Here is a 72089-nt window from a genome sequence, read left to right as displayed (position 1 = left end):
GATCGCTACAAGGCCATACTTGTGCAAAGGGGTATGTTCCTCCAATTGTTCTATGCAATATTGGTAATCTTCACTCGGGTATCATCATACCTTGCAATGTCAAAGTACTCATCCATCGAGTCGATCCAATTTAAGACCCCCCCTCTGAGACTATTACCCTCGCCCTTGGAATGGTCCTGGGCTACGACCTATGGAGTGCCTCTTTGACATTGTTATCTAATGCCTCAATTTCAGATACAATGTTTTGTGCTTGGCACCAGTGCCTCATGATTCTTATGAAAAGACTCTTCTTGAATCAATATGATGATAATGATTATATAACAATACAAATATTTCTTTATTTCCTAAAGATTTTTATTACATTGTCATGGAATGATTTCAACTTTGAGATCCAAAAAGTTGGAAACAATGAACTGGCCATAATTACAAATTTTCTATGAGGGAAATACAAACCAAGATGAGTAAGTCTAGCTACATACTTATCGAAGGTAAAAGACTTATGCCATGGATTCTATACTCTTTTACAAAATCTAGACTTTCTATAAACATAGCCAAGCTCACATTCGAGGCATAATATGGAAGGTAATCTATGTCTACTACCACAATAAGCTTTTATTCGTCCTTATCCCATAGATGACGCCACATGAATAAGAACTAATAAGGCTACCCAAGGTAATATTATATCTGCAATTGAGATAGAAGGTCATAGAGCCATTGCTCTATCATTGGCCAAATGCTCAAATGCAACTCAAATTGCTTGTCTTTCTAAGGAAGAAGACAAATTATGGGACATATTGCATTTTTAGCTGTACATGATATTACTAAAAAAGACAAGATTCAAACAAAATATAAGGCAATATATGTTGTATTCCAAAAGCTTTTATTAGAGTACATCTCAAAATTAGTTATTAAAACAACCAAGCCTAGCTTTCATGGAGGAGCAGTGATACATGTGAATGGACATGCTATAGTAAACTTAATCATAGGCTTGGCTAGCAATTGAGATCCTATGTCGAGGAATATAATGCCTAAGAGTCCTATACATCAATCTATGAACTATGAGATCTTGCTTCGTAGAGAACTATCCCTCTGACAATATTTAGTTGAATGAGGATCATAGTAAAGAAAATGTTCTATGCCAATTGCTCATCCTGGCCACAGGGTGCCATGATCCATTGTCCTGAGTACCATGTCCCAAGTACCAATTATACCTTCGATCAATGGCAGTCAAAAAATAGAGGCTCTCGAAGTGTCATGCCAAGGCAACCTGATCTATGCAATGAGTCAAGAAAAGAAGGTGCTCAAAGGCAAAGGCTAACATGTCATCCTTTGAAGATAAGAAGGTGCTCAAAGGCAAAGGCTAGCATGTCATCCTTTGAAGATAACTCAAAGATAACTCAAGACTAGATAAATAGGGACTCACCAACTATTACTCCATCTGAAGAGAAACCCAGTAAAGTAATGTAATTTTTGGTTTCAAGTTGTGCACCTTTACGATAGAAAATATGTCTAACATTGTCTAAACATGGCCGAGCAGTTGTGAGACCCCTACCCCTCTATCTATGGTAGCAAAACCACACTAAGGGTAGACTGACTCACTCGGGGTCTCATATCACATGTCCTAATGCTTGGCTATCCCATCAGATCCTCTCAGTCTGACTAGAACAATCCTTACGCAAGAAAGGTGAATGATTTCTCAAGATGTTTTTTAATTCATAACTGTCACAAACATGACACATTAAGCGGCTCCTCGAGGCTCAACAAGATGTTTTGACTCCTCAATTATGAACGTAACTTTTTTATCCTTGTTATAATTGCCAACTAAACTACTTGTCCCACGTTTTTCGCATTCTAACAACACAAGTTTGTTTCCTTTTGGAAAGTACTCATTAACTTGGGTCCACCCTATCACCCACACTTTCTAGTGTTTAATCATTTTTCTACTTTGACTAGATCCATAGACTTAGCCTAACCCCTTCCAATCCCAGGGGTCCAACATTCCACCCTCTAATGGGCCTATGAAGCTAATGTGAACTTACGCACCCATGATTGAAAATTGCCACTTTACACACCTCTTAAAATAAGTTCAAACACGCACTCCTTTGTAAAACAATACTTTCAAAAGAAAACATACATATCGTACAACTCTTTTTTATAACATGCATATATCATATATCCATACCACATATTCACATGTAATGTTACCATATTATAGTAGTGATGTGTGTGAACACACTTAGGACCGCCGGGGCACTTTTTCCCTCACTAGGAGGTTTTTTCCCCCGTGCATTTGTATATACGCCCATTATCTTCTAGGGCTAGTGATCTTTCATTTTTGGCACTCATAATACACTACTGTGTTGTGCTCAAGCTTCCTCATCTTCTTGAAGTTGTGTGTGCATTCCTGCAACCCTAATTCCAACAATTGGTATCAGAGCAGGCTTCCTCCTCCCGGGCAGCATCACCGGCACCTGCCGCTTCATCTCCTCCGATTGCGACGAGGTTTCACGAGCGTCTGCAGGTTAGTATATGCCGTGGGCAAGCCCGTAGGGCTTGGTCGTTTCAGAATTTTGATCTGAAGTCATTTCGCCCTCCGTTTTTGCATTCCAAGTACTGCGCAGGCAAAATCGTCCTACTGTGCAGATTTTCTGTCAAGATTAAAATCTGCAGGACAGGTGCCCCTTCGTCTGTTTTGGGCTGTGCTACATAGCACAGGTCGATTTTATACAGGTTTACCTCTTACAGACAGCATTTACATCTAGTAGTACAGTCATTGGCCATGGCTGACAACAATGATGTATTCCGCATGTTGGATGGCACCAACTATCCATTGTGGGCATATATGATGCGACATGTATTGGTAGCAAAGGGGTTATGGAACATTGTGCAGGGTATTGATGCACGTCCTATTGTGGATGGCACCAACTATCCATTGTGGGCATATATGATGCGACATGTATTGGTAGCAAAGGGGTTATGGAACATTGTGCAGGGTATTGATGCACGTCCTATTGTGGCTGGGAATGCTGCAAACACATCAGAAACAGGTACTGTTGATGATGGTGCAGGCACAAGTGCTGTAGCAGCTGTTCGAGAACCACCACTTTCAGCAGAGCAGATTCGTTGGGATGGTAGAGATGCGCAGGCTCATGCCTTGATTGCGCTGTCTGTCAAACGTACCATTATCCCACATATTCGCTCCTGCAGGACTTCTAAGGATGCTTGGGATGTACTTGCCACATTGTATCAGGCAAGAAATGAGGCTCGTGTTGCTTATCTCCGAAAACAGTTGGAGAGTGAGCATATGAACGAAGGTGATTCTATGGATAGCTTTTTGACAAAGATCAAGGATTTCAAAGAGCAGCTCATTTCTGCAGATGAAATCCTGTCAGACAGTTCACTTGTGCAGACTGTTTTGAATGGTCTACCAGATTCTTATCAGGGTTTTGCTTCCACTCTTCGCTTGATGATGAAAGGCAATCCCAATGCCTTATCATTTGAGGAGTTAGTTTCTGTTTTGCTGCAAGAAGACCAGTCAAGGCAAAACAGGAATATTATGCGTGTCGCAGATCAAGCTTTCGTTGCTAGTCAGAGAAGCGGGAAAGGTAAAGCTGGCTTTTCTTCTAGTAAGCAGAAATCTGCAAATGCTGCGCAACCAAAGAAGGAAGACAAAGATGAGAAGAAGGGTGACAAACAGAAGACATTTTGCAAGTACTGTAAGGGAAATGATCATGTCATCAAAGCGTGTCCTAAGCTGGCTGCGAAAGAGGCTAAGAAGAAAGAGGCTGGTATGGCTGTTGCAGATGCCTCTCCTTCTAACAATGAATCTGCTAATGTTGTGCTAGATACAGAATGGGCATTCAATGCGCAGTGCAGTTATGACCCATCTTTGCATGACACATGTATGTCTGCAGTAGATTCAGATGTATGGTACTTTGACAGTGGTGCCACTAAGCATATCACCTCGCAGCGCAGTTTATTCACTTTCCTTGAGTCTGCTCCCACAGGGAATACTGTCACTTGTGCCAATAACTCCTCTTATCCTGTTGAAGGAGTTGGACAGATTGTGCTGAATGTTGCAAATGGCAACACCTTTACACTTTTTGATGCATTGTATGTGCCAGGGATCAAAAAGAATCTGCTGTCAGTCTCCGCATTTGCCAAAACAGGTTTGGTTGTAAAATTTGTGGATGACAGATGTACTGTTCATGATCTCTCTTGTGGTGACAACATTGTAGCATCTGGTTCACTATGTCGAGGGCTGTATAAGCTCAATATGGATGGCAAATGTGTAGAGGATTCAGCATGTGCTATTATGGATACGCAGGCTATTTCAGATGCAAAACTGTGGCATGCACGTTTTGGTCATCTGAATTTTGCAAGTTTGCTGCGCCTGCAGAAATCTGAAATGGTGTCTTCTTTGCCTAAGCTTGAGGCACCTGTCAAGCATGTTTGTGAGGGCTGCATATTGGGTAAAATGCAGCGTGCTTCCTTTCCCAAAGATGGATCAGTGAGAGCTGAACGCAGATTGCAGCTTGTTCACAGTGATGTTTGTGGTCCCATGCAAACTCCATCATTTGGAAACTACCTTTACTTCGTGACTTTCATTGATGATTTTACCAGGCATGCATGGGTATATCCTTTGAAGGCAAAGTCCGAAGTGTTTTTGTGCTTCAAACAGTTTTTGGTTATGGCTGAAAATGTGTCAGAAAGTAAGATGGGCACCCTCCGTTCAGATCGAGGGGGGGAGTATATGTCTTCAGAATTTAATGCATTTCTGGCTGAGCGTGGGATAAAACACCAATGTACAGTGCCGTATACACCACAGCAAAATGGTGTGGCTGAGAGAAAAAACAGGTCTCTCATGGAAATGGCAAGATGTATGGTTAAGAGTCAAAGTCTACCACATGGTTTTTGGCTTGAGGCTGTCATGTGTGCCACTTATGTACTAAACAGGTGTCCCACCAAAGCATTACAGGTTGTCACTCCATATGAGGCTTGGCATGGCCGCAAGCCATCTGTTGGCCATTTACGTGTTTTTGGTTGCCTGGCATATGCATTAGTGCCTGTGCAACATCGCAGAAAATTGGATGACAAAGCTGTCAAATGTATTTTTGTTGGATATAGTGCTGAGAGCAAAGGCTATCGTTTGTATCATCCACAGACAAAGCGCATTTTGGTTAGCCGTGATGTTGTATTTGTGGAAGATGCAGTTCAGCCCTTGGTTTCATGTACTAAGGAGACAGATATCAGCTCACGTGATGTCTATGATACATTGTTGCCTCTTTTCAGTGGTGCACAGTCAAGTGCAATACCTCATGAGGCAGTTTTTCAGCCTATGCAGGTTTTAAATGATGGCACAGATCAGCCTATATCTGATGCAGATGTGCATGATGCACTTGAGGATGAGAGACAAGAGATTGAGGGCTCTAGGAATATGCCTAGATGGCTGGTGCAGACTTTGCGTGACAGCAAGTTGGATGCCCCTTTGTCTAGTCGCACTCGTTCTGGCTCTCATGGTGCCTCTTATGCGTCAGATTGTTATGCATTGGCTGTTTCTAGTATGTGCGATGAAAGTGAGCCTGTTTCATTTGATGAGGCACAAAGTTCAGAAAATTGGATGGCTGCTATGCAAGCAGAATACGATGCTATTATGAAGAATGGTACATGGTCTTTATGTGACTTGCCCCCTGGCAAGAAGGCCATTGGCACTAAGTGGGTATACAAATTGAAGCGTAAGCCTGATGGCACAGTGGATCGCCATAAGGCTAGGCTTGTTGCAAAAGGTTATGCTCAAGAGAAGGGCATTGATTTTGATGAGACTTTTGCTCCCACATGTCGTATGACCACTGTTCGCAGCATCTGTGCATTAGCAGCTCATAATGGTTGGAATGTACATCAGCTGGACATAAAGACTGCGTTCTTAAATGGAGATTTGCATGAGGAGGTGTATGTATCGCAGCCTCGTGGTTTTGTTCAAAGAGGGCAGGAAAACAAAGTGTGCAGGTTAAAAAAGGCTTTATATGGTTTAAAGCAAGCTCCACGAGCTTGGTATGAAAAAATACATGCATATTTGACTGCACATGGGTTTCAGAATAGTCCAACAGAAAGCACTTTGTATGTTAAACGTGTGGATGGTGTACATCTAATCATTGCTCTCTATGTCGATGACATGCTGCTCACAGGACCAAATGAGAGTCATATTGCTGATTTTAAGGCTGATTTGAATGCCTCTTTTGAGATGTCAGATTTGGGGCATTTGCATCATTATTTGGGGATACAATTTAAGCAGTGTGATGAAGGTATTGCTTTGTGTCAGACAAAGTATATTGAAACATTGTTGCGGAGATTTGGCCTTGAAGACTGCAAGCCTATTGCTACTCCAATGGAGACAGGTTTGAAGTTGAGTCTTCATGATGCTGGAGATCACTTTGATGTCACACTCTATCAGACAGCTGTTGGTTGCCTCATTTATGTATGCATTACGAGGCCATACATTCAGTTTGCAGTCTCACAGGTGAGCAGATTTATGCATAGCCCAGGCATTAAGCATTGGCAGGCAGTGAAGCGTATCTTTCGCTATTTGAGTGGTACTCGGCATCTTGGGTTGTTTTATCCCAAGGGGGGATCATTGCCGCCAGATTTACATGCTTTTTCAGATTCTGACTGGGCTGGTTGTTATGACACACGCGTGTCCACGAGTGGTTTTTGCTTCATGCTTGGAAGCTCATGCATATCATGGTTGAGCAAGAAGCAGCCTACTGTGGCCACTTCTAGTTGTGAAGCTGAGTACAGGGCAGCTTTCACAGCTACGGTTGAGTGTGTGTGGCTCAGACGCCTTATGGCTGATTTGGGTGTTGGGCAGCCATCTGCCACCACCCTCTTCACTGACAGTCAGAGCGCATTGGCAGTTGCGCGGAACCCAGTGTTCCATGCTCGTACGAAGCACATTGAGGTGCACTACCATTATGTCAGGGAGAGACTCTCTGCAGGAGAGATCAGTTTGGCTTATGTGCCAACACAGGATAACCTTGCAGACCTTTTCACAAAGGCTCTGCCTCGTGAGAAGTTCGAAGCTTTTCGCAAAGCTTTGGGCTTACTCCCTTTTGTGGATTCGTCCACATAGCTAGACACTTCCCTATACCTGAGTGCTAGCTCTTGTTCACCGCATCACTCCAGGGGGGATTTGTTACCATATTATAGTAGTGATGTGTGTGAACACACTTAGGACCGCCGGGGCACTTTTTCCCTCACTAGGAGGTTTTTTCCCCCGTGCATTTGTATATACGTCCATTATCTTCTAGGGCTAGTGATCTTTCATTTTTGGCACTCATAATACACTACTGTGTTGTGCTCAAGCTTCCTCATCTTCTTGAAGTTGTGTGTGCATTCCTGCAACCCTAATTCCAACATGTAACACATCAGTGTCACCTCATCATCATAAATTGCTTCACATGGCAACCATGATCCTTATATAAGGACGATTATGCACCAATGAGCCCCAACACTCGTGGACCACCGTGATGCCCTACATGTCTCACATCCATCTCAACACAAGTGCCAATTAATCCTAGGATTGCTTCTTTTGGCCCGTGCCACCTATCCTAGAAGCACAAACACTCTAGATACCAACGTGAGGAGCTATGTATGTCTAGTACTAGTACACATGCTTAGTCACCATGGAATAGCCTGCCTATTTTACTCTGGAACCATTTCTAGTCCATCACACCAATTGTTCTAGGAGCACACACATGTTCGATCGAGAGAGGTCAAGGTCTTGGATGATCGAGAGAGGTCAAGGTCTTGGATGATCGCCTTCATGTGACTTTTGTGTGATGCACCCCGTGGATGATACCTACGATGACAATCCATAAACCTATGCATTACCTTTATAGGCTTCCACAAACAACGCATATACATCACATGAATACATTATTTGAAAAAAATAGCAACATTCCAAATAATTTACACCATCGCGACGAGACATCACAGCTCTCCAATTGAAACTGTGAGCAAGTCGAATTCCTCTAGCCATAACATATCATGGAGATCTTCTTAAGTTTTTCTCTTTCTTGGATTCACTTCCAAGTCTTCATTCCATAAACCATTCTAGTTAACTTAAATTAAAATACGGTGCATACAACGAAGTCTTTTTAAGGGCTTTGGTCTATTCCTTTTATTCATCTTATCTTTGTTGAGAATCTTTAGGGATCTTTTTGGTCATTCTTAAGGAGTTACCTTCCTTGAAGGTTCCTTAATATATTCCATTCTTGATTACTTGAATTCATTTTCCTTGATACCGTTGGGATGTCAAATCCTTTCTAGCTTAAGGACTTATCATCTTGAATTTAGGTGATCCAATCCTTGCTTTTCTTATTATAGATTTTGATCCTAGTTTTTATTCATTCTTCCCAAGAATCATTTAATTTGATCTCTTTAGTGCATTCAAAAATCCTTTCTAGCTTAAGGACTTATCATCGTGAATTTAGGTGATCCAGTCCTTGCTTTTCTTATTATAGATTTTGATCCTAGTTTTTATTCATTCCCAAGAATCATTTACTTTGATCTCTTTAGTGCATTCAAAAACTTCCCTTCTAAGGTACTCATAAAAGCTCCTTGATTTAAGGATAAATTATGATTTTCTCTCTCTAAAAATATATTTCTTGAGAGAGGTTTACCTAATTTATCTATATTTACTATAATTTGGTTTCTAACAATTAATTCTAGGGTTTTGGGCTATATTTGACCTATGCATAAAAGACAATCTTCCCCTCTCTCTTTCTAAAATTCTCCTTCTAGAGTCTCTCTCTCTCTCTCTCTCTCTCTCTCTCTCTCTCTCTCTCTCTCTCTCTCTCTCTCTCTCTCTCTCTCTCTAGAATTCTTTGGTTATTTATCCTTGCACCCAATCTTAAAAAATAATTCTAAATATGAATCCAAACATACCCTATTTTTCTAAGATTATTTTCTCATTTTAGTACTTTTTTCTCTCTCTCTACATCCCTAATCCTTCTTGTTCTCTATAGGCATGGGGGTAACCCTAAATTCATAAATTAATTCTAACTCTTCTAAAATTTTCTCTCTCTACTTCCTGAATCCTACTTTTTCTCTCTAGGCATGGGGGTAACCCTAAATTCACAAATTAATTCTAACTCTTTTGAATTAACATCATCATTCAATAATTTAATGCAAGTAGGTTTATCACAATTTAAAGCATCTATCCCAAGGATTTTTCCATAATTTGATTAAATAATAAATTCTATTAGGTTTGGAGATAGGCTATCCCAACATCTAAATATTCTAAGGTCCAAGATTACAATAAGGTTCCTCAATTTGCTAAGGTTTTACCAAGTTTTAGGCATTAATTTAAAAGCAACTCTGGTCTTAAAAAATATTTTATAATTTGATTTAAATTAAAACAATCAAATTTTATTGCTAAAGGATGAGAAAAATGCAATTTATGAACAATAGATATTTGTACCTTGTAAAAATTAGTTTGTAGATGTCTTGCTATACCCAGAAATCTTTAAATATTTTAGCATTCAACCTTGAATTTAATTAATTGTACACGGTAATGTACGGTAATTCCCTTGCATACTTTTATGGATAATTTTAATATTATTTTTGTTATTTTGCATCTCTAGCCACTCGTAGACACGATGCTACCTAGGATGTGTAAGGAAGCTAGCATCCCCTTTAGATCCACCATGATGAGTAGGGTAGATTGTTGAGAGTCTTGATATCCCAAGCTCATCTACATCTTCATCGGCAGTACATCATGAGCTTGAGAGGGGTTGTTGAGATTCAAGCTCGATGTCAGTGTGAGCCAGCTATGCTATGTGCTGGCAGATTAGGTAGGAACATGTGTGAGACATAAATGACCGCGTGTCCAGCTGGTCATAGTGTGTGGACATTAGCTAGGGTTAGTAGAGTGTGGACACAACTCATTGTGTGTTGTGTGGATTATGGATTAGTGCATTATGCTTTGTGTGAGAGTGGACATGGCTTCCCTCTATGGTTAGGGTTTGCAATATTCATTAGGGTTTTCTCCTGTGTGTGTGTCTCCTCCTCCTCTACCGTTCTTTCAACATGGTATCAGAGCCTTGTGCTGTTTATTAGGGTTTATGAGTGAGTGAAGAGAAGAGGGAGAAGAAGCTGTGAAGCTTGCCATTGGAGCTGTGAAGCTTGGAGCACACCAAATACTATCAGATCTGAGAGCTTGGCCTACCAGGTAAGGTCTTCTAAACATCCTTGAGCGGATTGCAGGTGATACAGGCAAAAACAAAGCAAAATAGAGCAAATCAAAGCAAAGAGAAATTCTGGTTTTTGAAGCTTTCCATTAAAGCTTGGGAACATTGATGTATGGTGGAAATACATGTAAATCTGGAAAAAGACATATGTATTTGACAAAGAGGGATGTATTGGCAACCCATATGCAAGCCTTGAACAAAATTTGGAGCAATTTACATGCATTTGATTGAGTGAAATTACTGGTTTTTTGAGCTCTCACAAAACAGAGAAGAGGAAGCCCAAAATTGATGCATTTGGAGTGTAATTTTGGCTAAAATCCAACCATTGGTGGATTGCACATGTGCCTCGGTGTGTTGGGCACTCAATACCATCATCAAATAGCACTTCAATCACTCCCAAAGGGCCCTACAGCAGGCGGCGCAGCCAGACAGTGAAAACAGGGCAGAATTGTGTTCATCTTGGAGCGAGGAGGCCAATTAATCATTGGTTGCTTGACATATTTCAAGTTTGCTTTAGCAATTGGATGCTTTACACTTTGGAGAAGAGGGCTATGTGATTTGTTTGGTCAATGATGCTTAATTGAGCTGGAAATGAGCTGATTAAAACAGGCTGTCCAAACAGAGCATTTTAATCGAGCAATTAATCTTTGGTCTTTTACAATTGGACAAATTCCTCTTACATGGAGTTGATGGACACTAATGCTAAGCTAATGAATGCCTGGTTGCTCAATTTGGACAAATATTGAAGGAATTAGAGAAAATTTTCTACTGGTTTTTTTGGTTTTTCCAAAAACAGAGAAAGGGGTTTTTAAAAATTGATACGTACACGTCAGATGGTGTTGATACTCAACATTGAGGTTGATTAGGTGTCAATGCAAGTTGCCCATACTTGATTGCACCATTACATTGCGATTTGGAGCCTTGGAAGGCATGTCAATTCAGGGTATCCCGCACTGAGTGAGTCAGTTCATCTTGGATGATTACAGGTTGATTTTCTACATCAAATTTGAAGTTTGTTGACTACCTTGGAGTATCTGGAACATTCATTGGAGTGTGGTTGAGCTGAGGAAGGGTCATTTACAGATTTGAAGTGTGCGGAAGGTGTATACATTGAGCAACATGTCGGATAATCCAGTTCAGATTGTTGGTGAGAAGCTGGATAGGAAGAACTTCCAGGCATGGAAGTATAGGATAAAGAGTTTCTTGAAAGGGAAAGGATTTTGGAATCTCATTACAGGTGCTGAGCCTGAGCCTGAGCCTGAGCTACCTCGACAACCTACACAGCAGCAGCTTATTGCTCATAAGCAATGGTCAGAGAGAGCATTCAAAGTGCTGCATTATTTGTCTATATGTATTTCTGATGCTATGCTCATACACATACAGGATGCTGAGAATCCCAAAGATGCATGGGATACTTTGGTCAAGATGTTTGATACAGATACGAGTGCTCGCAAGTCTCAATTGCGACAACAGATACATAATGTCAAAAGGAATAAAAAGGAGCATACATGATTATGTGCAAGAAATCAAGAAGTTTGCATATGCATTGGCCACAATAAATGCCCCCATGCTTGATGATGATTTAGTGGATATTACCTTGCGTGGTCTTGGCAAGGAATACAAATCCTTTGATACATCTATCTCAGTGAGGAGTACAGGTCTACCCGACTTCGATGAGTTGGTTTCACTCTTGTTGGTTGAGGAAATCAAGCTCAGTGATTCATTTCTGGATGCATCTACTAGCCATGATGATGGCAGAAATCAGGCTTTCTACTTGCAGAGAGGCTTTAGAGGCATGGGGAGATTCGCATCACGTGGACGTGGTGGTAATGGTCGTGGATGGCAGGACAGGCCTCCACAACAGAATTTTCAGCCTTCATATGGTGCTCGAGGTGGTCGTGGATATGCACCTCAGCGAGGCAGAGGTACCCCCCGTGGTAGAGGACGTTGGCAAGGCCAACAAAATTCTATGCAAGATGTGGAATGCCATTATTGTGGCAAATATGGTCATATGGCGAGAGATTGTTTCCGAAAACAGAATGATTTGAGAGGGGGAAGAGCACAACGTGGTGGTCATTATGGTGGAAACTATGCACAACATGGTGGCAACTATGCATCAAGTAGCAATGATGGAACTGCAAATCATTTGTTTGCCATGAAGCACATGTACATAAGCTATGCATCCAAAAACTTTAAGGTGTCCAATATCTGGCCTGTAACCTGTAAGCCGCATCTCTGGCGTGCTTCCATGAATGGCTGCTGTAGGTGTTTTGTTCAGTATATACACTGCAGTAGCACATGCTTCTGCCCAATAGTAATCTGGCATGCTCTTTTCATTGAGCATTGCCCTAGCCACTTCACATATGACTCTATTCTTTCTCTCAGCCACACCATTCTGCTGAGGTGTATACCTGCAAGTCAATTGTCTTCTTATTCCATGCTTCCTCAAGAAATGCTCAAAAGCTTTTGAGGTGTATTCACCACCTCAAACATCTGTTCTCAAACATTTAATCTAACAGCCATATTGCTTTTGAGGTGTATTCACCACCTCCATCTGCTCTCAAACATTTAATCTAACAGCCATATTGCTTTTCTGCAAAAGCTTTGAAATCCATGAACTTTTCCAACACTTCACTCTTCTCTTTGAGAAAGTATAAAATCATCTATGAATGTAACATAATATAAACTGCCTTTGATAGATGGGTTTTGTGCAGGACCCCATACATCACTGTGTACTATCTCAAGTGGCCTGTTACTCATATTTCCTTCTCTAGGAAACCTCAACCTTGCCTGCTTTCCAAACTGACAGGCTTCACAAACATGCATATGTCCATCATATTTGAACCTAGGCAATCCATTGACAATGCCTCTTGTTTGCATGTTCTTTAATCTTTGTATATTGACATGTCCAATCCTCTTATGCCACATATCAATGTCCTGTACCACATTTCTGCTCTTTGAGAACATGGCTGATTTTAGCTCAGGAATTCCAGCATCCAGCTTAAACAATCTTCCTTCTTTCTTGCCTTTAGCAATCACTCTACATCCATGTTTGAAGTCCTCAATGAAGCAACCATGCTCGTTGAACCTAACCTGTAATCCCTGTTCCACCATTTGACCAACTGAGGCCAAGCTTTTAGTGATCGAAGGCACATACAACACATCTGACATAGACTTTGTCTGACCATTGTGCATGACCAATGGTACACTTCCAACATGTGTAATGACATGCTGGGTATCATCACCTGTTTCCACATAGCCTTTTACATCCATAGGCTTCATATGCTCAAACCATTCACCATGACATGTCATATGGTTTGATGCTCCTGAGTCCATATACCATGTATCATCATTCTCAGCATTTGTTGTCATAGAACCCAGGATCCTAAGGCAGAAAAATGTGTATTTGTTGGATATGCACAGGATCGAAAGGCATACAAATGTTATAATCCACAAACTAGACAAGTGGTCATCTCACGAGATGTGGTGTTTGATGAACTTGCTAGTTGGTACAAAGCAAAAGATGAGGGAGTCATTGAGTCACTTGAGGCTGATGTGCCTGTGAACTTGCCACAAGCAAGTTCTAGTTCTATTACTATGTCTAGGCCAACAGCAGAGGCTGAGAGTAGTAGTGTACGTCCATGGTCAGGACGTTTGAGGCATGAGAGTGTGAGCACTGGGAGTAGTGCTATGGACAAAGGAAAGAAGAAGGTCGAAGGAATTGGAATCACAGGTTATGAGTCATCTAGTTCAGAGAGTTTGGATGACGAGCTTGGCATACCTGTTTTACGCACACCTGGTGCTAGGAAGGATAGATATGTGCCACCACATGCTAGAGTTACAGGTGTACAGACATGCATTGCGGAGATCCCAGAGAGTTTGGATGACGAGCTTGGCATACCTGTTTTACGCACACCTGGTGCTAGGCAGGATAGATATGTGCCACCACATGCTAGAGTTACAGGTGTACAGAGTGACCTGCATGCATTGCGGAGATCCCAGAGAGTCAGATATCCCGTTGACATATAGAGATTTTGCTATGCACTATGCATATATGACATCTATGGTGAAGCATGTGGAACCTACATGCTATACAGAGGCTATCGGAGAGCATGTATGGGAGAAAGCAATGGATGTTGAGATGGACGCATTGGTCCATAATGATACATGGGACTTGGTTGCATTACCAAAGGACAAGAATGTTATTGGTGTAGATGGGTTTACGAAGTGCAAATCTGATGGTTCTATTGAAAGACATAAAGCAAGATTGGTAGCAAAGGGTTATGCACAGACCCAAGGATTGGACTATGATGAGACGTTTAGTCCAGTGGCTAAGATGGACACAATAAGAGCAGTCATTGCTATGGCTGCAGCTAATGGCTGGGAAATGCATCAGATGGATGTCAAAAATGCATTTCTAAATGGAGATCTACAAGAGGAAATGTATATGGCACAGCCAGAAGGGTATGTACACCCAAGATATCCCACTCACGTATGCAGATTGAAAAAGGCATTGTATGGTCTAAAGCAAGCACCTCGTGCTTGGAGTGATAAGATGAGCAGATATCTTATCTCACTTGGTTTTTAGATTTCTACAACAAATTCTTCACTCTATGTGAAGAAGACAGAGCATGGGATTGTTTTACTAGTCATCTATATGGATGACTTGATTATCACAGGTGATCATGGTGCACATGTGATGCATGTCAAGAAAGCTTTGAGTGTGCAATTTGACATGAAAGATCTTGGTGAGTTGAGATACTTCCTTGGAATTGAAGTGGTAAAAGATCATGCAGGTACATGGTTAGTACAGTGCCAATATGCATTGGATATATTGGCAAAGTATGGCATGACAGGGCGTAAGCCTATGAGTACACCTTTGGAGCAAAATGTGAAGTTGCGGGCTGATTATGGCGAGGAATTGGATGATCCTTCTATGTACAGGAAGATGGTTGGTAGTCTCATATACATGACTATCACACGCCCGGATTTGAGTTATGCTGTGGGGCTAGTCAGCCAATTTATGCAGAGCCCCAGAAAACCACATTTGGATGCAGTGAGACGCATCATGAGATATGTGAAGACCACTGTACATTATGGTCTACTTTATGAGAGTGGTAAAAGCTTGGACATACATGGCTACAAAGATGCTGATTGGGCAGGTAGCGCATATGACAGGAGATCTACTAGTGGTTATGCTTTTACACTTGGAAGTGCCGTGGTGAGTTGGAGTCATATGTGAAGTGGCAAGGGCAATGCTTAATGAAAAGAGCATGCCAGATTACTATTGGGCAGAAGCATGTGCTACTGCAGTGTATATATTGAACAAAACACCTACAGCAGCCATTCATGGAAGCACGCCAGAGATGCGGCTTACAGGTTACAGGCCAGACATTGGACATCTTAAAGTTTTTGGATGCATAGCTTATGTACATGTGCCTGATGAAAGAAGAAGGAAGTTGGATCCTAAAGCAGAGAAATGTGTATTTGTTGGATATGCACAAGATCGAAAGGCATACAAATGTTATAATCCACAAACTAGACAAGTGGTCATCTCACGTGATGTGGTGTTTGATGAGCTTGCTAGTTGGTACAAAGCAAAAGATGAAAGTGTCATTGAGTCACTTGAGGCTGATGTACATGTGAACTTGCCACCACAAGCAAGTTCTAGTTCTACTACTATGTCTGGGCCAGCAGAAGCTGAAGCTGAGAGTAGCAGTGTATGTCCATGGTCAGGACGTTTGAGGCATGAGAGTGTGAGCACTGGGAGTAGTGCTATGGATAAAGGCAAAAAGAAAGTCGAAGGAATTGGAATCACAGGTTATGAGTCATCTAGTTCCGAGAGTTTAGATGAGGAGCTTGGCATACTTGTTTTACGCACACCTGGTGCTAGGCAGGACAGATATGTGCCACCACATGCTAGAGTTACAGGTGTACAGAGTGATCCGCATGCATTGCGGAGATCCCAGAGGGTCAGATATCCCGTTGATAGGTTGACATATAGAGATTTTGCTATGCACTATACATATATGACATCTATGGTGAAGCATGTGGAACCTACATGCTATACAGAGGCTATTGGAGAGCATGTATGGGAGAAAGCAATGGATGTTGAGATGGACGCATTGGTCCATAATGATACATGGGACTTGGTTGCATTACCAAAGGACAAGAATGTTATTGGATGTAAATGGGTTTACAAAGTGAAGTGCAAATCTAATGGTTCTATTGAGAGACATAAAGCAAGATTGGTAGCAAAGGGTTATGCACAGACCCAAGGATTGGATTATGATGAGACGTTTAGTCCAGTGGCTAAGATGGGCACAGTGAGAGCAGTCATTGCTATGGCTACAGCTAATGGCTGGGAAATGCATCAGATGGATGTCAAGAATGCATTTCTAAATGGAGATCTACAAGAGGAAGTGTACATGGCACAGCCAGAAGGGTATGTACGCCCTAGATATCCCACTCACGTATGCAGATTGAAAAAGGCATTGTATGGTCTAAAGCAAGCACCTCGTGCTTGGAGTGATAAGATGAGCAGATATCTTATCTCACTTGGTTTTCAGATTTCTACAGCAAATTCTTCACTCTATGTGAAGAAGACAGAGCATGGGATTGTTTTACTAGTCATCTATGTGGATGATTTGATTATCACAGGTGATCATGGTGCAGATGTGATGCATGTCAAGAAAGCTTTGAGTGGGCAATTTGACATGAAAGACCTTGGTGAGTTGAGATACTTTCTTGGAATAGAAGTGGTGAAAGATCATGCAGGTACTTGGTTAGTACAGCGCCAATATGCATTGGATATGTTGGCAAAGTATGGCATGACAGGGTGTAAGCCTATGAGTACACCATTGGAGCAAAATGTGAAGTTGCGGGCTGATTATGGCGAGGAATTGGATGATCCTTCTATGTACAGGAAGATGGTTGGTAGTCTCATATACATGACTATCACACGCCCGGATTTGAGTTATGCTGTGGGGCTAGTCAGCCAGTTTATGCAGAGCCCCAAGAAACCACATTTGGATGCAGTGAGACGCATCATGAGATATGTGAAGACCACAGCACATTATGGTTTATTTTATGAGAGTGGTAAAAGCTTGGACATACATGGCTACACAGATGATGATTGTTGGGCAGGTAGCGCATATGACAGGAGGTCTACTAGTGGATATGCTTTTACACTTGGAAGTGCCGTGGTGAGTTGGAGTAGCAAGAAGCAACCTACAGTTGCTTTATCCAGTACAGAGGCTGAGTACAGGAGGAGCAGCCATTGCTACTTGTGAGGCTATATGGTTAAAGAGTCTCTTGACAGATTTATGTGAGCCTCTTGATGGCAAAGTTGTCATTCATTGTGACAACATGAGCAGTATACAGTTGGCAAAGAATCCAGTGTTTCATGCGAGGACCAAACACATAGAGGTCCATTATCACTTTGTCAGAGAGAAGGTGCTGGATGGTACAGTCAGTCTTCACTATGTGAAGACTGATGAGCAGGTGGCAGACATCTTTACGAAGCCACTTAGCAGGGAGAAGTTTGAGTACTTCCGGACTATGTTGGGAGTACATGGGATGAGCTTGAGGGGGAGTGTTGAGAGTCTTGATATCCCAAGCTCATCTACATCTTCATCGGCAGTACATCATGAGCTTGAGAGGGGCTGTTGAGATTCAAGCTCGATGTCAGTGTGAGCCAGCTATGCTATGTGCTGGCAGATTAGGTAGGAACATGTGTGAGACATAAATGACCGCGTGTCCAGCTGGTCATAGTGTGTGGACATTAGCTAGGGTTAGTAGAGTGTGGACACAACTCATTGTGTGTTGTGTGGATTATGGATTAGTGCATTATGCTTTGTGTGAGAGTGGGCATGGCTTCCCTCTATGGTTAGGGTTTGTAATATTCATTAGGGTTTGCTCCTGTGTGTGTGTCTCCTTCTCCTCTACCGTTCTTTCAACGATTCAAGCTCGATGTCAGTGTGAGCCAGCTATGCTATATGCTGGCAGATTAGGTAGGAACATGTGTGAGACATAAATGACCGCGTGTCCAGCTGGTCATAGTGTGTGGACATTAGCTAGGGTTAGTAGAGTGTGGACACAACTCATTGTGTGTTGTGTAGATTATGGATTAGTGCATTATGCTTTGTGTGAGAGTGGACATGGCTTTCCTCTATGGTTAGGGTTTGCAATATTTATTAGGGTTTGCTCCTGTGTGTGTGTCTCCTCCTCCTCTACCGTTCTTTCAACATAGATGATATGTTACCACCATACTGGTATAAATACGTAGAAGACTAGTGTTCGAAAAAAAATTAGCCTTTTTTCACAAGTTGAAATTCTAAAAACCCAGCTGAACTTTGGCTTTGTCTCGAGAAAAACCGATGAAAATTCAATAGTTTTAGTTATAAAACAAACCAATCATAGGATTTTGATGAAGGAAAACCAGTCACAATCCAACCTTGTCCTTTTTCTCACTCACTAGGAAAAATATTTTTCATCACTCGAGAAGACATTATGATGAGGTAGGAAACAAACTCTCTAAAATTTTGGATTGCATTGAAAGTAGGGCTATTTTAAAACAGATTGATGTCTAGATTTTAAAGGGGAAAACGAGGAAGGTAAAGACATCTCAATTATATGAACTAGTTGGGAACCCATGCTTCACACGTCTTTTGAGGCTTCCAAAATCAAATTCTACCCAAACCTCTTCCTCTCCTTCCCGAACCTCCAAATTCTTGCCACGTGGTAGCTTTGTGAAACTCTTCCTTAAGATAATATAGAGAAGAGATGGTTGGTAGGCTGGTTGGGATTTTGGCTAAGCCTTGAAATCAATGGCTATTATAAAACTTGTTGGTTGTTTGAATCTTTTCAACAAAAACAAAAACTGGAGGAGGTGAACAAGAGGAGATAATTTTCTATAAGGGACCTACCTTGGATGGGGAGAGAGAGAGGGGGGGGGGGGGGGCAGGGGGAAGTAGGCTTTGCAGCCCCTCTCCTAGCAAGCCCTTTTCAACCGGAAGAGTGAGAAAAACAGAGGTGTAGAGTAATTTGCACCGCTGTGAAAAGAAACTTTTAATCGAGACGGTGAACTAGGGGCTTTTTTTTTACTAATTTTGAAGAATTTGGAGGTATTTATTTATAACTGGAACCTCCAAAAATTAAGAATTTGGAACCTTCAATTCTAATATATATTTGGAGGAACCTTTTAAATTGCGTTGGAGAAGGGGCAACACAAAGGAGAGGGAAAAAATATATATTTTCCTCTCACCTAATAATATATTTATCCGTTGAGTTCTTGTGGAGAGACAACGAATCACGTGGCAAAAATTCGGCACAGCAGATGCCTACACAGTAACGACAACGCCAAGAACTTATCGTAGAAGAGAGCCTGTAGCGCTTCTCCAAGCTGAAGGGTACGTCTCCTGCTCTTTTCTTTTTTGCCTACTATCCAATCTCCAACTCCAGAATTAGCTCAGTGCACACCACACCTTTTCAAATTAGCTCAGTAACCCTGCTTTATTAGCTCTAATCAAAAGCAAGCAGTTTCCAACGCTCTTAGCAAAAGCAGCCACCAGATGACTGGGCGCTCGTCTTGCCTCTTGGGTTGATTCGGAAGCTCATACTGCAATAGCCCAACCCACTTCACACTCTGCCCACCAAATAGCCTAACCCTAATCGCCCAATACACCATTTGCCCGCAAAACAGCACACGCCCACATAGCACCCTCACATATTCATACCTTCTTGCCTTGCTCTCATCCATGGGAATTCTCTCAGCTATGGGTGTAGGCTCTGAGACCAACCCTAACCCTAGTGATGGCCCCCTCTTCATCCCTTGCCCTTCCCCTAAGAATGGAACAGCGGCCCAACTGCTGGACCTTCTAGAAAAAGCATTTGTATGGGCATTCTACCGCCACCTCTCCAAGCCCCTCCACTACCTGCAGGGCAATTATGCACCTGTTCCTGAGTGTGAGCCTACCCCTGACCTCCCTGTCATCGGCAATCTCCCTGTAAGTTTAAACCTGTGTGTTTTCATACCCTATCAAGTGTCATCTAATGTGCCCAATTCAAGCCTTTTTCTTGAATTTACATGTCTCTCTCTGAAATGATCAACATATGGCGTTCACAGTAAAAGCTTGGTTTTAACGTCACCCTTTTGAATCTGCAACAGAGTTGCTTGAATGGCGAGTTCGTGCGGATTGGTCCCAACCCAAAGTTCAAGCCTGTCGCAGGATATCACTGGTAAGTCTTTGATTTTGGAGTTTAAGCCGGATGAGTACTGAATGTCATGGTCTTAAAGCTTTTAATGAAGCTTGCACAAACGTAATCTTTAATACTCACAACGTTGTGTTAACTTTTTGCAGGTTTGATGGAGACGGGTATGGATGATTACTGTATTGCCTTTCTGTTCATTGATGTGATAAAACAGCCAATGGGTTTTTTATCATGTCTCAGATTTTAAGTTAACACTCATTGGTTTATCACTCTGAAGGATGATTCACGGCTTAAGGATCAAGGATGGGAAAGCCACATATGTATCTCGGTTCGTCCAAACCTCCAAGTTGAAGCAAGAAGAATACTTTGGAGCTGCCAAATTCTTAAAGGTCAGCCTATTGGAGAGATGATTTCACCGTTTCTTTCGTAAGTGCATAGCAACAGAGCCTTTTTTGGGTCTCTGAACTGTGCCCTATCTTCCAGATTGGAGACTTGAAAGGAATGTTTGGTGCTCTCATGGGACAAACCTTCAACCTACGCACTAAATTCAAAGTGCTGGATCTCTCCCAAGGAATCGGCACGGGTAAGTTTCACCTTCACCTCCTGTAGGTCTCAAGATTATCAATCCATGCAAGTGCTTGCATTTTGAGCCCTGGTCAAGGTGCTTTACATGGCTGCCTTATAATGTTTACTTATTGTTTCTCATACCTTAAGATCATTCCTGCCTGCTAGCTGATCAGATTCTAAGGTTTGGTAGATAATCCCAACAACACTGGTGTAAGGTTGCCTCGTACATCAATTTGTTGCAAAAGAGCTTCACCAAACGGTTGTTGATGTTGCTGTAGGTAACACAGCCATGATTTATCATGATGGGAGACTTTTAGCTCTGCACGAAGGCGACAAACCATGTGAGTTTTCTGTTGTGCTGCTACCAAGTTGAAGTTCTCATGAGAATGAAATTACTTTTTTGCACTACTATTGGTTTTAAAAGATACTTTCTTTTGTTCCACAATGCCATGAGAACACATGTTTTTCTGATTCTCTTTGTAGATGCCATTAGAGTCCTTGAAGATGGGGACCTTCAAACACTCGGGTTTTTGGACTATGAGAAACGTCTCACACACCCCTTCACAGCACACCCAAAGTTTGACCCAGTAACTGGTAAATTAGTAGACAATCTTACTTTATTGTTAATGGGGTGATAAATAGATGTATGGAACTTGGCTTTTCATTTTTTTACAAGTTATTGTGAGGCCATGCTAATGTGGCTTCCATTCCCCTATGCACAGGCGAGCTGTTCACGTTTGGCTATCAGTTTGAATCTCCCTACTGTACATATCGAGTCATATCCAAGGATGGAGTTATGCAAGATGCAGTCACCATCACAGTGTCAGGGCCAGTCATGATGCATGATTTTGCGATCACAGAACATTATGCCATCTTTATGGACATGCCTCTTTACCTCGAGCCCAAGGTGCATGCTTCATCATCTAGATAAATGAGCCATTTCCTATTCTTTTGAACTTTAACTAATTGTAGGTCTTAATGAGGAATGCTTTTGGCAATGTTATTCTTCAGGAAATGTTGAAGGGGGAGTTGATCATCAAGTTTGATCACTCAAAACCGGCAAGAATCGGAATCCTTCCGCGATATGCAAAAAACGAGTCCACAATTCAATGGTTTGAGCTTCCCACATGCTATGCATTTCACAATGGTAAGTCATTCCCTTTTGACCTGATTAGCTTTGGTTTTCCCATGAACATCCCACGCTTTTGTATCCCTAACATTTATGTTCACTCACAGTCAATGCTTGGGAGGAAGGTGATGAAGTTGTTCTATACACATGCCGGCTACCAGAAGTTGACCTTGAGATTGCTTCGGGGCCAATCAAAGAGAAGTTCAAACAATTTGAAAACCAACTGTAAGCCTTCCATCTACTCATTTCTGTCCATCTCCATTAAGGTATCTGCTGAGAGTGCGGGGTTGCAGTTTATGCATTGAGCTCTTAATCAAGAGATCCCAGGTTCAAGTCCCATCCCCTATCCCCTGCACCTTGGTGCCATCATATTGATCATACTTGAACCCATTCCCTAGGCCCTGCACTTTGGTGCCATCATACTGATCATATGGTGTCCCGCTGGCTTGGCTAGAATGCAAAAAGACTTAACTCTCTTATCTAGTGTACACATGACTGTATCTTAATTCAAAATTGTTTTCAAGTAAACAGCTCTGCTATACACTTGTGTTGCAATGTAGTGATGATTCTGTGCCTGATCTTGGCAGGTATGAGATGCGGTTTAATATGAAGACGGGCAAAGCATCACAAAAGCAACTATCTTTGTCTGCTGTCGACTTCCCACGTGTGAATGAGAAGTACACTGGGAGGTGAGGGCTTAATTGGTTGGAGCATAATATATTTCTTTTCTTCGCATCTTGGAGAAAAGCTTTGCATCAAAAGCTCAACATAAGCCATTGGCCCTTTCATTGAACTCAGGAAGCAACAGTTTGCATACTGCACCATGCTTGAGAATTCAACAAAGGTCAAGGGCCTGGTCAAGTTCAACCTCTGGGCTGAGCCTGAGTTTGAGGGAAAAGAGAAGATTGAAATCGGAGGCAATGTGGAAGGTGTGATTGTGTTTGGCCCAGGAAGATATGGCTCCGAAGCCATTTTTGTACCCCGATCCTCTGCTGAAGATGAGGCTGAAGATGATGGTTACCTTATCTGCTTTGTGCATGATGAGGGCACTGAGTATGAGATATTTACCTTATCTCTTTTCTACATATTTATATATACATGGTCATTATCTTTAGAGAGTACTTTAAAAAAATAGCAGTCTTGTAGCCCTCTGTGATCTGTCTGTTTATGTTTTCCATCTTGAAGTCTGAATTATGGTATCCGGATGATAATAGTGTTTTACATGCTGGCTTGTCTGTTTGTAATACACAGGAAATCGGAGGTTATTATTTATGATGCAAAGACTATGGCGTCTGAGCCTGTTGGTGTTGCTAAGCTCCCATGCAGGGTACCCTATGGATTTCATGCCTTTTTTGTCACTGAGGTGAGTTCCCTACCAGCAGTCTGGTTCTGAGCCATAGCAATGAGTGTATACCTAGCATATATTATCCTTATTGAAAGGTCAAGAATGGGAATGACCATGCTGCTTGACTGTGTGTCTCTCTCACTCTCTCATGCGTGTGTGGGTGGGTGTTTTGTTCTCTCTCTCTCTCTCTCTCTCTCTCTCTCTCTCTCTCACACACACACACACACACACACACATGCACACATGGGAGTGTGCTTGCATGTGTGCATGAACCTAGTGGTTTAATGCAGCCTATGGCATGCCATCATGAGGTTCAACTGCAGGTTTATAAGAAAATTTGTCTGCTATGGAAATCTCATGTCCTGAGCCTTGCAACTTTACATCTCAAATTTTGAGCCTTTTTTAGTTTTGGGTGGTTCTTTTTAGAATTTAATAATTATTATCATACTATATTAGTGCCAGGTTTGAGCCCAAGACTTGTATTTCCACATGCTAAGGGTGGTACCACTCAAGCTAGAGCCCATTGGCTTTTTTAATGAAACGTTAGGTCTTAAAGCATGTTCTCATCATAAGCACTTGTCTTACAGGAACAACTGCAATCACAAAAATGAAATGTGAGGATACTCTTGCAGATGGTATGATACAGGTGATATGACCAAATGCCACCCAAGGTATATAGCTAATAAGATTTGTGATACAGATTTGGTGCAAAGTTGCACATGAAGAAGACCCATTCCTCATTTGGGTTATGTGCTAAGTTATGGCAATATATGTAAGACAATATGTAAGACAAGGCAATGTATATGAGGATCAACACATCAATTTCTAAGTTTTGTTCAAAGGGATGATGCTTGTGGACATCCAACTAGCTTCATAGGTTCAATCTTATGAAGGGCTTTTTATATGCAAAGTATTTTCAAGTTTTTTGTTATAACTATATTTATTGTAGTTTTAATAGGATAATCACAATTATTAGGCCATCTAAGTAAGGGGGCTAGATAATTAATTGACTATGATTACCCAATTTTGTGAAATATTTTTGCAATTTACACAAGCAAGAGCATAATGCCTAAGGGACGACATGGATCAACACAACCCATTGCCTTTAGAAATTATACGGAATTAAGCATCACAAGACGCAAAACACGTGATCCTTAAATTTTTAGTTAGTAAAAAACGTAGGGGTACAGTCCTAAGATGTGATTTTCATTTAATAGAAAGCAGACAGAGGCTTCAAGCAATATTAGCCAGTCCTTGTGAAGATTGTTCTTCTTATTTTCTCTTTCAATACGGTTTTCCATGTCATAATACACATGATTATCATAAAGAAGAAAGATGATTGTTGCTATTCATCAATATCCATTTAATTTTGAAATTAAATGGATATTGATGAATAAGATCAGGGTTGATATAGACGAAGGCCACACTTTTAAATTCCTTAAACCCTGCCTCTCCAAAATATATGAATTATAGCAACAAGTCTACCTATGATAATTGCGCAAGTATTTTTTCTAAGCGACAATTGTAAACCCTCCCTCTTCACAATGTACAAATTATGATAATTGAGTAACTATGTCCTAAGCAACAATTGTGAGATGTAGTTTTACTGGTAGCATTGTCTTACATGCAACTCAATGCAACATATATTCAAGGAGAAAAGGCCAAGAGTTGAATGAGGTTTTCTTTAGGTTTTCACTTTTAGTTTCCTACAAATCAGTGATAAAACTCTTTTTTTTTTCATCGAACTCCACATTCACAGCATATAGTGTTTGGGCATGCCTGTTGCCTTGAAGTAAGGCAGCCCCCATGACAGTTTTAGTCAACCCAAATGGCATGATTAAAAATTACTTGAGTGGGTAATCAAAAGTAAATTAGTTAGCCATTTGTGCTCATTATGAGGCGTTCCCATATTGAAACACTCATTTAAGAACATATTCCATTAAAGTATTACTTGACTGGGTAATCAAAAGTAAATTAGTTAGCCCTTTGTGCTCATTATGAGGCGTTCCCATATTGAAACACTCATTTAAGAACATATTCCATTGAAGTAGAAAATAACAAATCACACAAGCAAGAACTTTGCGCATCGTCCATAAGAATGATAGAAGGTTCAATACATGTACTAAATCCAGATTCTCTAAATTCAGATTCTCTATTCACAAAGGAGACGAAGTCCTCAAGATTCTGAAAAGACAAAATTCCCACGTGTCAAAAGCTTTTAAAGATAGTTAATTTTAAGAGCATTAGATGAGGTTGAATAAATAGAGGAAAGAATAGTACTGTGCACTGATGTGTGACATGTTTCACTTGAAAACATGATATAGTTGCCTTGTACAGATCTAGAAAAACAATACTCTTTATTCTCATCGAACAAAGACCAACAAAGATTTTATGTTTGCTTCCGTAAGCATATACTAACATCATTTATCGAGGGTCTACAATACAATCATGATCTGTCCAAAACTCCTCCATGCATAGTGCCGAATGATGAAGATAAAATAGAAAGATAGATTTATACTACCCACAGCTAAAATGCGACGGTGTGTACAAATAGGGACAGTTAAATTGAAGTAAAACTATCTGAACACAGTATATCGAGGATAAGAGGGGAAAAACATACACATGTTACACTGATGCAGCGCTGACATGACTGTACTGGTGTATCCTTTGGTGATTAGCTTTTCCAACTACATGTGGAACTATGGTGTGGAACAGTGGTTGCCAATCTAGCTGGTGGACACTCAGTTTTGGCACCTTTTCACCTAAAGTGGTACACAAGTCCAGATGCTCAGAGACCTTCAGGGGTATTCATGTCTATGTCACCCACTGTATCTGCAGTTTATGGAGTGACATTGTTCATACTCTTTTGGCCAGTTGGGCACGTATACAAGGATCTTCCAGAGCTCGCAAACAAAACGCAGTAGATTTACGAGAGTAGGACCATGGTATTTCCTTCTGCTACGGGGCATTTACGGCAGCATAGTGCGCCCCCCAATTGGTTGAGATCTCCCGACCTTTTGATTTGATATCTCCCTTCATATGATTTTATATTAGTTAATACGTTGTACACAAGTCCATATAAATATAGAGATTCAAAAACCCTCCCCTCACGATTTGATAGCCCCACTAGTGCGCCATGTGGTTCAGCCCAGGGATCGTTTCTCAATCGGGACCCTGATCCAAAATCCCTCCACCACTGCATGTGTACATTTGGAGAGAGCCGTTTCATGATCCTTATAGTTCCAGTTGACACAGGTAAGGAAAGTTCACAAGGCAATATTGGCAAGATAGAACTGCTGAAAACAGCTCTCACGACAGCACAATTTCAGGTAAAATAATCTAAACAGTCTTCTGGCCTCTTGAAAAAAAACTGCTGGGGTAAAGATGAGGCTCTTCGTGTGCAGACATTCAAGGAGCTGTACATCTGAGTGTGCTCATTCAGTAGAAGCCAGATTGTTGAAATCATTTCAAAGGAGACGTGGAGCCAACATCCAAGGCATGCAATAAATGATTACATTGCTTCTTGATAAGTTTCCAACAGGCCAATCACTGACAATGGTCAGCAAAATGTGCTTCAGTTCACACTGCATGCACAGTCTACAGTCTAAGAGCAAATGCTTACAAGCAGCCGTCGTACAACCTTCGTTCCCTAGAAGGCGGACAAAATATACAAGTTAGCTTCTATACATTCCACCTATGGTTATCAAGGGAGCAGTCCAATTTTTATTTACAGGCTTACAGCAGCAGCCACAAAATGATCTTTACATAGCATGTAATTCCAGTCCATCACATGGGTTTGCTTAGTGGTCACCAACTTGTTTTTGCTCAACCGTAGGTGAACCTTCCGTGTCCCAACTACCCCCCCAAGACAAAGAGCCACAAGGAACCCCGCCCCTTATTTTTTTCTGCAGATGTTCCAGGCTTGCAACACGCTGCATGGAAGGTGTTCGACCCATTTTGCTGCCCACATGCTGCTGCTGCTCAGACCTGAATTGTGCACCAGTTGGTGCTGCAGAAGCTTCACTTGTTGGAGTCGCCCGCGCTACAGAAGGCAGGAAGGAAAAATTCAGCATATTAGATCAAAGAGGAGTGAGTATATTCTGCAACTGCCCAAGAGCAAAGAGCTTGTATACCTGGAGCAACCAATGACCGTGTTACCACATCCTCTGCCATTTTGACCTGCAAAAGGTAAACCACAGACAACCATTTTAAAATCACGCATTCTCCCATTTCCCAACATGGAACTTCAAGAAAATAAAAGACTTCCTATGAGGCCCACCATCAAGCAGGTGAAGGTGTGGGCTAATAATACTTACCTTTGCTCTAAGCGCCTCCACATCTGATTTAAGAACACGATTGTCCACCAACGCATTGTTGAACTTCTGAGTGATTTCAGTTAGTTGTTTGAACAAGGAAGAATTCTCTACTCTCAACTGTGCAACCTGTGAATACCAAATACTGAACTTACCGAAAAGCATTTCTGGAGACTTCGCAAAACATGAGGTTATGCAGAGAATTAGAGATGAACAGCAGCTACCTCCAAAAAAGGGAAGGAAAGGAAAAGGGGTAAGATTTTAGCTAGACCTGCATCTCTAGATCACTAAGATGTGCCTGCTTTCTCCTCCTTGACCGCCTTGCAGACTCTCGGTTGGACAACATTCTGGCAATGCTACCAACACTTTTAGAAATTCGACCATAAAATGAGGCCTAGTTATCAAAGATACAAAGAGTTCCTTCCCAATACATGTACAAGATTACCTCCGCATCCGCTTGACATCACCAGGAACTGTGTTCTGGCTAGATTCCACTTCTGCATCCTCATCATCGGACTGCTCCCGAGAAGACCCACTTGTGTTCATCCTGGCTGAGCCTGAAGGCACAGCTCCACCTTTTGGCTTTGGAGGTAATGCTGGAATCCCTATTGGCCCAGATGCCACTCTCTCTGCGTGCCATGCACGATTCAATTCTGATTTGAGCAAGATATTTAAATTTTAGAAACCGATAATCATACCTTGCAAAACTCCAACAAATGACTTAAGCAGCATTTATATTTATAACAGATCATTACCTACTTGGAACCTACGCATACCATTAAATCCAGGTTCAGCCTTCGGAACTGCTGTCACACCATGTGTACCACCAATTGGGGCATTCCTTCGTTGAGACTGTTGCACGCCTACAGCAAAGCAGGCAGGTGTTTCAGCACTAACCGCATATTTAATGGAACAATATTTAAACACTCCATTCCTACTAAGTACATTGTTCAAGGGTGCAAAACAAATTTCTGGTACCTACCACAGTTTGCATTGTGCAAATAAAACTGCTATATGACTAACAAAAGATTTTTCAAAGCCATTAGCAACATCATAATGCATACCACAAACTAGAGCTTGCATACATCACCGGCAGCCAGTGAGTCTTGGTTCCTTAGGTCTCTGCACTGATGATGTAGGTTTTTGGCCAAATATAAAAGCGTCCCTGCCTCATTATAAGCAATGGCCCTATCCAAGGTCACCCTTAGGTACAGGGTAAGGGCCTAGGCCATAGCCTCACCATTTATCACAGTAAAATGCACCTTGAAAGAATCAAGCAGCAATAAGAATCAGCCCAAAGTCTTTTGGAGGGGCCACCCAAGGGAGGGAAGATCAAACCATAAAGAGTAGCAAATCCAACCCAAACAGTAACAATTAACGCACATCAGTCCAGGGGTTCCTATTGCAGCCATATTTCGACACTTGGGAGGACTAGAGGAGGGTTTCTTGCTCTCACACAGCACGTAGTGAGCAGTTTAGGTTTTAACAGATCCTTTTGTATATATTTTACCTTTATTTAGGTCAGCAATATAAAGGAGATTAAAATCAAGTTTTCCTTTATATATTTTACCTTTATTTAGGTCAGCAATATAGAGGAGATTAAAATCAAGTTTTCTTTTGTCATTATCTTTCTTCTCTTCCTCTTCTTCGTATAGTTTCAGTTTTGTGTTTTGAAGTAACTACACGTCCGTTGATGCACTGTCCCTGTAATCTTGGATTCACACCAAAGAGAGATCAGAATAAACTTGATGGCAAGAAAGCATGTGCAACAAAGGCTTTTCGACTTAGAACTTTGGGGGACATGGCACAAAGTCTCTATATAAAGCCTAGTCAAATGCAAGAATTCATGGCAACGGTATGGTGTTATGCAAGAGTTTCACAACTCCTTTGAGAAAAGGGAGATGAAGAAAGGAAATGCTTGTAGGCATATGCTCACTTATGGTAGTGCTATGTGTGAACAGGGCTTAACCAAGGGCACTTTTTCCCATGTGGTTTTTCCCCTTGGATATTAAGTGTGAAAGGACACTCTACATATAATATTTTGTACTTCTATATTATATGGATGTGACACACATGCAAGGGTTGACTTGCATTTTGTGACTACCACACTTTTGGCTCTCTGGCTCTCTCTCTCTCTCTCTCTCTCTCTCTCTCTCTCTCTCTCATTTCTGTGTGTGAGCTTCTCCATCCTACACCTAACCCTAATGTGCAGGTTTGTGTGTGTGAGTGTGTGAGTCCAACACCAACAATTGGTATCAGAGCTGGGGGCTGCCTGTGGATTTCTATCCCTAAAATCTGCAGCAAACTGTGAATTTCCGTCCAAAACTGTGAAATTCCGTCGCTTGCAAGTTCTGTCCGTCGCTTGCAAAATTCCGTCCGCCGCTTGCAGAAATCCGTCGACGGAGCTAGTCCGCCCGTTTCGGCTTCCCGCGCCGGCAGCTTGTCTACAGCCTCCGTCCGATGTTCTCACCCAGCGCCTGTTTGCGGGTGGTCACACCAGCCAGCTCACGGTGGCCGACTGACGCCAGTGCCCATTCCGTACTGTGCCATCCGGGTACTGGCCTGCAGGTACTTTTTATACGGATTTTTTATTCACATGAAAATACAAATTTTGCAACCATTTCAAGGCAAGTCAGATTCAAACAAAATTCTAGGGGTTTGCCAAAAATTAGCCTTTGCCAAAAAAACTTGCAGGTGGTGCCATTCATGCTGTTTGGGTTGGAATTTGGGGGTTTTCCAAATTGAGGTCAAAATTGGCCAATTAACTGCACATTGAAGCGATTGGAGTGCATAAAAATTGGGGCTTTTCAGATTGGAGCATGTAATTGGGCATTACAACTGTGATTTGTCGCATATGTATACACATTGTGTGTAATTGGATAATTTGGTGCAGGTTTACACTTGCTTCAGTTTGCAGGCAAACATTTGCACAAGACATTTGGTTACCTGGCAGTGCACATTGGTGCTTGGTTTGCTTGCACGTATATTTTGTTGACATGGCTCAAAATGCTGCAGATGTATTTGGTGTGCTCACCCAGGAGGACAAGTTGGATGGATCTAACTACTCCCTCTGGAGTTTCATGATCCGTAATGCTCAAAGAGCTCCTGAAATAGAACCTACTCCCACACAAGAGCAGAAGAGATAGGACTCTAGGGATTCACAGGCCATGTCATTGATAGCCCTTTCAGTGAAAAGAACTATTATTCCGCACATTCGTTCTTGCAAGATGTCACATGCACTCTGCACTCAGTGCATGGTGACAAGATGGCTCATCATCAGAAGTGCAACAGTTGTACAGTATTAGAACCCAGTAGGATGATATTTGTCGTACGCCGTGACCCCATTGTACATCCTCAATCCAAGATAAGTCAAGCACGAGCTACGTAGGTCATTCCTCAGCCTTAGCGGGTCAGTCAGTCAGTCAAGTCCCTTAACCCACTTGAGAATCATTCATGCATGTAGAGTCAGTAGAAGCCTTAGGGTTTGCATCAGAAAGCACTCTGCATCCTGCATAATATGCATTCATATGCCTGTGCATCATTTAGAACATCCCAGAAGTCTTAGGGAATTTACTAGGATTTATCTGGTATTTTTTCCATATTTAATAGTATTTATTTAGCATTATTTGCATTATTGGGCCTTAGGGAATTTACTAGGATTTATCTGGTATTTTTTTCATATTTAATAGTATTTATTTAGCATTATTTGCATTATTGGGTCCAATAATGCAAATAATGCTAAATAAATACTACTAAATATGGAAAAAATACCAGATAAATCCTAGTAAATTCCCTAAGACTTCTGGGATGTTCTAAATGATGCACAGGCATATGAATGCATATTATGCAGGATGCAAAGTGCTTTCTGATGCAAACCCTAAGGCTTCTACTAACTCTACATGCATGAATGATTCTCAAGTGGGTTAAGGGACTTGACTGACTGACTGACCCGCTAAGGCTGAGGAATGACCTACGTAGCTCATGCCTGACTTATCATGGACTGAGGATGTACAATGGGGTCACGGCGTACGACAAATATCATCCTACTGGGTTCTAATACTGTACAACTGTTGCACTTCTGATGATGAGCCATCTTGTCACCATGCACTAAGTACAGAAGACTTCTGGGATGTTCTAAATGATGCACATGCATATGAATGCATATTATGCAGGATGCACAGTGCTTTCTAATGCAAACCCTAAGGCTTCTACTGACTCTACATGCATGAATGATTCTCTCCAAGTGGGTTAAGGAACTTGACTGACTGACTGAGGAATGACCTATGTAGCTCGTGCCTGACTCATCCTGGACTGAGGATGTATAATGGGGTCACGGCGTACGACAAATATCATCCTACTGGGTTCTAATACTGTACAACTGTTGCACTTCTGATGATGAGCCATCTTGTCACCATGCACTGAGTGCAGAGTGCATGTGACACAAGACATCGAAGCTTGCATGGGACACATTGGAAGCAATGTATCAGGTACGCAACGAGGAAAGAGTTGCCTACTTGAAGAGACAATTGGATCTTCTTTCTATGGATGAGGGTGATTCCATGGCAGATCATCTCACCAAAGTGAAAGATTTACAGGAGCAATTGCTCAACATTGATGAGGTTATCCCAGACAAACAGCTGGTCACCAACACTCTTCATTCTTCACCACCTTCCTACTTAGGCTTTCACACTTCTCTCAACCTCTCTTTGAGAGGAGGTGGTGATCCCGTCACTTTTGAAGAGCTGGTGGGTTTACTCTTGGAAGGAGAGCAAACAAGAGCAAACTTAGCGAGCAACCGTGGTGGAGACAAGGCATTTACAGCCAAGGATAAGGGTAAAGCAAAGAGCTTTAAGCATGGGGGACAACAGTCTAGCAAGGCTAGTCATGGACAGCCCTCTTCTGGTGGTGAAAAGTCTGACAAAGGGGATGCAAACAACCCCAAAAAGAAGGGCAAATGTCACTATTGCCATAAGCCTGGACACTACATCAGTGAATGTAGGAAGCGGATTGCAAAAGAGAAAAGGAAAGAAGCAAGCAATGCAGTAGCAGACTCTTCTGATGACAAAGCACAGCAATCAGCTAATGTAATTCAGGAAGAGTACACTTTTTTGGTCACATGCACTAGTGACACACCAAGTGCTTCAGACAATGATATGTCTTGCATTGCATCTGACAGACAGGATGTATCATGGTATTTTGATAGTGGTGCTTCGAGCCACATCACTTCATGCAAAGATGTATTTCAGCACTTGGTTTATGCTTCAAATGGCCGCACTGTATCATGTGCAAATCATACCACATATCCAGTAAAGGGAATTGGCAATGTCATACTTATTGCAGCCAATGGTGCCAATATATGTATGAAAAATGTATTGTATGTTCCAGGCATAAAGAAAAATCTGCTCTCCGTCTAACCCATAAACGACCAAGGTTTAAAGATTGAATTTGAAGATGGGAAGTGTTTGGTAAAAGACCCATCAAAGGGTTATGAAATAGTCACTTCTAGAACACGATACAAAGGCTTGTATAAGCTGGACAGCTATGACAAGCGTACTTATGATGCAAATACAGTGGCTGCCCACACTCCTGCTATGCATGATGCAGAGCTATGGCATGCTCGTTTTGGGCATGTAAATTTTCGGAGTTTGATGCTTTTGCAGAAGCATCATATGGTTGATAATATGCCGCCTCTTGAGTCTCCACTAAGACATGTATGTGGGGTGTATTTTGGGAAAGATGCAACGAAAACCATTCCCCAAAGATGGAGCTGTTAGAGCTGAAAGTAAATTACAGCTCATACATAGTGATGTATGTGGTCCGATGCGGACACCATCCATAGGGGGGCATCTTTACTTCGTCACATTCATTGATGACTACTCCAAGTTTGCTTGGGTTTAACCTTTGAAAGCGAAAGCAAAGATGTTTGCATGCTTTCGACACTTTGTAGCAATGGCTGAAAATATGTGTGGATGTAAAGTCCAAACACCCCGCTTGGATAGAGGTGGAGAATACATGTCAAATGCATTCAAGGATTATATGCTTCAAAAGGACATCAAACACCAATGTACTGTGCCTTACACACCGCAGCAGAATGGTGTAGCTGAGAGGAAAAATAGATCTCTCATGGAGATGGCAAGATGCATGGTGAAAGCACAAAAGTTGCCTCACAATTTTTGGATGGAAGCTATAATGTATGCAACTCATGTGTTGAACAGGTGTCCAACAAAAGCTTTGAAAACCATAACACTGAAACCGATCCCGTCAAGTGGGAAGACTTCGTTGGACACCCACACGCTTAATAGCACAACTTTAAAACCACAAATTTGAAATGGACAACTTAATACAACTTGAAATTGAAATGAAATAAAATGAAAAGATGGACACCAGCACTGGGACCGGAACGGGCCGACCCCCCCTCAATATATGATATATTTATTGGGAGTATTTAATAAATACAATGCTCCATGGGTTCCAAGAACCAGATGATGCCCATGCACATATGAAAACAATACCAAACAAATATACTCGAAGTCGACGTTCGAAAAAGATACTCGAAGCAGAACGACCACTAGCGTGGTCCTGTCTCTACGGTCCTGTGCTTTCACTGGACTCCGCGGAGAGCGCCTCACTGGTGTTCCGAGACCACGCACAAACAGGCGCTCTCATACTAACGCCTGGCTCTCCCGATCTTAGCACCTTTGGACCGAGGTTCTCCAATAGAGCTTGGACTACCCAGCACCGAACGGGTGTTGGCCGTATAAGGAGTCAGGAATCCCTTATCAGATTTAACACAAAAATACTTTACTTAAATCTGAAATTCACTTACTTGTGGATGGCTGAGGAAGTCCAATACCCATGTGTACAGTTACAAGAGAGAGACACCGAGATGAAGCCACTTGAAGAAAGAAAACACCACCTATGGAAAGGAAGTGCAACCTTTTGCCAAAAAGAAGATGGAGCTGCCGCCTTAGGAGAGGTAAAGTCCTCTTATGGGAACACAGCTACCAACAGAAGCAGCTATGCATGAAGATACAGCCACCTGAGTAGCTGGAGCGTGGCCTGCTGGTGGTGGAACAACAGCCCGGCTGCAGAGTGCAGCGTATTAGAGAAGTACACCCACGGTCTACTGGTGAAGGTCACACAACTGGCTGCTATTGTATGCTGCTGAAGATGGCCCACGTTTGCCTGCAAAAGAACAAGGCAACGCAGCCTGTGTGTAAACAGCCGCCAGATAAAGGGTTTAGCCGCCTGTGAGAAAAGGGGCACCTGGCTGCAGCCTATGTGGGTATTCGTAGCCTGTGGAGTGGCGGCCAATCGCCTGTAGAGGAGCAGCGTGGATGATTCAGCAACCGCCTGGTAAAGTAAGCGCAGCCGTACAGTAAAATATGGCAGCCGCCTTTGCGTAGGAAGAGCAGCCTGCAGGAGAAGATAGCGTGGAGTAAGCAGCCGCCTGTAGTTGTTCAGCCACCGAGTAAAATAGCACCACTAGAGAGCATGCGCCGGCTGTATGCAGCAATAGCACAGCCGCCTTTGAATTTTCTCTGCCGTCAGCAAGCGATGGAGCGCAGGGTGTTGGAAGCGCACAACTCTCGTCTTTATCAAAGGTGGTCGCCAGCTTCTTTTATTAAGGTTGGAGGAGGAGTAAACAAACTGTTTTGGTTGGCCTCCCCACGCTTGCATGTGGGTGGCCAGTGTGGGTAGGTGACCATGCCCACCCCCACACTCACTTAAGTGGGGCTCCCCACCTAAGTGGGTGCCCAAAGGGGATGCCCACTTTTAAGTGGGTGTGAACCTGTAACCTTATAAATCAAAAGGTTAGAAATAAAGTATTAAAACAACATGTGCGATATACTTACCACCTGTTCACATGCACCAAAACTCGTCAGAATACAGAGCAGACTTCACGACTCACTGGCAGGCGTCCCCGCTCAGTAAGTAACACGTCGAGCAGGCAAACACAAAAATACATGTCATGCGAAAACAATTTCAAACATGCAAATTATTGGTGCATGTGCAAATAGTAACATGGACATATCTCCCGTTCATGGAAGAGCAAACAGCCATAGACACAACCAAGTCAGTGCCAAGATGGTTGCTGAAAACTTTGCAAGAAAGCAAACTTGCAGCTCCACTCACAGGTAGAACAAGGGCTAGTTCCAGCCATGCATTGAATATACATTGTGGGGAGTCTGCATTAGCCATGGGTGGTCTCTTTGATTCAGAAGAGCCTTCTTCTTATGAAGAAGCACATGAGAATGAGCATTGGATGCAAGCTATGCAAGCTGAAATCTCTTCTATCATGAAGAACAATACTTGGGATCTTGTGGAATTGCCTAAAGGCAAGCATGTCATTGGAACAAAGTGGGTGTACAAAGTCAAAAGGAAGTCTGATGGTACTATTGACAGGTACAAAGTAAGACTTGTGGCTGAAGGCTACTCCCAGAAAAAGGGAATAGATTATGAGGAGACTTTTGCTCCTACTTCGAGAATGACCACAATAAGATCAGTGATTGCATTGGCTGCACATAAAGGATGGAAAGTGCATCGATTGGACATCAAAACTGCATTCTTAAATGGGGATTTACAGGAGGAAGTATATGTAAATCAGCCCATTGGTTTTGTAGTTCCTGATGAGGAACATAAAGTATGCAAGTTACACAAAGCATTGTATGGGTTAAAGCAAGCTCCAAGAGCTTGGTATGATAAAATACAAGCTCATCTAACCAGCCAAGGTTATGTGAATAGTCCAACTGAAAGCACATTGTATGTGAAGAAAACCGATGCCGATATTCTCATAGTCATCTTGTATGTAGATGACATGCTCATTACAGGTACTAGCAAAACACAGATTTCACATTTCAAAGCTGATTTGAAAGCTGAATTTGATATGTCAGATTTGGGGCCTTTACACTACTATCTTGGCATTCTGTTTATGCATACAGATGATGGCATTGTTATGCAGCAAACTAAGTACATAAAAAGTTTGCTAAAAAGGTTTCACATGGATGAATGTAAGCCCATTTCTACTCCAGTAGAACCAAGTGTACAGCTTACTATACATGATATTGGAGAGCCTTTTAAGGCCGGCATTTACAGCCAGGCAGTGGGATGTCTCATTTACTTGTGTAACACGAGACCAGACATATCTTTTGGGGTGTCTTTGTTGAGCAAATTCATGCACAGCCCAGGCACAAAGCATTGGCAAGCAGTCAAACGCATATTTTGTTATCTTCAGGGTATCCTGGATCTTGGTTTGTTCTATCCCAGGGGGGGACAGCTTGCAGCTTTATGCATACAGTGATTCAGATTGGGCTGGTGATATTGATACCAGGCAATCCACCAATGGGAATTGTTTTTTTCTTGGCAATTCATGCATATCTTGGTTGAGTAAAAAGCAACCCACTGTTGCCACATCTACTTGTGAGACTGAGTACAGGGCAGTCTTCACAGCTACAGTAGATTGTGTATGGTTGAGGAGATTATTGGCTGATCTTCGTGAGTGTCAGCAGACACCCACCACCATTCTCACTAATAGCCAAAGTGCTATGGCCGTGGCACAAAATCCAGTATTTCAAGCACGTACCAAGCACATTGAGATTCATTATCACTATGTCAGAGAGAGGTTACGTGCAGGGGAGATCAGTTTATCTTACTGCCCTATACAGAATAATATTGCAGATCTACTCACAAAGGCTTTACCTTGAGAAAAGTTTGAAGCTTTCCGCAAAGCTTTGGACTTACTCTCATACAGAGAGTGATTTGCTTGCGAAAGGACACTACATATAATATTTTGTACTTCTATATTATATGGATGTGACACACATGCAAGGGTTGACTTGCATTTTGTGGCTACCACACTTTTGGCTCTCTCTCTCTCTCTCTCTCTCTCTCTCTCTCTCTCTCTCATTTCTGTGTGTGAGCTTCTCCATCTTACACCTAACCCTAATGTGCAGGTTTGTGTGTGAGTGTGTAACACCAACAATGCTCACCTGAGGGCACTCTTTAATGCAAGGATTACAAACATATCCTTGATGGTGGAGGGATTGAAGGTTATGTAAACACAATGAAAAAAAACTCCTTGGATAAAGGAAAGGAATATGTGTCCAAAGCATCTGGTTATAAGACCAACTTTAAGTTTGGAGATGGTAAGCAAAGACCCTCAACTTATGGCAAGTCTATGAAAGATGCACAATTGGTGAGACAAGCAATGTATGGAGGGTTTGTGGAAAAGAACATGTGTATATGCCTGGCAGTAAAAAAGGTGAGAGTTCTATACAAAAGCATGGACCACAAGAAATACATAGTGATGAAGATGATTTCCACATACAAGGTTTGGGATGCATGCTTTTAATAATTGCCCCAAAGCCTATGTTTCAAAGCCACACGTAGATTCTACTTTCAAGAGGTCATGATCAGATTCATGGTTGAATATGCATAGTTGCACTAGTGATGCACAGAAAGGATTTAAGGAGATGATTCAAGAGAATAGGTTGGGCATACAGCACACGAGTAGAGGATTGGTGTCACAAGACATGACTCAAGAAACTCACAAGAAACATCATGGCAAGTCACATGGGAATAGGGGTCAAATTTTGAAAAAAAAACGTAAATGAAAAGAGCTAAAAGCTAACGAAAGATGGTTACATGGGCTTACAATAGATGCCAACTTTCCAATGCTGAAACTCTTGAGGTAGACACTCCCTTTAAAATGATCTTCGTGATCGTTTTTTGTGCTTTTCACTTTTGAGATATTTTTTTTCTTAAAAGAAATTAGCAAGAACTATATTTTTTGGGTCTACAACTACCAAATTCAAGTGAGTGTGAACTTAAAAAGATCCTCTCCAAGCTCTACTATGATTCCCAAGTGACTTCCCAATATCAATGCATGAGTTGCTTGAGTTATGCCTATGCCACATGCCCGGCAACAAATGGTTGCATATGCTAGAAAGGTATTTTAACCCTCTTGCCAATCAAACCTCATTTTAACAATGATCCCCCTCTCTTCAATAGTGGAAAGCTGGAATTTCAGCAACAATTTTCCAGAATGATCGAACACTAGTTTCCGAATTTCAAATCGTCAAACCTGATAAAGCTCTTAAATTTTAATATTGGAAAGGATTTCAAGAGACAAAGATAGGGTTGCACAGAAGGATATCAAGGGACATGGAGAGGATACTCGATAAGAAAGTGGAATAATTCCTTTTGATCTAGGTGGCATTCTGGAAGTGAATGAAGCTCAAAAGGAAAGCTATTAGTCCAAGTGGCATAACCAAAAACTCATACAAATCAAATGATGTCTTGAATGCCATTTTGTGTACATCCTATGGTGCCACCTGCACCTAGTGATATCCACTCTTAAGATCAATGTGCCCGAAACATGCAGACCCATCAAGTTTATCGGGGATATCATCTATGCGTGGGACTCGAAATTGGTTCTTAATGGTGAGCTTGTTTAAAGCCCGATAATCCACACACATGCAGAAGGAATTGACCTCCTCCCATCACATTTAGCAATGTCACATACAAAAACCAAGTGCACAAAAACACTCTTTTTCATTGCTTTATTAATCTGAACATGAGATACAACTGGGATGGAGTTTCCCTCTTGGCAAACATCAATAACATGCTTGTGGTCTCTATGCATAAGAGTAATCCTATTTGTCTTATACTCCTTGCATGGCTCAATGTGGTGATGCCATAGCTTTCCCAGCAATACATCACATCCATGCAATGTTGCAACAAAGAAATTTTCATGATCGAGATACCCCTGTATACGAATGCGCAACTTCCCAATGATAGGGGTCACTTGCACTTGCTTACCCACAAAGGCGGCCTCCATTTCGATATGGGGTCCCATGTCCCCTACATGAATGTTTAATGCTGATGCCATCTCCACAGAAATGAAGGTATCTGTGGCACAATCATCAAACATAAAAAGAGTGCGAGCTGATCCTTGAGCTGCCCCCAAGCTTTGCAAACCATCCTCTCTATGTCATCATTTCTAGTATTCCCTTTGACATCGCGAATGGCATGCACATTTGCCTTTTGCTACTTCTAATTGTCCTTATTATTGCGTTTAGAACATTCACAAAACATGTGATCTTGGCTACCACATGAGAAGCATTTACTCTCATTAGCATATTGCTCCCTTTGCTCAGGAGTTAGGCTAAACTTGTGCTTTTTCTGAGAGGTGTTTTGACCAGCCCTTTTTCTGAGAGAGGTTTTGACCAGCCCTCTCTTTGCCCTTGAAAGCATGGTCTCCTTTGCCAAAACGCTACAGCCTTCAATTTATGCTCCAATTGCTCAGTGGTAAGAGCAATTGCTATGTAGTCCTATAAAGTAGCATTGTGATGCGTATCAAGACTGGATTTGTAAACCGGTTGAAGTCCAAACTTGAACTTCCTCTTCTACTCAGGTTCACCCACCCTTGTGCAGGTCACCGTTGCATAGGGCAAATGCCTCTGTGCCACATATTTCTCGCCATGGTCATGTGCATGCACCTACTGCTGCCTCATTGGATAAGGGGAAGAGGAAGATAGATGAGGAGGGTCACCATGCCAAGAGGCTGAAGGAAATTAAGGGAAGTGATAAGTCTATCAAGCTTGAAACTTATCATGGTGATTATGATGCGAGCAAGGCAATGGCTTTCATAGCTTAGTTTGATATTGCCTTCAATGATGAGGAGTTTTGGAGAAGTCAAAGATTCACCATGTGAGCTTGTTTCTAAAGGGCAGAGCTGCCCATTGGTGGATCATCAAAAAGATTTCTAGTACCCAGTTCAGACATGGGAGGACTCCAAAGAGAGGTTTTATGCACAGTTCTTATCTCCCAATACTTTGGAGAAGATCATGAGCAAGTGGGACAAGATAGAGCAAAAAGATAATGAGTTTGGGCAAACATATGTGAACAAATTTTGGAAGATCTATTTGGAGGTCCCTTGCGCATGGCTATCCATGGTATGACAACTGTTCACATGGAACCCAATGCCCAAACCACCGTTTCCTTACTAAGAAGAGGGAAAGAACCGTGCTCTAATACCACTATAACTACATCAGCTAGGTGTGAACGTACTTGTTGGAGTATGCACAGGCGGAAGCATAGACAAGGAAAGAGAGAGAGCTTGTTGACAAGATCACCTTTATTATAGCATGAAGCTTTTACGATGGCAATAGCCAGCAAGGGAGTGCAGTACAATTGTGCTAGGATGGGATGATAACAAGTGAAAATGGGGAGGCCCCTTTTATAGTGATCCAAGGAAGCTGGCCGACTGGCCGACAGCCTCACGATCTACTAAAAGGAGAATCAATCGATAAAACCCAATAAATATGCATGTCCCCAAAACACTCAGGTGCACAATATTCTAACACCCCCTTTGCAACTCATAGTGTGCAAAGAGTCTGAAGAAGATAAGCTGATGAAAATGCAACCATGGACCCTCCAGCACTGTAGATACTGGAATCACCTCGGAGAGAGCACCCACCAACCTGTTTCCTACCACGAACAGCAAAGAACTCTGCTTGGCTCTGAATTCCCACACAAGTGTGCAATGAACTCCAAGAATTGAATGATGAGCTGCCAGACACACCGTGCCTATTATCCCCCAACATAGTGAACTGTGAAGACATCACGTCCCAAAAACCTCGAACAATGAACTCGGAACAGATCCTATCCATATTCTCTGCTACACCAAAGCTAACGTTGTCCTGCCAGATTTTTAATGCTTGGAACTCCGACTCATGGTTCCCATGCACCAAAAAATGAAGTTGCTACCAGCCCCCTCTCCTACCCACAAGCCTCCTCTGGTTGGAAGCACATGGGGGAAACACTTCATGTATACTAGAGAAGAACATTGTCTTGGTCCTCCCGATCCAGAAGCGCCTTGGAAGCCCTAGATGAGTCACTAGAAGTATTTGTTATCACTGCCTTGTGTTGTGTCTTTGCATGAAGACTTGCCCTTGGTCTTGTCCTTCTTCTTGGACAAACAATCCTTAGACAAATGTCCTCTCTTCCCACACCAGAAGCAACAACTCCAACCTTTCTTCTGTACTGAAGCAAGTGTCAGATCTTCCCACACGAGAAGCAACGGCTCCAACGTTTCTTCTGTGCTGAAGCAAGTGCCTGATCTAATGCTTAGAACTCTGACTCATGCACCACAAAATGAAGTTGCTACCAACCCCCTCTTCCACCCACAAGCCTCCTCTGGTTGGAAGCACACGTGGGAAACTTCATGTATACGAGAGAAGAACACCATCTTGGTCCTCCCGCACCCTGGAAGCCCTGGATGAGTTCGCTAGAAGTATCTATATCACTGCCTTGTGTTGTGTCTTTGCCCTTCTTCTAAGATAAGACTTGTCCTTGGTCAGAGGTCTTGTCCTCCTCCTTAGACAAACAATCCTTAGACAAATGTCCTCTCTTCCCGCATGAGAGGCAACGACTCCAACCTTTCTTCTGTACTGAAGCAAGTGCCTGATCTAAACTGTTAAGAGGCACCTTGATCTTACCTGAGAAACTAGAACCGTCTCTTCTTCCAAGAGAAGGGAGTTAAGGTCATCAAGATTCAAAATCCAGTTGAGTGATTGTGACCTGGCACCTCAAAGTCCAAGAAACCACATCATACTCCGGGGGAAGCTTGGTGAGGATAAGTGCAGCCAACTGAGCAGAGGACAAAGCAGCACCCATTGCTAGTAACTGGTCATGGATAACCTTGGCCTTCATGAGAAATGACTCCATAGAATTGCTAGCAGGAAATAACATACCATAGAGTTGCCCTTGCAAAGTAACTGCCTCCATCAGATCCTCCAATTTGGACCATACGTGATGTGCATTGGTAAGAGTTTGCAGGCCGGTGAGACCTCCTTCATAATGGTCCACGCAAGCATGTAGTGCGCCTTTGAATCACGATCCTCCCAGTCTTGTAATTCCGCAAGGAATTCATCCTCTTGAACCTGGGTCAACGCCCCGAGTTCTAAGGACGCTCAGGCTTCTTCTCACTGTCCTAAACAATCTCCCACGGACCCTTATGGATGAACCAAATCCGCAAATTCAGCTTCCAATGAGCATAGTTGGTTCCGCCATATCCATAGCAACAAAGTACACAAATCTCAACACTCCAAGACTCCTCTCGAGCACTTTCCAACGAAGCGAGGCATGAGGACCAATCAGCCCCCTCTCAAATCTGAGAGAGAAAGAGGCTGGATAGCTGCAAAACAGTCCACCAAAACGCACTGGAAACACCCAACCGGAGGGAGGGGAAGCCAAGGAAGAAGCAGAGATGTCGGGTCCGCTTATCAGGTTGCACCACACGCGAAGAAACCACCTCCAGAAGCTGTCCTGTCTGTAAAAACAGCAGCAGCCACTACACCACCAGCCACTTGGACTTGCACCTTGTCACCTTGCAGGGGTAACACGGGGCAGGAGCAACCCGGTAGAAAAATGCTGGTGTGAAGATGCTGAAAACGCAGGATCAGCAGTAAAACGCAGCCAGCAGAGAAGAAAACACAGCCAGCAAAGAAGAAAACGTAGCCACCTTCTTAAGCCAGAAACGCAGGAGAAGAGGGAAACAAGACGCAGATCAGGGCAGGTAGGTACCTAAGCGACTGATACCATGCTGGAGTATGCACAGGCACAAGCATAGACAAGGAAAGAGAGACAGCTTGTTGACAAGATCACCTTTATTAAAGCATAACGCTTTTAGAATGGCAATAGCCAGCAAGGGAGTGCAGTACAATTGTGCTAGGATTGGATGATAACAAGTGAATATGGGGAGGCCCCTTTTATAGTGATGCAAGGAAGCTGACCGACTGCACGAAGAGCTGGCCGACAACCTCACGACCTACTAAAAGGAGAATCCATGGATGAAACCCAATAAATATGCATGGCCCCAAAACACTGAGATGCACAATATTCTAAAAGTACTTGGGCACCATCTCATGAACAAAATACTCGTCAACACTTAAAATGTACTAACTACAAACGCACAAGATAACTGAAAGATACAACACTGCACAAGACAAACTGCAAAAGGAAAGCATTGTACAGTACACTACCACTGGGCCCGCGAACTGGCTAACCTCCCCTCAATACTAAAGTAATCCGTTTCTTCGCTTGTGCGCATGTTTCCCACGTTGGAAACGTGAGGGAAACGGCATTTTTTCAAAGGTTTGTCCTCCTTTAAAAAATCCAACCTTACCTTAAAAAAACGGCCAACAATTGGCTGCGTGGTAGAGATTTGGGGGAAAAAAATCTAAGCTACGTTTTTTTCCTTCGCAACACACGTCTACCTTTTTTTGCTTCCCAACACGCCTACACTCTCCCATGCGCGCCTACAGGGTTCATGCAGGAAGAGAAGATCGGTTCAACAAACCAAACCAAACCTCTCCCATGCTTGTGTTTTCATTGTGCCCCGAGAACTGTGCTTTTCTCATCTTGCAGATGCCCCCTTGACGTCAAAAACTCTCTCACTACCTAATGCTATAGCCTTAAATTGCAAATGCAATGAGATTGTGCTAGTTCTAGAGTGGTTCTGCACCAAGACTCTTGAGTCTGTCCCACCTTGAACAAGAAGAGCCCCTGCATTTAAGTGACTCCAACAATGTTTTCCTCACCATCGACTTTCATAGTGCCTCTTGTGAACCCATTCAAGCCCAAACCACCAGTCGCCCCTGAGCCCCTTTGGAAGTATGTCACTCCTATAGCCGCATTCAGTAAAGGGGGAAGCAAGAAATGGAAGTGTAGCTTCTGCAAGATTGAGTTTGTTGGCTCCTATCCTCGAGTGCGAGCCCATTTGCTTGGCATAACAAGGGAAGGTATTCAGGTTTGCTACAAGGTTACTCTTGAAGACCGCCCAGGAGGACCATGAGAGTGCTCTCAAGAAGCAAAAGACTCAGCATGGTGCAGCCAAGAAGACATTGGTGCCACAAGTTACACAACCCTCTTTGCAAGGCATGTTCAATGAGCAGTCCAGAGAGGAGGTAGATGAGGCGGTGGCTCGTTTCTTCTACGCGTGTGGTCTTGCTTTTGCATTGGCTCGCTCCACGTATTTCGATGCAGTGGTGTCAGCGATAGCATCTTTTGGCAAAGGATACAAGCCTCCCAACTACGAGAAGCTACGGATCACACTTCTAGACAACGAAAGATCAAGGGTATGTTCCCGTCTCTCTATCGTTGAGTCTACTTGGCCTCATTATGGTTACTCCATAGTCTCTGATGGATGGACACACAGTTAAGAGGCCACTCCTTAATTTTATGGTCTCAAGTGCAAGGGGTGTTGTGTTTGAGAAATCTGTTGACACCAACGAGAGTCAGAAAATAGGACAGTTTATTGCAGAGGCTTTGAAGGATATCATCAGGGAAGTAGGCGTTGACAACGTGGTGCAGATTAATCACGAACAATGCAGCAAATTGCACATTTGCAGGACACTTGGTGAGCGAGGAGTTCCCTCATATTTTTTGGGCTCCTTGTGCAACTCACTACTTGAATTTGTTGAAGGATCTTTATCACTTGGATGGAGGAGGCAATCACAAGCGGCAAGGAGGTTCAGCAGTTAATTGCAAATCATGATGCCACAAGAGCCATGTTTGGTAAGCTCTCCAAACTCAAGCTAATCGATACACGGTTTGCCTCTAACTTCATTATGCTGCATTGACTAGTGAAGGTAAAGAGTTCACTCAAGCATCTTGTTACAAGTGATGAGTGGGATGCTTAGAAGGCCCGTAATGAGCCAGCAAAGGTAATTGAAAACAAGATCTTGTCACGCTAATGTGGAGAAGTATGTGAAGGTTTTGTGGCCAGTTATGGCCATGCTTCGCATGGTCAACAAAGATGAGCCACGCATGGGTGTTGTGTATAAAGGCATTGATCAAATGCTGGAGAAGATCAAGAAACTATTGAAAGAAGAGATAGAGGGGGATTCTCATTATGAGGAGATTCGAGCACTTGCGCAAGAAAGGTGGGAAATGCTGCATTCACCTCTTGGAAGACATTGGATAGGGTGGGCAAAGATCTTGCTAAGAAGTCAAAATACAAGGAGCAGTTGTCCGATTACATTGGATTGAAGGGGGGCTTTGGTGACACTGCAGAATCTATGCAGACAATGTCTCCTATTGCATGGTGGGAGAATCATGGCACAGTTGCTCCACATTTGCAAAGATTGGCCATTCGGGTGTTGTCTCAAGTGTCCAATGCCTCAGCTTGTGAGCGCAATTTGTCTACTTATGGGTTTATTCATTTGGTTAATCGCAATCGACTAGGTCATAAGAAAGCTGAGGACCTAGTGTATGTACATAGCAACCTCACATTAATATCTAGGAAGGAGGCTTCCTATGTCTCAGGGCCATGCCAACAATGGGATGTATTGGAGGAGGATGCTTTAGAAGCATGTATTGAGGATCTACTTGATGATGAAATTGTAGAATCTATGTAATTGTATCATGTCATTGATATGTCACGGATGTGTTTGTCACTCATGTATTTGTCTCCCAATGTTTGGTTCGTGAGAAACTCAAAGCAAGTCTTTCTTTTAAATGTGGTTTTAATGTTTCGTTTATGTTATGCACTGTATATTGGCTTTGAAACTCAACCTACCCTCGACGTTTCCATCCACATAGGTTTGCCGTTTCCTCGCGTTTCCTGTCCTATGACGTTTTCCTATCAAAAACGTTTCATGCAACCTAGCTAAAGTATATTATTGGCGTATCTAATCTATGTACAAAGTTCCAAGGAGATAATCCAATGCAATGCAAATATAAAGACAAGTTACCCAAACAAAAGAGTCTCATACACCTATAGGAAAGTGAACACGAATCTGTTATTCTGAGACGATGCACAAACAGGCACTCTCGTACTAGAGCCAGGCTCACCCTCGCAGAGACCGTGGTTTAGGCCTTCTAGGTATGAGTGCACAACCAGGTACATGTAACACGCAGAAGCTCTGGGGGTCTTCTTTCAGCCCTAAACACCGCTAGCAACTTGCTGATGCAAAACGCAGACATGAAGAGAGAGTAGAGAGAGAGAGAGAGAGAGAGAGAGAGGAGCTGGAAATCCAGTATATTCATATAGTACAAAAAGGTACTCCTAATCTACAGCCCTTGGCTGCCTTCATAAAAAAGGTGATAAACACCCAAAATCTGGTCCTAAAGCTGGACCTTAAGGACCCATTCCCTAGAGGAATGAATGAATCTATCAATGAGCTCATGTGCCCTTATATACTCTTCTTAAATCAAAGCTGAGCTGGCCGACTGCTGTCGGATCAGCCGACTGGGCACTTTTTCCCATAAATAGTAACGCCTGCAGCCGCCTTGCTCTCCAGTTCAGTTGACACACCTGTATGCAGCCGACAGCCTCTTGCTTAATTCTGGTACAGCCGACAGGCCTTCCTCTTCATGCCCTCCAGCCTTGCTCCAAGTCCACACTGGCCTTGTGCTCCAAAATCCTAACTCTACTTGTCCTTTTTCTGGCTGCCCCTTCTGGATTAGCCCTGAGAAGGTACATGAGCATGTCATGCACATGACAGTACACGTACATGAACAGGTACAAGTACACGAACCATTCCAAGTACATGATAAGTACTCTCAAGGCTGATTCACGGCAAGAACAATTGGCACAGTAGGTATAGTGGGATATTCAGCAAGTACCACAATGTGTACAGCAGGTACAATCGGATATTCAGCAGATACCACTGTTTACAGCCGGTACAAGTGGTACAGCAGGTACAATAGGATATTCAGCAGATACCACTGTTTACAGCCGGTAGAAGTGGTAGAGCAGGTACAATAGGATATTCAGCAGATATACAGTGTGTACAGCCAGTACAAGAGTACAACAGGGACCAAGGCAAGTACAGCAGCTTGCAAAGAAGGTACAGTAAGTGCGGCTGGTGCAGAGAGTACATGCAGCTGAGCTACTGTACAGCCTGGTACAGATGTGCAGGTGCAGCCAGTAGAGCTGTACGGCTGAGTGCAGCTGGGCAGCATGAAGCAGTACGGACAGGTACAGTTGATGCAGAACGTCAGCTGAAAGCTGTACGGTGGATGTATGGCAGCCTGGAGCAAGTCTGTGCAGCAGCAAGCAGAGCACCTGTGCAGATGGAGGAGGAGGAGGAGGAGGAGGAAGTGATGCGCTTCACCAAACGTGAGAGAGAGGGAGCAAGAGTGAGTGGTTGGTGAAGGGGTCCACCGCCCCCCCCCCCCCCAAATGTGCCTCGTGCTGCAGCCCCACCTCAAACGATGGTGGGCACCTCCTTTCAGTGCCCACACACTAATGTGGGTTTACATGGTCAAAAGGATGCCCAATGGTTGGGCTGCCCATACATGAATCCCTTGGGCCCCGGGCACTGGCCAGTGGAGTTGGCCGGTGCCCAACTTTAATGAGTGGGAACAGCTAAGGTTATCAAACCTTTATAATAATAAACAAAGGTTTAGATTAATACTTACCACCTATTCACATGCCAGAATGCAGGGCACTCACAGGTGAGCGTCCCCGGCCCATGAACTGGACACCTCATCGCAGGCATTCACACGAAATCAGCTTCAAGCAAGTAAAGATGCGTGCACATGCATTATGCAATGGATACATCTCCCATTCCTGGAACCTGTAAATAGCATGTCTTCCTAAGCACAGAACTAGCTCAATGGGAAGCCTAAAAGTGGGATCCCTTACAGTGGGTTCCACGTCCTGGCCACACTACGGGTGACACGAGGCCAGGCCTCACAAAGGTGACACGAGGCTTGGCCTCAGTATGGGCAACACGAAGCTCCCTGGCTTCTCGTACCTTTGCACAAAATAGGCGCTAACAAGAAGAGATCTAGACTGGCTAAGAAGCTTGTAATTAATAGCCTAGGCCTAATAATCGCTAAAAGCATATAAATAAAGCATGAAAGCTTTATAAATAACAGCACGCCACTTATACCGGGGATATTGCTATATAAGGGACATAGGGTGACTTATTAGACACAACAAGAGATCAAGGAGCCACGCGGTAGCCTGGGGCTACTACAAAGCGTATGGCCATGGAGCAGTCGGTGGGTGGCTACAGCTTGGTCATATGGGATGCCAAGTTGGAGTCATCGGTGACTAGCCACAGTCTATCGCGGTCACGCGACCTGTTGACGTTTAGGTCTATGGAAACCTTGCTATGGTTTCTCAAATTCGTCCTCTACTCACGATAACTTAGCTAGTGGCACCCAACTCTCAGCTACGGGGGAAGCTAGTGAGGAGTTGGTGGAAGACAATACGGGCGTGCACGTGACATTAACCTTGTTACATTTACTCAAGGTTCACTCTTCAACTTTCAATCTCCAAGTTTACATGTTTGGCTTTGCATTTTGTGCTTGTGATGTATCAAGTTTTTTTCAAAATTCAAGCTGACTTATCTATGATTAACAATGATGTCAGGTCATCGGCCAACCGTGAAGAAAGACACTCATGACTTTGTGACCACTCTTTGTCAAACAGTACAGTTTGATAGAAAGAAGACTCCCGGAATTCCAATCTGACAAAACTTGGCAGCACCTGACAATAGACTTTAAAATAGGCATTCCAAAAATTTCCTAAACACTGTGACATGCTGGGACAATTGTAGACAAATTTATTAAACAACTCACATGCAGCCCTTTGACCTGTTCAGACCAATTGGATCCTAAAACACCACCTCAAATGTCCACCTAAAGCAGATTGTCTTTCAGGCCTAACGTAACAATTCTACCGAGAGGATCCACAAAAATATCTGAAACACAGTGACACTAGACCATCTGCACATCTCCAACCAAAATCTTCTTATGCAAAAACTGATACTTAAATTTGATGTGCTTCATTCAGTGGAGATGTGGCACCCAAGGTTCTGCATGATCACCAGGCTCTAAAAGTCATTTGCGTCTACTTCCATGTCCTTAGTTGCACATCTACAACCAAGACCTTCTTATGCAAGAAGGGGCTCCAGTGGGACAAGCAAAACATGGAATTCCGAATCCTACAAAAGCAACTAAAATTGTCGCAGTGCAATATCTTGCCTGTGCTGCTATGTATCCTAGGGCACCCTGCACTACCAACTGTTGTTCAAGAATCGCTCCTCCCTTGGATGAATTCAATATACTGAGCCAAAGCTAAAGAAAGAAGAGTTTAAAGAGCGCTCAAGAAAGATTTCCTCTCCAACAATCTCCAGCTCAAGCAACATAAGGCTATGGCTCTGATCCCCAGCCTGCACCTTGAGTGCATAATAAAAAATCATTTTCTTGTCTGCAACCCCTCCCAGCTTTGTGTTTCTCACAATAAAGACCTATATAGCACGAAAAGTCATGGATGCTTCTCTGACCCAAAACTCCTGTATATGTTTTATAATCTTGTGTAAGAAAATTAGTCAATACTTTAAAGTAGAGCATGCAAGAGTGCATAAATCTAATGATCTTGGTTTCCTTGTTAGGGAAAGCGAAAATGTTTCAACAACACTCCTGTTGAACTTAGACCAACACCAACACCTACAGCATAGCAATGTTACAGCTTTCCAAAACATGTATGAAGATCTTCTACAAACAACTAAAAAGAACAACTTGCAGTTGCCATGTCACACTTCAACATCTAGAGCAAGGCAAGTACATGAAAACAGCAAGGAATTCGAGAAAGATAGAGAAAGAGACCCGTGTTAAAGCAACTGCTGCGCAAGCTATGTCCAGTTGTCGCTTCAGCATAAGCTCATATTCCTGCAGATTCCTGTGGCCAAAATTGGGTATCTCATTCTGCAGCCCAGTGAATAATGGATGTAGAGCACCAGAAACTTGCTGTTCAGGGAACTCATTAATTTCAATGATGGAAGGGCCATCTTTATTCTGTGCTTTTGGAAGGGCAGAGCCATGATGATGATTCTCGCTCTGTGCCCCCAAAATCAAAGATTCCTCTCTTTCAGGTATTGCAATATGGTTGGGGTTGGGGTTAGGGTTAGGATGAGTGGTAAGGTTGGGGTTAGGGTCAGGGTCAGGAATAGGGATAATGTTGGGGGTCGGTCCATGGCTGTGGTTGGTACTAGGGGTATGGCCATGGCTATGGTTATGACCATGAACATAACTATGGCTAGGGTTATGGTTAGAGTTATGGCTATGAATAATGGTATGGCTAAGGTTGGGGTTAGAGTTATGGCCATGGCTATCTGCATGGGTGTGGGTATGGGTATGAGTATCGGGAGGGTTAGGGAAAGCCGCAGGGTTACTGTTGTGATCTGCATCTTCCTCTCTCTCTGCAACAGTGGAGGTTTTACTGTCAGTTTTACCAGAATCGTTTGTAGCATGGTTCTTGAGAAACTCCTGGAACGCCCACTCAGAATCAATTCGACTCATTGCTTTGCCAATCTCCTGCTTGTTGGTGTTCTCCGGCTTTGCAGGGTCGACTAAAGCATGATTCTTCAGAAACTCTTGAAACGCCCATTCTGAATCGATTCGAGTGATCTTCTTACCGATTCCTTCAGCGGAACCCCCGGATTCTTGGGCCAAGAAACTCTCCACTCCAAAGCTCGGGCCATGGCTGTGGTCGCCAATGAGGTTGCTGCTGCTACTGTTGTTGCTGTTGCTGTTGGTGTCCAGCTTCCAAAGGGTGCCCACAATGTCGTCCACGGAGAAGTTGCGCTCCATGCCCTAGCACCTTTCTAAGATCGACGCTGTGTTTTTCTCTAATGTAACCCTAGCACACTCTGCCCAAATATGTGCTGTCTCAGTTGTAACCCTAGGTCGCTCTGTAGGTCTGTGCAGGATTTAGCTTGTAGAATCTCTCTAGGTCCTACCGTCCAAGAAGTAGGGCAACACTTCAGCAAGATTAAGCAAGGAAACGTATAGAAGCAAATCTCCTGGGTCCTCTAAGTAAGGGGAGACAGCTAAGTTGGTTGAATTGATGACGTAGAAAAAAAAACACATGAATTTCCGTAATCTACATTTCTCTCCACTTTTTTGACTCCATTGAATTTAATTTTGAACATCATTTTAAATTCCCATCTTTGGCTTGCCCTTGGTAGGCTATGTGTTCACTTGGTTTTAGAGCACCTCAACCACATTACTCTTGAACATGGGGGTCTTTACGGGATTAAAAAGCATTCATTGGGTGGGTCTGAACTAAATAAAGGCCTAGTGGTAAGGTGCTGAAGTCCCATGCATGAGGTGCTGGGTTCAATACCTGCTGGCTATTGACAACGGCATGAAAAAGCACACACAAGCACAAGCACAAAAGATCCACAAAAAAAAGAACTAGATAAACGTAATTGTGAATGATCATTTATAGAGATGTAAGAGTGTCATGGTCGAGGACACTCGACCATGCTCTAGATAATCTCTCTCTCTCTCTCTCTCTCTCTCTCTCTCTCTCTCTCTCTCTCTCTCTAAAGTTCTTAACTTGTTCCTTGTATTATAGAGGTGGTGCTTGAAAGTCGATAGGTTGCTCTCGAGTTGGTTACACAAACATATTGTTTGAATAGACAATCAAAACACTTTAACTCAAATATTCGGTGGGGCGTTCACCTTTACACATAAAAAGGTACTCTCTCCGCTTGTTAACGACGATGCCACCTAATGCCCATAAACAAGAAAGCTTAGGCAACCAAACTGAGCTTGAGATGTGATGAGCACACACCAAGCAACATAAAGTTCTATTTGACGAGAGGACCTTACTCTTCCACTTTTCGCATCACATGACTTTGTTGTGTGTAGGGCATAACTAGTCAAGTTACAAATTTCCAAATTGTTTGATTGACAACACCACAGGCTATAAGCATGCAATAGAGAGTAAGATGGCTCTGTGTTACTAGACTTAGCCTTCTTTCCTTGCTACTAGGAGGATCGTATTGTCTTGCTAGGTCCCTTTTGAACCTAGCTAATTGTTCACTCTATGACTTTGCACAGTGTATGAATTACCATGCGGCATAAATATATATATATATGGGGGTTATTATAGCGATTCTATGCTTAAGGGTTAAAATTTGAATCTCCTCTAACAACTCACCATATATAGCCTCGTCCCTTTGCTCATAAAGGTTTGAGTGTGTTGCTCCCTTTTAAGTTCAAATCACAATCACAAAGGTTTTGGCTATGTTGCGTACAACTTTGAGTGAGACAAATGTGCCATGCATTTACAAGTCCATCCCCTCTAAGCATGAATATACCTTGCGCATCAATGCAACCTTATAGCCACGCTAGAGTAGTGCTAGATTAAAAAAGCTCTCTTTTTTTTATAAATCTCATTAAGTTAAAGGTTGCCAAGTTGCACAATCATTAGCTGCATCAATGGCAACTTTGTGCAACTTTGTGGAAAGATCTTATCATTTTTCAATATTCATGAGGATATTCCAAACTACCTATACCTAGTTGCAAATACATATAGCTAGAATAGAGGACCTTTGATGCTTCACCTTCATTTCTTTCCTCTTTTGCCCTTTGATGAAAAAATACTCATGAGAAGGTGAAGTGGTAAAGGTCATTACAAACATAAGAGTCAATTTCTTGGGTTAATAATACTAAGAGGCCAATTAAGTGTGGACACCCATCTCGCTTACATGTCGTGTTACCTCCTCCCCCCATATAGAGATATCCATTTTTATGTTTTTCACCTTTTCACCCATAGTTCATATGGTTATTACCGTGCATCACCACCTCCTAGCTCGTTCTTAAACTAATAGTGTTACAGTTCTCTTTGTGTTGTGGCATAAATGGTGTATATGTTTTTTTTTTGGAATATGAGAACATATTCTTTTTTGTTTGGAATGTGACAACATATTCTTTATTAGTAAACATTGAACAATAGCAAAAGAAGACCTTGCCCTTTATCATCAACAAGGAGTCGTTCCTCTAAAGTCACATGAGTTTAAGGCCTCTAGATGGGTGAACATCTATGAGACCATTTGTACACATGAGTTCAGACATGATAAATTCATATATAAAATACAATGTCGTATAATTCACTTTGTATGAAAGCACGTGTGCAAATTTTGAAAACTCTATATACATGTGGACATTGAACTTTGAATCTATAAGGTGCTCTAAAATATAGTAGAAAATGGGGATAGTTTAAAGTATGGCATCCAATAAATCTATATGCACAATGTATATGCCATTAAAGGGGGTTTGTAAAAGTACTGGACTATGGATGAAAGGGCTTTACCATTTGAGGTTGACTAAAGATGTCAAGAGCATGTTCTCTTTTGAATCTTAAGAGTTTATTACATACACTCCAAAGAAATTATCAACTGCTTATCATCTCTTGACTTAGAGTTCTAAGATAAGGGGAGATTTCATCAATAAAACATTATTTGAAGGGCAAGCACTTGCAATCTATGTTTGCAAGCTAGCAAAATAAGTGATTTGCTTGAGATAAATCCAAGGACTCCTAGAAACTTTTAGCTTGACAAGATCTTAGATAAATCAGCAAACCTTCTCTTCAAAGGTTAGGAAAACGTGTGAAATTCATTTGGTTACTCGAGTGTTGTATGTTGCAACAAAGCATAGACATGAGATCAAAAACTATGTCATTTGGTTACTTGGCTACTTGAGTGTTGTACGTTGCAACCAAGCACGCACATGAGATCGAAACTATGTCATTTTTTACTATTAAAATTTGTCACGAAGTTCACATTAGAAATATATACAACATCTAGAGTTTTAGAAAATATGTATACACATGGGAAGCTTCAAATTGTAAGCATGCGTCTATATTATTCCTTAACTTTGCCTACCTTTTTTAAAGTCAAAGTTCAACTCAAAATTATGTTTTCTATATTAGTAATTTCAACTTTTTTGTGGCTATATTAAATCAGCTTAAGTTTCAATTCAAATAGATATTTCTATATAATAGTTTCAACTAGGTGTGCTTCAAGTGGATCTTAATCTTTACAAGATAAGATATGAAATTGAGGAACCACCACTAGACTATATATAGTCTCCTAGTGGAAGTAGTGTTGCAGCCATGTCCTTGATCATAGATGGACTGGTTACATGCGTACATGAACTAACCTCACAACCCAAGGATAAGTTATCTTGATAACATTTCCTTCTACCCAATAGTGTGGTCCATTGACCCGTACTTTTATGCAACCTACTAGAATAAACCATCTCCTAACTATCATGCTACGTTTGGCCACCATCCCTAGTGTCTAAAATGGGAACCAAGTGTGTGGAGTCTCAGCACAAATGGGTATTCCTCATATAGGGAGCCTTACAAGATGGAACACATCGTGTCACCCATATTGACAACATGAGGGTGGAGCATTGAGCAAATGCTTTTTCGATACCTTCCCTCAACGTCGTCCCACTTGTATAGGTGAACTTCCAGTTGATTTGGTGGCACTCCACCAAATCTCTCCCAAGAGCCTTTGTGAAAATATCAACACAATTCTCCGTCATCGGGACAAGCTTCACCTCTTCGTCCATGATAAGCTCATGCACATAGTGACAATGTATCTTAATGTGCTTCGTGCGAGCAAACCATAAAAAACACAAGAGGTATTTAAATATAAATCTAGATTTCTATTGAGTCTAATGAGGCATGAAACCATAAGTATTTAAATATCTAGATTCTATTAAGTCCAATGAGACATGAATTATGGGAAGTTTATCTTTGCAATCCATCCATGATAAGCTCATGCTTATAATGATCTTGTATGTCAATGTGCTTTAGGTGAGCATGAAACCAAAAATATATACACAAGGTATTTAAATAGAAATCTAGATTCTATTGAATCCAATGAGGTATAATATATCTCTGCACAAGCTTTGGCTCTTTGTTGAAACTTTTACAATCAAATTCTTTTTTATAAATCACCTCGTTGGAAAAGCAAATGGTGGATTGTTATATAAAAAATATGCTTTCCAAAGTGATCACAAACTACAGGGTAGTGCACTTACAATGTTATAAATCACCATATTGGAAAAGTAAACGGTGGATTATTATAGAAAAAAATAAGATACTATCTAAAGTGTTAAGTTGGAGGACATGATACAGCCAATTACATGCTATACTATATCATGAATCATTTGCTAATCTCTTCATTGTATTTTTCATGATATGCAATTAATTTATTTTTCTTGTTTTGAGGGAATTGAATGGGCATGCTTTCGCTTATCAATAATTTAAGTAACAATATCGTATTTCTTTGTGAGATCCAAAAAGTTGTGGCAATAACACTTATCAAGACTTTTCAAGTATCATTGCTCAATTATTAAAGGTTTTTGGTTACCTAGGTCCATACAAAATAGCGACATTATTTACTCTCAAAAGGGAAAACCTTCTCATGTCATTCATTCTAGACAGTTTTTATTGGATATAAAACATCAAAATGCTTGGTCAAATCTTTCTAGTTAACACTTAAGATCTACATATAACAGAATGCAAAATCTACACATAGCTTCATTTGCCTCATCTACTCTTCTTATCTCATTTGCAAATGTGTAAAAGATATAATGAAATTATGTGATTAGATTATTGATAACGTATATGTGAGTTTTTTTATAGTACAAATCACGATACATGGCCATGTATCCTGTAATTCATGTCAAAAATATTCAGACTTACATGCTATGCTCATAGATTCACAAATATATTATGTCCCACATTCAAAAAGATTGGGATTTAGATTCCTTAAGGTTCATGATGGTTGCAATATCATGAATTGTAGGACGTGCATTTGCATGGTGTGATCATAGATTCATACATACATTTTTTATAGATTATATCCTTCACTCAAAACTATTGGGGATGCCTTAAAGAAAGTTCATGATGGTTACAAAAGCTTTGCTTACATTATAAGACCAATATTATTATATTTTTGATTCATGGTTTTAGATTACTTCTTTTTTATACATATAATGATGAAGAGATGATGACATAAAGATCATTTCACAAGGCTTATTTTATTCAATCAATGAAAATTAATCAAGAACATACTCGCATAATAACTTCCATAATTATGGAGCAATAAAAAATAAGCAAGAACATACTTGAATAATAACTTCCATAATTAAGGAGCAATGATATATGATTGTAACATGATAAATACCTTATTTGGTCTCATCCCTTTCAATGATACCAATCCCATGCTATAAGAACGATCAAAATGTTTGATTTTTCATCATGTAATTGTTAAAGAGTGGCCCTCCCCCTTGTATGTGTGTGTGCGTGTGTGCGCACTCATGCATGTGTGTTTGAATGTATAAGCAACAGCTATAAAATGGAAATGTAAAATGTCATTTGTTCACACGCATGTTACACAACAAATTCTTAAGTGACAATATTTAACATGATTAATGTGGCATGGTATTCTCTAATAAAGTTATCAAGTAAAATTACAATAAAGTTATCAAGTTCACACACATGTTACACAATAAATTCTTAAGTGACAATATTTAACATGATGTGGCATGGTATTCTATAGTGAAGTTATCAAGCAAAATTATAATACATCTAAGCAACATAAAGATTGCAATACATCTAATAAAGCTACAATACATCTAAGCAACGTAAAAGACTAACCACGTTGTCTTGGTGGTATTGCTTATTGTCTTACATATATTTGTTGGGATAGGATGCAATTTGAAGTGCATGTATCCTGCAATTCACATTGTCTTGCATATATTTGTTGGGATAGGATGCAGTTTGAAGTGCATGTATCCTGCAATTCACATTGTCTTGGTGGTATTGCTTATTGTCTTGCATATATTTGTTGGGATAGGATGCAGTTTAAAGTGCATGTATCCTGCAATTCACATTAAAAAAAAGTTGACTCGCTTGACACATTCATGAATTCACAAAGACACTTTTATTTGATTAGATTGACACTCAAAAAGATTGGGATTAAGATGGGTAAAAGTTCACAAAATCTTTGCTTGCAATATCTTCACAATATAAGGTCGATTTTTTATTTTTTATTCATGGGTTTGGATTCCTTTTTTTAAATCCATATAGTGATAGCATGAAAATAATTTTCATGAGGATTATCTTATCTATTGCAATCAATGAGAATAAACAAGAATATACTTGCATAGTAACTCCCACAATCAAGGAGCAATGAAGGGGAATTATGTGATTATAATATGATAGAGTGCTACCTTATTGTCTTTTTAAATAGACAACCTTGAATACTATAGGAATGAGTGGTTTTTCATTGTGTAATTACTTGTTAAAGAGTGTCCCCCTCCCTCTTGTAATTAAAGAATGCTCCTCCCCCCCTTGCATGTGTGTGTGTGTGTGTGTGCTCATGCATGTAAGATTATGTGCATGTGCAAACAAAGGGGATATACATGCTATTGCACATGGGCATTGAAGCAATATCTATAAAACATTAAGCATTCACATATGTAAACAACCACACATGTTGCATCATGTTACACAACTAACAATATTTACATGATGGCATGACATTCTATAATAAAGTCACCACCAAGAAGGATTATAATACATTTAATCAACATTAAAGACATTAAATTACATAATGTTGATGGTATTCCTTATTGTCTTGCATTACCAGGAATTTTCCCCAAACCTAATACAACCTTTTCAATTTATACCACTATTGCATGCCATATATATTCAATTAAAAAGATGCATTAAGAGGGGTTTGGAGGTAAAAATAGATAGGGAGGTACACTACTCTAATATACAAGTAGGTATAAGTTTTTACGAGGATAAAAGATGTCATTGATAGTTAACATAAAATTTTCATAAATTTGTACCACTATTATAGGCCATAGATAGTCAATTTAAAAGATGCATTCAAAAGGGTTGGAGGAGATAGATATGGAGGAAGAATACCTAATATACAAGGAGGTTATATTGTTTTCCATTTCCAAATGTGTAATAGCCATAAAAAAGCTCCTGTCAATTACACTATTGAATAACAAATATGTGAATTTTTTTATAAGATGAATCATGATATGTAGTATCTACATCGAAGCTTTGCCTTGATGTTTGATTTTTTTAAATTAGAGCAATCTTTTCACATTGCATAGGTTATATTAATATGATCCTTTGATGCAGTTTAAAGTGCATGAGTGGTGCAATCCACACACACATTAAAAAAAAAAGTTGACTCACATTGTGAGATCCCACTGCCCCCTCCGCACACCGGATTCCCGGTAGTAGCTGGCAGCGGAAACAGCTCCCTCATGCGCGGGGCAGGGTTTCCCACTTGGGGCCTCGCCCTTGAATGTCTGGGCACGAGACTAAGCTGGTGGTCATTCCGAAAACCAAAACCGGGAAAATTTCCCATGCCCGGAAAACAGGGAGGACGATTCCACCATTTTTTTTTCTTAAAACGAATTTTTCTAACGAAGTCAAGATACTGAACTAACCTTCATCTCAATAAACCAGATAGAAGGGAAACTATTACAGACTTAACTTGAAGTGATCAATACTTTTTTCCTAATTAAATCAGGCACAGCCGTTGATCTATTCATTAGAGAAGTCTTCAGGCTTTTATTTAACTACTCGAGTTCTAAACGTATTCTTATTAATCAATTTTATTATTAAAACTCTACTGATTCCAGCCTAACCCCATCCGGCCCATGGGTTAGCCATCGCCCAACCACTGGAATTGGTAGAGCCAGACAAGTACTCACCCACCCATAATTGGATACCTTTCTTAACTTTTGCTTTAGAATACAGATATACACACACTCCTCTTTAAACTTTAACTTATAAAATAATCCATTGACAAATAATTATTGGTTACAAATGTCATAACTCAAAATATCCATTCAATCCTTGTTTCTCACAAAAAAACAGTATCATTATGGACTCTCCGTTGAGACCAGTTGGTCAGCAAACGAGATCCAGTAAGAGATTACAATAAACATTGGTCCATCATATAATATATATATTTCACGACATATAAAATAATCCATTGACAAATAATTATTGGTTACAAATGTCATAACTCAAAATATCCATTCAATCCTTGTTTCTCACAAAAAAACAGTATCATTATGGACTCTCCATTGAGACCAGTTGGTCAGCAAACGAGATCCAGTAAGAGATTACAATAAACATTGGTCCATCATATAATATATATCTTCCACGACATACGCATGGGTGTCCTAAGCACCGCGAGCCCGTGCATCGCCTGGTCAGAACCCTCCAGGATCCTCCTTAGGTGTCCTGGCACTTCACTTAGGGACTGCTTTGTCGGCCCTCGCTCATCGTACAACGGAAGCACATCATTTTTCACCATACCAAGGCTGGTCAAGACATGGGCAGGTTTTTGCCGCGTGAGCCGTCCTTTGAACACTCCCTGCTGCTAGTTGTTGCAAAATCGAACTTCCCTTAGAAAAACACATATACCAAATGCTCCTTCCAGCATTCTGGCGTAAGACAGTCTTTTAAGAAAACAGGGTTTCTATGCAAGTTTTCAGTTTTGTTTTTCTTTTGAATATAATGAGTATATCTTAAATTCGTATCCCAATACTTCTAGATCGCAGGTCTGAATTCCAACAGAATTTCATGAATTCTGTAACCTTGATCCTTAGATCCGAATAAAAGGGTCTTAACTTGATTTCAGATTCGATGGGTGATTTGAGTGAATTTTCTTGAGCTGGTCACATCGTCTTTTCTTGAAACTGACGAAGGAGTTATGTCTTGGTCATAGTCTGATTCAGGATTTGAGTGTGGAAAGGTTCTCCCTGAACTATCTTTCTCGAAGGGTAATATTTCAATTACTACTTTACTGAATTTCATTCATTGAGTATTTGCTTGACTGAATTCAAAACTAATCACGAATTCTTATGAGGAATAAATTAATCATTTATCTAAAATTCCGACTTTGATAGTTTTTCTGAGTTTTCTTATTACCATCCTAGAGAATATGAAACAATAGAATTTTCTCTCACAGAGTATTTACTTATTCATTTACCAATATTCATGGGATTTAAACATAGGATTAAAGAGAACTCTTATTTTGATATAAAAATTCTGTATGCATCTATTTATGCATAAAATCCAACTTCTATGGAAATAACACTTTTATATAAAAAGAAAATCCTTTTAAGCATAAAAATTAATTTTGATGAAAGTAACACTTTTATAATAAATTTTTTTAATGCATCTACTTATGCATAAAAATCAATTTTGATGAAAGTAACACTTTTATAATAAAAAAATTCTTTTATGCATCTATTTATGCATAAAAATCAATTTTGATGAAAGTAACACTTTCATAATAAAAAAAAGTCTTTTATGCATCTATTTATGCATAAAAATCAATTTTGATGAAAGTAACACTTTTATAATAAAAAAATTCTTTTATGCATTTATTTATGCATAAAAATTAATTTTGATGAAAGTAACACTTTTAGAATAAAAAAAATTCTCCAATATGCATCTTTCTATGCATAGAAATTAATTCTAATGGAAATAACACTTTTATAATAAAAATATTTCTAATATGCATTTTTCTATTCCTAGAATGAAAATAACACTTTTAGAATATACAAACGGTGGGGATTACTCTTTTTGAATAATAAAAGATAAAATTTATTTCACAAAATTTAAAAATTTTTTTCCATAACCTCCTTTATATGGCTGACCATTTTTTAATTTTTTTCATTCTCAAGTTACTTAGAAATTATCCCAAATGGTTTAAAGCATTCTAAACTAATCAAATTTCACTTTTTAAAGAGAAACAATATGAAAAGTTTAATTCTAAGAATTTGATTACATATCTAGGATAAAGAAAGGCTGAATTCAAGAATGAAGAGAGGGGGAAAGCCTTTCTAACAAGGCGCATAATATCATTTTTCATTTTAAAGAAAATAAAAATTAAAAAACCATTAAATGGAATAAAGAAAAAGTAGGATTTCTAGCTTACATGAATTTTTGTGAGCTTTCCTTTGGCTTGATGGTTTGAGGGATCTATTCTTGTTTGCAACAAGAGTGGCCACCAATTCTTTTGAAGAGGAAATGGTCAAAAACTGATGAATTATCAATAAATTCATTGTTTTTGGCTCTGGGGAGGAGTACAGTAACAGTGCATAAAACAGTTTTAAGCTTCTACAAAGGAGGAGGCTTCTATTTATAGAAAAAAGTAAGTTTCTAACCAAGCAAACTGATTCTAGAATTTTCCAGATCAGTTTGGTCAATTTTTGACCATTTTTGGGTTAGTTTAGTTCACTTTTTGGATCCAGTTTTGAATTAGGAGAGAGGAGAGTTGAAATATCTAATTTTATTGATTTAAATTCAAAAGCAATGATGGAAAAAAGGCACCTACTTCATGAGGGGGAATCCCCACTCTGAGGTGTCAAAAATTCATTTTTTTAGTATTTCCTTTGGTCCTTAGTCCACTCTTCATCTTATGTGAGTATTTACTCATTTTTGGGGGGATTTTCTTTATTTCTTCAATTTACCTCCTCCCTACATTTGGATTAATCTTATTGGTCCATAGGAACCTTAATTTAAAATTTTCAAAAAATCTGGACCCTTAGGATAAGGCCTTTTGAACATATTATAATTTATTTCTAATGTACCTTCTGAAATTCTTTTTGAACTTTTGTTTCGGGGAAATTTATTTTAATAAGATGATATATTTTTCCATCCAAAAATATTTAAAAATCAAATCATCTCTCTCTAGAAGTTTTTCTCTCTCTAGACCAAAATAGGTAGAAACAAGATCTTTTATATTTTTGAAGAGGGATTTGATTACAGGGGAAGATACTGGACTTCTTGAGAGGCTGGAGAGGAATCTTACACACATGGTATGATCACAAAGTCACAAAGACATTTTTCTTAGATTTGTTTTCCTAACATTAAAGAAGATTAGAATTTATATATGTTATAGTTCATGGTTGATTACAAAAGCTTTGATTACTATCTTCAAAATATAAGATAAATAAATTTTCTCCAAAATCATGGCTTTATATTACTTACTTTTTTATCCATATGAAAATGACATAAACAATATTTTCACACGGCTTATCTTATCTATTGCAATTAATGAAAATGAGCAAGAATATGGGTGCCAATTTTTGTTTCACATTAATTAATTAGTTGATAGAAGGGAACCTTAGGAGTTGGGCATTTGAATAAACCTTACCTTAATTAAACCTTAGGTTGGGTCTGGTCTTGATATTTCTTTATTTTTTTATAACCTTTTTTATATTTCTCTTCTTCTCGATGCTTCTAGCCAACATGCAAGGCAAGTTTAAAAAGGAGGTTGCATTGTCTATTTCAACTGGGTAGAAGCCCCAGTAGAGAGAGAGAGAGAGAGAGAGAGAGAGAGAGAGAGAGAGAGAGAGAGAGAGAGAGAGAGAGAGAGAGAGAGATGAGTGAACGTTGATGGAGAGAGAGGAAAAACGAGAGACACGATGAGTGAACACAGATGGAGAGAGAGACGGAGCAAATGTTGACGAAGAGAGAGGAAAAATAATGACCGAACTTTGACAGAGCGAACACTAAGGTTTAATTAATTAATTAAACCTTAGTGTTTAATTAATTAATTAGTGCCCATAAGGGCACTAATTAATTAATTGACGAGTAGATCGAATATGCCCAATACATATCCACAAACAAAACAAAATGCATATAATAACTTCCATAAAGGGGATTATATGATTATAATGATTATAATATGGTTGAGTGCTACCTTATTTGGTCTCATCCCTTTTAATAAGACCAACTTGATACTATATGATTGAGTGCTACCTTATTTGGTCTCATCCCTTTTAATAAGACCAACTTGATACTATATGACTAATGAAAGTGAATGATTTTGCATCAATGCTCCTCCCCCCTTGTGTATGCATGCATATGTGCTTGTGTGTGTGTGAATATGTGAATAACGAGGGATATACATCCTATTACACACAAGGTTTGGAATGACATCTGTCAGGCGTTTTTCTGAGTGGTCTTTTTGGCTTGTGTACATACGTGTGCATGGTGTGAATGAAAACTTGGCCGTGGAATGCGTTGCCAGATGTACAGGGTGGATGCATTTGATTTGGGCTTGTTGCAGGCCTGTCCGGTGAGAGGTTCGATGCAGGAGGTTTCAGCTGTTCGGTCGTCTTGAAGTGTGTGGGCGTCCTAGAAATACAATGGCATAGTGGGTTGCATTTGAATGTGTATGGAAGCATGGGCATTTAAGGTTGAAGGGACAGTGTTGCCTTGGGCATTTGGTGTGAAAGGAAATATAAGGGTGGCCATTCATTAGGCCTTACAGAAAAATAAAAATAATTATAATATTTACGTGGCCTACAATATTGAAACCACATGGAGGAAAGAGTGGCCGCCAGTGCACCTTCTGGAAGTTGGCGAAGAGCTGGCGAGGATTGAAAAGAAGGAGTTCGCCGTGTGGAGTCGGGGGCTTTCGGGCGTGTGCAGCTACGAGCTGGAGCGGTAAGGGTCCGTGTGGCTAGGCGCAGCCGGGTGATACTGCAGGGACAGGATGGATAGCAGGTAGCGGGCGCAGCCACCCACAGGTAATAAAGTGAGGAGGCCCCCCTTGGTGACTGAGTGGCGGCTGCAGAGGTGACGTGACCTTGGTGAGGTCAGCGAGCGACGGGCTGGTGAAAGCGAAGGCTGGGTGCGCCGAGTACAAGAGGAGAGACGCCGTGAAAAGTCGATGGCAGCCTTGCGGAGAGCAGCTCTGGGCATGTGCAGCCACAAGAGTGCAGAGGAGGGCAACTCGTGAGCTACAGCCAGGCGGACAGAGCCATCCTGTAGAAGCTGGGAGCCTCCCTTGTGAAGTGCAACGAAGAGGCTGGAGGGCGCCAACTATGGACACCGACGTGTGGGCGGTGGCTGGTGAGCATGGAGATGCAAGGCTGCTGCTGCAGGTGCGAGAGGAGAAGGCCCGTGGGCTGGTTGGTGCAGTGAAGCTGGCAAGAGCTAACTGGCGCAAGGTGGAGCAAAGCCGTCTGTGGGTTAGGAGCGTAGCTTGAAAACTGACGGGCTAGGTGAAGCCGTATGTGGGCTGGTGATAGAGGGGCTATGTAGTGCAGTTGCCGGTGTTAAGTGGAAGGGTTGGTACAGCAGACAGGTGGCTGGTGAGCGTGGAGGGCACGCGTAAGCAGAGAGCTGAGAGAGCAGCCGTGTGTGGGAGCTGTTGGCGTCAAGGTGCAAGGAAAGAGTGGGCGCAGTCGTAGCAAGGTTGGTGTGGACATGCAGGTCGGGCTGACAGAGATAGGTCAAGAGGAGGCCGCCTTTGAGGTAAAGCCTGGAGCGTGGACGGACTGAGGTGGTGTGGCCTTGGTTCGGTTAGACAGAGTGGACAGAGAGCAGGGTGCCGAGTGAGACAGAGAAAAAAATAGGTGTTGCTGCTTGGTGGTGGGCCGGTAGCAAGGCAGATAAGCTGCTTTGGTTTGTTGTGAGGCTGGCAGAGGATCAGCACACAGAGAGAGAGAAAGAGATGATGGTCGAGCTGCTGCTGACGACACATGCAGAGTAGATGGGCTGCAGAGAGTTGAAGGTTAGCTGGTGTGGGCGCCTTCTGAAGTGAGAGTGGCCGGGTTCTTTCTGGTGTGATTGGTACAGCAGGCAGGCGAGTGGATCATGTGGTGATTGGGGATGTGGTGTATCCTCGGTAGTGACAGGTCTGAGTGTTTGTAAGCTGTGTGAGTAAGGCTTCTGTGTCGAAAGAAGCTTGTATGAAATGTTGTAACTGGAAATATATTGCTGGATGTTTACTTGTCTATGGTACCCCTGTTTTATGCTGTCTGTCTGGCGTGGGTTGGGTGGTGAAGTGTGAGAGAGTGTTCCAGCCGGTGGCTGGTGGTGCCCCCGTTGTGTTGTGTTTCCAAGTTTGCGAGGTGGAAGAGCTATAGAGGCAGGTTCTTTTTTCTTTTTTTCACCTCACAACATCCTATAAAATTACTTTTTAAAGAATGCTCCTCCCCCCTTGTGTGTGCATGCATATGTGCTTGTGTGTGTGTAAATAAAGAGGATATACATCCTATTACATAGAAGAATCGGAATGACATCTATAAAATGTTATTCACATATGTGCTTGTGTGTGTGTAAATAAAGAGGATATACATCCTATCACACACAAGGATTGAAATGACATCAATAAAATGTTAGGCATTCATAGATGTAAAATGTCATTCATTCATACATATTTCCTCATGTTACATAGTAGATTCTCAAGTGACAATGTTGCATGATTAATGTGGCTGGTATTCTATAATAAAGTTATGTCTAAGCAACATTGAGTACATTATGTTGGTAGTATTTCTTATGAGCTAGGATTCTACCCCAAAACTAATACAACTTTTACAAGAATTTGTACCACTATTATAGGTTATATATAGTCAATCAAAAAGATGTATATATAGGGGGTTGGATATACAAATAGTCAAGGAGAAAGAATGCCCTGATATACAAGTAGTTATAAATCTATAAAAGGAATAGAAGCTACTAAGATAAAAAGCCTATAAAGATAACTCAAATGGAGAAAAAGGTATCGTAATAATAACAGACAAGTCAGGGTGCAAGTTCTAGCAACCCCATTACTATCAAGGCACTTGCATAGCTCTAGGTTGGGGAGACAACACAGCATAAGCCAAAAACATAAGGTTGAGGTTTGACTAGACTGAATAGGTGGGATTAATCAAATTTCAAACAAGCCCCACCAAATTAGCAAGACTAGCCAAACTAAAGGAAGCTTGGATCTTAAGAACCTAAATTGGAAGACTACACCTCAAGATTCAACAAGATAGATAGATTGAAAATAATTATTGTTGTAAAACCAATATTACATTTTTCGGCAATTACTTTCCACGTATGTAAAAATCATGTGCTCCTTTGAGAGATGGAAATTTTAAAAGATATTAAAATGAAGGTTGCATGTAGAAGGGCGCATAATAAAGTGAAGATATATCTCAAAATTGTTGATTGAATATCAAGAAAGTTGACAAGACCATCTATATTTATTACACAGGGTGGTTGTATGATAGGTTTGGCCACCCTAATGTGATTCCAACTAGACCCCAACCAGCCATATCACACAACTAGGGTAATAATAGAGTAAGCAATAAACCTATGGCATTGGTGTATCTTTCAAACCCATTCTAGGTTTCTTGGGTGCCTGCTTGAGCATCGTAACCCAAGGATAATGTGTCTTAGGGAAATTTCCCTCTACCTTTAGTGTAGTCCAATATGGGTACATCAGCTCACACTTATATGTAGCCTATTTGGTATGATGATGAAAAACCTACCTAAACCATCCCTTAATCATCTAGTTGGATATAAAAAATGAAATCTCTTAGGCATCTATATTGGGTGTCTATGCTCCTCATACATAAAGTAAACACACATACACCCCCCCTCCACATGCACATACAATCACTCACTATTGATTGGTTCTTAAGCACACACGTGCATGCGTGCGCATGCACACACACACACACACACATCCCTTTCAGAATTCTTAATATTATCTCAATTTATGGATCTTCACATATTGGTTCTTACTAATTGTTATAGTAAAATGTCATGTAATTAAAAAACAAACCTCTAGCATCCCCGGTATGGGGGTTACTCTTGCTCTCCCTCTTATAGTGTAATTTATATTTTTAAGTATAATTTATTAAAAAGCTAATGACACTTCATAAATTTGATTTTCTTCAATCTTTCAAATTTTATTTTCTTTTTATTGATGACTTATGTTTCATTAATAATGATGATATTTGCAAATTCCTTGATGTAAAAGAGTGAAGGAGCAAAGATAATCCTTTTTATCCTCTTTATATTGCTACCTTGAAACTCACTCATGACATTGTTGGAACCTCAATTGTGGGTACCACTTTTCTCACTACTGAAATCACTTTACTATGACCTTATGTTGGTTCCTTTCACTTTTCCATAGAGTAGAAAAAAGATAAACTCTCAATTGGAATCATTCATGAACATAGTAATAGACCTAAATCCATGAACTATAAAATATACATCTCACAATTGCTTACAATGGTTTATTTTGCCTCCTCTTCCTCTAATGCATATGTAGATACTTTGAAAATAATTATCTTATTCTCCTCCAATGGATTTAAGAGGGAGAAAAACATTAATAATATTAGACATTTTCTTTGTATTAATATTTTTCCTAACCTTAAATTTGATGCTCCAATTTTAGTATCACTCCTTGGTGAGGGGTAGACCATCACTTGGTGATGGCCTACCACATCACCAAGTGGCGATCCTTCCTCGGGTTTGGGTGGGACACACACACACAAAATTTAATCGTCTTGCTCACATATACTTAGGGTTTTTACATAATCTATCTTCTATTTTCTTGCTTATACTTTTTTGTGAAATTCTTATAAGACTCAGTCTAATTTCTTAGGTTCATCTCATAATGATTTTACGTAAATAAACACCTTGATTCATATAAACATTCATACATTTGATCTCATATGAAGCTATCTTTTAATTAAAACTAATGTTTTAATTAAGGTAAGAAGGCTTTGTAGGCACATCTTTAAAGTGGGGTGACTTGATTTTGCACTTATAATAAGTGCAAAGCCATGCATTAAATCACCCCTTAAAGCTACCAGACTATAGCTACTATCGATAATATCCACTCATCAGCAATTCCAATATGAATTAATAGCTAAGCACATGAAAACTTTATATACTTTACTTCTTTTTCAGCTCCATGTTGTAATGCTTTATGGACTACGCAGCTTACTATTATGGTTGCAGGTGCACCTCTTCATTAAGGAATTTTCCTAGCCATGAACAAATGCAAAGTGTTGTCAAAAATATTCACTCAACACCACTATTAATTAATAGCTAAGCACATGAAAAAATTGTATACGTTGCTTCTTTTTTAGCTCCATATTGTAATGCTTCATGGAGTATGTAGCTTACTATTATGGCTGTAGGTACACCCCTTCATTAAGGAAGGGTCCTACCCATGAAAAGATGTAGGTGTGGCCAACTAACCTTGCTTACGGGAGCTTTCAATAACACCACCTTGCTTTTGGCTATATAAACTGGCCAAACATGTCTATTTTTTCCTCACAAATCCTATTGTGACAAGTCCTCACAAGTTCTGTTGTGGCGTACTCTGTTTGCAATACATTTTTTGCTCACCTTCCTCACTCATGGCTCTCTCACTTATCGCTACTTAGGTACTTGCCCTACGTGTGTTGTCTCTGCTTTAAGTAACCATGCACTATGTTGCTTGTGTAACATTTTTGTTAAACTTAATAAGTTACAATACTACATAGGCTCCTAGGTTCCCACAATATAGCCACACTTACACTTATCGTGGTAGTAGTTAAGCTTGTAGAGCTTAATGATCTCTCTATGTCCCTTGCTACGAACTCGGCTATGCATTAATGCACACATAGTTAGCTTAGGTAACATTTTTGTAGTACTCATTATGCTACTACACTGCACATGATCCTAGGTTCACATATATAACAACACACCTTATGCTATTGTGTTGCACATGCTCCTTGTGTAACATTTTTGTAGTACTCATTATGCTACTGCACATGCTCCTAGGTTCACACATATAACAAGCCCACTATATCTTACCATATAGTAATTGCTTATTTACAAGCCTCAATATGTGATGGGTTGCTCTCTATCCCTCAATGCAATCCTGTGTATGTATTAAAACTATTTTATTTAGCATGCATATGCCTCTCACTTTAGTGGCCAACAAAAAAAAAACCCAATTAATTTTGTCTACTTTCCTTTGAATCTGCTTTATCATTTATAATAGTTAATGGGAAACTTCCGTTTATTTCTTCAAGAGATTCATCACTATAGTGACCAAGTGATTAGTAATAGTGGATACTTGAAATCTAGCTTGTTTTACTTAACCGCGTATTCACAGTCACTTACTTACAAAAATATGCTTAATTTGATTTTTTCACAATTCCGAAATAGCTTCACACACAATGTCCCTTAGTAAAGCTCCCTTTTGCTAAATATGTTTGGTTAAGTTATTGAGGGCCTTATCTTAAAGAGTTAAGATATCTAGTTTCCTTTAACTATAATATTTCACCTAGGACACTCTTTATGCATAAAGACTTTATAGTACTTTGAAAAATTTCATCTCGTTTATTTTTTAGGTAGTAAATGGTTGCATGTATCGATAGCTATTTCCTCTCCTTTATCCTTACAAGTCGGGGCTTTTTTTAAAGATAGAAAATGGATGCCTATTTTACATGTATCAATAGCTATTTCCTCTCCTTTATACTTACAAGTTGGGGCTTTTCTAGCATTTACCAAAACAAAAGTTCCTTTCATTTTTTCTAGTGAAGGTAATCTTGATTGGATCTAGAGGTTAAACAAATGAATCATGGTGTTAACCTTAAATTTGCCTCATGCAATGCTGGGACCCATACACTCATATAACTTGATTCTATATGTTGATAAACTTTGGTCAAACCTTAGGCTTTTAGAATGTGACATCTACATGTGGGAAGGAATTTTGATGGCTACTTGCCCATGAAAACAATACTTAAGTTCTAACTTCTAACTCAATACTTAAGTTTTATATGTTGATAAACTTGGGTCAAATCTTAGGCTTTTAGAACGTGACATCTCCATGTTGGGAAGGAATTTTGACAATTGCTTGCCCGTGAAAACAATACTTAAGTTCTAACTCAATTATCATGAAAAAAATACTTAAGTTCTAACTCAATATTAAGTTTTATATGTTGATAAACTTGGGTCAAATCTTAGGCTTTTAGAACGTGACATCTCCATGTTGGGAAGGAATTTTGACAATTGCTTGCCCGTGAAAACAATACTTAAGTTCTAACTCAATTATCATGAAAACAATACTTAAGTTCTAACTCAATATTAAGTTTTATATGTTGATAAACTTGGGTTGAATCTTAGGCTTTTAGAACGTGACATCTACATGTGGGGAGGAATTTTGACACTTTCTTGCCCATGAAAACAATACTTAAGTTCTAACTCAATTATTTGATTGGATGGTGGTAGGTATAATACTTAAGTTCTAACTCAATTATTTGATTGGATGGTGGTAGGTATAATCTCTTCCCCTTGTTTTAATGGTATAAGGATGATCCTTTGTCTATCAACATGGTGTTGGAAATTGGGGGCCACTTCCCGAGAGGTCACCCATCTCAGTAGTGTTCACACCACTGCGCACTTAACCTTCACCACTCTAATCCCTTCCAAGCCACAAAAATTGGTGGAGGAGGGATGAGAATGGTCCTAGTCTTCTATTACTTATTATAGATGATTCCATTTCTTGGGACTCTATGCATGTGGGATGCAGGTGGCCAGGCCACGACCTTCCAACACCATCCCTCATGATGGCCAAGACATAGGGTACGTAGAGGCTCATGATATGGGGCTCATAGGCTTCTCACACTGTTAATGATGTCATGGTTTGGTACCCTTAGGATTTACCCACACAGCCTTGTTTTTGGCACGTTGATTACACTCGGCATGTCAGCAACTTGTCCATTTTCTCATACATGAATTTGGCCTTCATTCAGCTCCATCAAGAGGAATTGGCAAGTCTACCAGCTCTACTAAACAACATCCCAACATGCCCTCCGTGGCTTTGATACCATGTTGGACATTGGGGGCCCCTTCTCGGGCCATCCCAGTAGTGTGCACTCCACTACGCGCTTAACCTTCACCACTCTAATCCCTTCCAAGCCACAAAAAATGGTGGAGGGATGAGAATGGCCCTAGCCTTCTATTCCTTATCATTTCTTGGGACTCTATGCATGTGGGATGTAGGCAGCCTGCAGGCCATGACCTTCCAAGCCATGGAACTTCTCCCACTTCTTCTTAAAATTCTAAGATGTTTGGTTTCTCACTACTTTGGGGCGTAAGAATTTGGTAATGCTAAATGTAGCATGACAGTATATCGTGACTTTCATATTTAACAATACAATTTCTTTTCAAAAAAGTGTTTGTCCCGCTAGGGTTGTCAAGCTTTAACACACACACACACACACACACACACACACACACACACATGCACACACGAGTAGTCAGGATAGTAAAATATGTTCAGACGTTGCAACATGCAATAGTTGTAACATACACATGCACACCACTAAATTATTCTTGTACTCACCTTTTCATAAGGCACCATTGTTAATGCTAATGTCTAAAAACGTGTGTATGAACCCTCCATTAGGAAAAATGTGTGTGTGAATACATCCTAGTATTATCTAGATTTTGTTTTGTGTGATGTAGACCTTTCATGGTTCTCGCAAACTTATCTTTTTACTTAAAAAGGCTATAGCTCCCCTTCTAATGATAAGGTGTGCTTGTGTGTTCAACTCCCTTATCTCTCCCTGTCTCCTTCTCTCTCGTGGATTGTGTGTTTACC

At 41.0% G+C, this 72089-nt stretch overlaps 2 protein-coding genes across 5 annotated transcripts; one reads left to right on the top strand and one right to left on the bottom strand.

Moving 5' to 3' along the window:
• Positions 1 to 19533: 19533 nt before the first annotated feature.
• LOC147639190 (carotenoid 9,10(9',10')-cleavage dioxygenase-like) lies at positions 19534 to 24410 on the top strand. Its single transcript, XM_086788247.1, has 14 exons — positions 19534 to 20254; positions 20416 to 20486; positions 20609 to 20623; positions 20737 to 20848; positions 20943 to 21042; positions 21305 to 21367; positions 21510 to 21620; positions 21749 to 21933; positions 22038 to 22173; positions 22263 to 22380; positions 22743 to 22844; positions 22954 to 23208; positions 23407 to 23518; positions 24088 to 24410. The coding sequence occupies exons 1-14, from the start codon at positions 20006 to 20008 to the stop codon at positions 24109 to 24111; spliced, it is 1653 nt and encodes a 550-aa protein (XP_086644373.1). The 5' UTR covers positions 19534 to 20005; the 3' UTR covers positions 24112 to 24410.
• A 2589-nt stretch (positions 24411 to 26999) lies between these two features.
• Positions 27000 to 51708, bottom strand: LOC147639189 (light-inducible protein CPRF2-like). Of its 4 annotated transcripts, none has more exons than XM_086788211.1 (7): positions 50443 to 51708; positions 28569 to 28665; positions 28259 to 28466; positions 28085 to 28160; positions 27817 to 27942; positions 27634 to 27679; positions 27000 to 27542 (listed from the first exon to the last, which is right to left on the bottom strand). In XM_086788211.1, exons 1-7 carry the CDS (start codon positions 51424 to 51426, stop codon positions 27301 to 27303), a joined length of 1779 nt encoding a protein of 592 aa, XP_086644337.1. In that variant the 5' UTR covers positions 51427 to 51708; the 3' UTR covers positions 27000 to 27300. The 4 variants fall into 4 exon arrangements, with proteins under 4 accessions (XP_086644337.1, XP_086644354.1, XP_086644345.1 ...); XM_086788228.1 differs by having other exon boundaries at positions 28259 to 28442; positions 50443 to 51648; XM_086788219.1 differs by having other exon boundaries at positions 28590 to 28665; positions 50443 to 51647.
• Between the last annotated feature and the right edge of the window lie 20381 nt (positions 51709 to 72089).

This window comes from Cibotium barometz, chromosome 4 (genome assembly GCF_041138505.1).
Source record: "Cibotium barometz isolate CiBa-2024 chromosome 4, ASM4113850v1, whole genome shotgun sequence".
NCBI lineage: Eukaryota > Viridiplantae > Streptophyta > Polypodiopsida > Cyatheales > Cibotiaceae > Cibotium > Cibotium barometz.
Note: the sequence above shows the minus strand (reverse complement) of the source record. Positions and strands in the feature narration are given on the sequence as shown.

Bases quoted from the DNA above. Each gene is read 5' to 3' on its own strand.
- LOC147639189 (XM_086788211.1), bottom strand. From the start codon at position 51,426: ATGGAGCGCAACTTCTCCGTGGACGACATTGTGGGCACCCTTTGGAAG. The intron at 28,467-28,568 runs GTAATGATCTGT...TGCTCAAATCAG, and splicing joins TATGCGTAGGTTCCAAGTAG to AATTGAATCGTGCATGGCAC. The intron at 27,943-28,084 runs GTCTAGCTAAAA...TGGTATTCACAG, and splicing joins TTAGTGATCTAGAGATGCAG to GTTGCACAGTTGAGAGTAGA.
- LOC147639190 (XM_086788247.1), top strand. From the start codon at position 20,006: ATGGGAATTCTCTCAGCTATGGGTGTAGGCTCTGAGACCAACCCTAAC. The intron at 20,849-20,942 runs GTCAGCCTATTG...CCTATCTTCCAG, and splicing joins GAGCTGCCAAATTCTTAAAG to ATTGGAGACTTGAAAGGAAT. The intron at 21,368-21,509 runs GTGAGTTTTCTG...TTCTCTTTGTAG, and splicing joins GCACGAAGGCGACAAACCAT to ATGCCATTAGAGTCCTTGAA.